Source organism: Pelophylax lessonae (assembly GCF_965119305.1).
Source record: "Pelophylax lessonae genome assembly, chromosome: 13".
NCBI lineage: Eukaryota > Metazoa > Chordata > Amphibia > Anura > Ranidae > Pelophylax > Pelophylax lessonae.
Window position 1 is genome coordinate 173640666 of NC_138780.1, and position 72089 is coordinate 173712754.

Sequence of the window (72089 nt, forward strand, 5' to 3'; positions counted from 1 at the left end):
ATCATAAACAGGAAAGGGTGTGGCCTTTCCGGGACGGGGTGCGTCATATTTAAATTAGGGGTGCCCAAGATTAGTCAGGCCTAGGGCAGCACAAAACCTAAATACTCCACTGGATAGTCCGGGATTTGAATCATGTGTCCAGGTTTCAGACTGCCAAATCCGGACACATTATTCAGACCGGACTGTGGCTCCCCAAGTAACCAAGTACCACAACTGCCGAGTGAACAGTGCAGGTGTGCCTGGGCACACCTTAATCACCAGGGTTGCCAACTGCCAGGAAGGCTGCCTGCAGTTGCTTAAGCCAACTATCTGTGACACTCTCTCTCACACTGCCCAGAGCCAGCACAGTTCTGCCCCTCCTTGCACGAATGGAAGAGGAGAGAGGGTTCGATCTGCTCCTCCTCCTCTGCCCTCTGTGTCTGCCCACCCGCACTCCAATACCCTGTGTGCTATGCCTCAGAAAAGGGATAAATGGGCAGGAAATGTGAAATCCATTGGCCAGCAGAAATATCGTGGATGAAAGGTGCCGATGCCTGAGCCTCCATCCTTGGGTGAGTGAGCTCACCATCAACTGTCTGTGACTGAAGTCTTCCCCCTTCCTTCCTTCTCTTTCCTGCCTCTGAGCAAGTGAGTACACTTAGGGCTGTGTTTCTCAACTCCGGTCCTCAGGGCACACTAACAGGCCAGATTTTAAGTATTACCTCTGAGAGATGTAGACTAGAATACTGCAACCACTGAGAAGCAAATGATATCACCTGTGATGTATTACTGTTTTCTTCCAAACCTGGCCTGTTAGTGTGCCCTGAGGACCGAAGTTGAGAACCACTGTACTAGGGTATGGGCGACTCAGGTGTAAGGGGTGCTCTGCAGACACTAATGTAAGGGGGGCTTTGGGAACCCTAATTTAAGGGGGGATGCTGGGAACTCTGATGTAAGTGGGGGCTTTGGTGAGCAGAAATCCTCTTACATCAGAGTTCCCCTTTAGACCACGGCATTCCCACTTAAAAAAAAAAATTGATGTGTGCCGCTAAAGTGTTAAGGTTTGGCTTAAAGAAAATGTGGCAACTCTAGTTGTCACCGAGGTTGGACTTCAAACATATCTGAATTTGTTAATATCTAATAAATTGGGAGGGGGGTTGATGGGATTAGTAGTTTATGCAAAAAAAGATTTAGGAGGACAGCCAGCCTTCCATCCAAGTGGCGTTTGGAGCGAATCAGTCCCCAGGAGCACGGTGGAAACAGCCAGACCCTTCATTTCTAGATGTGCCCATGATATGTACACTCTTGTAAGTATTTTTAACCACTTGGAATAAATGTATTCAATTTAATTCTTCAGTTAGTGGTGCCCCTCCCCCCCCTTTTCTCTTGTAAGAAAGATTTTGGGCCTGTTCACACCAGAACACAGTGCATGAAAAGGTGCATGTCTGTGCATTTCCCGCACCACATGGGAATGTGCCGCCCTTGCTAGACACAGCGGGTGCCATTATTTGTTGATGGCACCCCAAACGCATGTAGCAATCATGGCAAATTTGCCACCTCCAAACAGCATGGTGCTGCAGAGCGATTATTTTAAAGTAGCGCCTGCCTTAGTTTTTTGCACGTTCCCATGTGTTTGGCATTGAATGAATCGGCTGTCAAAAACAGGACGCAGGGGAATGTGCAAAAATGCGCACATTCTAGTGTGATCTGGTCCTAAGGCCTCAGTCACACCTGGCGTGTGTCAAATGGGTATTTTATTTGCGTGTTTTTCATGTGACTTGCGTAGGGCAGCCAATTAATTTCACTGGGCGGCCCTGCGTGTGACAAACGCAACAAAGTAGCTCCTAAAGCTCTCTGCTGCATTCTGGTTTGTGCGTTTTTTTTTTATTGCGCATTTTTCTTAGCTTGCTGAGTGTTTCTGTGAACGTTAACCACAGGCAGAGTGACATAGTACTACGTCGCTAGCCTGTGAGGGTCTAGGGAGCTAGCGCGCGCCCCCGGAGGCGCGCTCCCGCTCCTGAGTGGTCACGGACCCCCCGCGCGTGTGACCGGCGGACCCGATCGTCCGCCGGTCACTCGCGATCGTCGGTGGAGAGGGAGAAAGGCAGGCGGCTAATGTAAACAAGCCGCCTGTCATTCTCCCCTGTGTATGAATGATGATCATACGGTTCTACTATGTAGGACCGTTGATCACTGTTCATACATCTCAAGCCACAGCCAATCACAGTTAGAATCACGCCCCTAGGGACACACATAGCCCCTCCCTCTCAAAAAAAGTTAACCCCTTCACTGCCAGTGTAATTTTACAGTAACAGTGCATATGTATAGCACTGATTACTGTAGAAATGTCACTGGTAACCCCAAAAGTGTCAAAAATGTCAGTCAAGGGTCCGATCTGTCCGCCGCAATGTCGCAGTACCGCAAAAAAAAATCGCAGATCGCCGCCATTACGCGTTAAAAAAAAAAAAACAACAAAAATTACAAAAATCTTTCCCTTTGTTAGTAAACGCGATAACATTTGCGCAAACCAATCAAAATACGCTTTTTGCGATTTTTTTTTACCAAACATAGGTAGCATAAAACAAATTAGCCGAAAATGTTAAAAAATTTTGATTTTTACATTTTTTTGGGGGAATTTCATATAAAAAAATGTGAAAAATATTGTTATTTTTGCAAAATTGTCGCTCTTTTTTTGTTTATAGCGCATGATCAAAAAATCGCACAGGTGATCAAATACCACCAAAAGAAAGCTCTGTTTGTGGGAAAAAAAGGACGTGAAATTCGTTTAGGTACAGCGTCGCACGACCGCGCAATTGTCCTTTAAAGTCACGCAGTGCCGAATCACAAAATAGGCCCTGGTCAGGAAGGGGGTAGAATGTTCCGGGGCTTAAGTGGTTAAAATGCTTCCTATTGCTTCCATTAACAATAATGGCACTGCAGAAGCATTGTGCGTTGTTTGTGTGATCTGGGAATGCATGGTTCCTGAAATGCACACATGTGATTGAAGCCTGAAGCTTGTGCTCCAGGTAAATGTAGACAGACAAAAAGTAAAGAGAGCTAATCAATAATAAAACCGATCCAGGCACAGGAGAGGCACAATGTTCAATATTCAGCTTTATAGACATTTTATTAGCAGGATTCTGAATCTGGCAGAAGGTGCAGTTTGACCTCCGGCCACCAGATGTCGCCACATGAAATGTAGATTTGGTCCTGGCAGGAAAGGGGTGTGAGGGCGGGCTGTGTGTCTCCTCCTCCCGGTAGAAGCCGGTGTGTTCTCTTCCTCTCTGATCCCGGACTGTACACGGGGCGATCTCCGAACATGGCGAGTCCGCTCTTCTTCGGGCTCCTCCTCCTCGGCCTCCCGGCGGGTGTGCGAAGCAGGAAGGGTGACGTCATCGAGATCACCGACAACAACTGGCGGGAAATCCTCACCGGGGAATGGATGATCAAATTGTAAGTGCTGGGCCAGGTGTGACAGCGCCCCCTACCGGGAGCCCGGGCCTCTGCACAGCTGTCAGAGTTCCATGAGGTGACACCGGGGTTCTGTGCAGAGATCCCCGGAGTTCCATGCAAAGACCTCGGGGAGTTCCTAGGTGGTTCCATGCACAGATTCTGGAAGGGGTTCCATTTAGAGAACTGGTGCGTTTCATGCAAGGATCCTCGGGGGTTCTATTTAGAGATTCTGGGGGGCTCCATCCGGGGATCCAGATGGTGTTCCATGCGGAGTTTCTGGGGGAAGATCCCGGTGGTTCCATGCAGAGATTCGGGGGGTTTCCTATGCGGGGATTCCGGGGGGTCCATGCAGAGATCTCTGGGATTCCATGCAGAGATTCTGGGTGGGTCTAGAGATTCCAGGGGGGTTCTCATGCTGTGATCCCGGTGGAAACAGTTCCCATGCGGGGATTGGGGGGGCGGGAAGTTCCATGCGGAGACCTTGGGGGTTCCATTGAGAGATTCCAGGGGGTTCCATTTAGAGATCTTGGGGGGGTTCCATATGGAGATCTCAGGGGTTCATGCAGAGATTCCTGGGGGGGTCCATTTTGAGATCCGGGGGGGGGGGGTTCCCATGCAGGGATCCCGGGGGGTTCCATTGAGAGATTCAGTTGGGGGTTCCATTGAGAGATTCCGTTGGGGGTTCCATTTGTAGACTCCAGGGGGGGTTCCCAGGGTGTTCCTTGTGGGGTTCCCAGGGGGTTCCATAGGGTGATTCCGGGAGGGGTTCTCTGCGGGTATTCTGGTGGGGGTTGGGGGAGTTCCATGCAGAGAATCCGGGGGGGGGGGGGGTGGTCCATTTATAGATCCCGTGGGGTTCCCTACTGGGTATTCTGGGGGCGGGGGGTCCATTTAGAGATCCTGAGGGGTTCCCAAGTGGGAATCCGGGGGGTGGGTCCAATGCGAAGATTCTAGGGGGGGTTCCACGCAGAGATCCTGGGAGTTCCATGCGGAGACCTCAGGGGTTCCATTTCGAGATTCCGTGGGGGGGATTCCATGCAGGGTTCTCAGTGGGTTCCATGCGGAGACTCTGGGGGGGGGGGGGGGATTCCATTTAGAGATTCTGGGGGAGGGGAAGTTTCATGCAGATCCCCAGGGGGAAAAATATATATACAAAGTATATACCACGCGCCAAAGGTAGGGTTCCAGATGGATAAATAAATAAATTACCAGATGAATGTATTTAGGAGAAATTAAGAGAAAAGCAGCTGCTGTACAATAAAAGATGTATGTAAAAATTGGACTTTTAAAGGAAAGACCACATACAGCGCTTGCTAACTATAGGTTAAATAAATATGTGAAGATGTCCAATATTAGTGAAACCAAATACATAAATGACTCAATAAAAAGATACCGGGTAAATATAAAATCCACAGCAAAACCAATTAAAATTAGTAAAAATTAGAATATTGTATATCGTGACAAAGTGACGATGTGCTCAAATTATATCCCTTTGTGCATGAGTGGCTGTGACATAAATATAATATATCAGACAATAAATATTTGCATGTGCAGTATACGTAATATTGCAGTACAAAATTAATTAAAATAAAGCAGTCCAAGGTTAAATAGTGACTTAGTGCTCGGGAATAAATCTTGTCCTTAGAGTGGTTCTTCACGATTGGAAGGTGCAACTGCTGTGATTTGATTTGACTACGGTGTGGATTCCTTCTCCCAAATGAATGTAAGAATTGGATCACTTACTGAATGTAGTGGGTCTCATATGTCGTATGACATTAAGACCTTTCACGCTTTGGTGGCCTCCTGGGCCAAAAGGGTTCCCCTTTAGGCGGTCCTATGGAATGGTATAGCTCCTATGGACTCCGGGGTACAGCAACCCAGTGCAAATAAGGAGGAGAAGACAGAAAGCTCCCAATAGCGCAATAAAGTCTGTATCAAAGTTTATTACCCATATTTAGGGTTCCGACAATAAAGACAAAGTAAAAAAACACTCCCTGGTGGTCAGCGGTGCGGGCTGCGCGTCCTCCTCGCGGAATCAACGGGCTTACTTCCGGCTTGCGTTCCACTCAGGGTAGCGTGATGACGCTATGCGGCCCAAGCTGACGCGTTTCGTCACATCCAGTGACGTCTTCAGAGCTTGGACTGCATAGGATGCTGCGTCTTAATATAGTGGTAACCCCGCCCCTGTCTCCGCCCGTGTTACTACGCTGCCGGAAAGGAAGAGGGAACAGAGGTGTCCCCATGCTATGAAATTTGTGTATATGCCAAAAAAGAAAATGAGTGCTATTCAGCACCTCACTCCTGCGCTCAGAACCCGGTCCTCAGGCTGCCTCAATCCCGGAACTCGTACTTACACTTGGCATCCAATATGGCTAGGCTTTGCTGCCCCTTACGACCAGGGCGGTCGACCAGACACTGTAGATATAAAACAAAGAAAAGGGCGCACCAGCCTAGCGCATTATCCTCAGCGAGTTTATTTAAAATATCAAGATAAAAATCGGCTACTCACAAACATACGTAGAAAACAAGCATATCAGTTCCATAAAGCCGCCTCATTATAGGAGTCCAATATCTCATAGAAGCAGAGGGCTGACGCGTTTCGAGGCTGTGCCTCTTTCTCAGAGCCTGGAGGCCATGACCAAATCTATGGCTTAAATATAGTGTGGTAAACCAGGCCTCCACATGACCCTTAGGGATGTGGGAGGAGATATCGCCCAAATGGGCGTGGCTACATAGCTAGTTGCCAAAAGCATAACAGATGTTGATTGGCGAACCCTAAACATCCAATGACTCTACTGGTATGCTACCCAATCAACAGCATCTTCCCAACTCATCTGGAGTTTTGCATAATAGTACATTAAGAATAGCGCAATCTGAATATTGCAATAAGTCAGGACAATACACTGCTCTGTCAGTGCTGCACGGAACAACCCCTCCTTCTCTCACGGTACATGCGTGACACCAGGAGCTGGACAATCAGTCAGGCGCATAATGGTTCACTTATCTTAGTGGTATTACTCACGCTGCCGCCTGTGAGTATCAAGGATTCGTACCTGCAGGGGAGTAATGCATAGGGCCAATATACCAGGTTAAAAGATTAATATTCTTATCTGGGGTAATCTGATGAACCCCTCATTATTGTGTGTGAGAGATGTGATGCTATACACTTTACCTGGGGATGTCTCGATGCCCATCAAAGGTGAAGCATCACTACTGGATTGCTCCGATCGTGGCCCAGCCGATGGTGGAACGCACGCCGCTCATACCGGAACTGCCATGCGTTCCACCGTGTGACATCACTTCCGCCCGTAAGAATGGTGACGACTTCCGCCCTTCTGCATATCCGGGCGGTGAGACGCAACCACTGGATCCAGAAGGGAGGGAAACTGTGCGAACAGAGGGTGGAACAATCTGACGACAGTCCCAGTGCTCACCACGTCCCATCTCCACAGCGCACACACAGTAACAATGAGAGAAGGAAGGAAGGGTGGATGCTCCGCCCTGATTAAGCCAAAAAAATATATTAATTTAAAATCAAGCATTTTAAGCCGGGATGTGTAATCAAATGACAATATACTGTAGTCCCTACTCAATCCTTTCGGACTCAAATGAAAATCTGTCAAGATGGGAGTTGTATGGGAAGCACACCAGCATGAGATGGACCAGAGTCAAAGATAATATTGCTGTATAAGCAATCCAATATAATAGACTAAAATAGTGGAATTAATAAAAGACAATAAGCTGATAATATTGCTTAGTAAGCCAGCATAAAATCACATATGTAAAAATGCCATATGACAACACACATATTGTACAATTATAATAAATACAGTGATGGATGTATATATAATGTAATAAAACAATTGATAAAAATGTGTATACATATATATATATATATATATATATATATATATATATATATATATATATATATATATATATATATATATATATATATATATATATAATGTTTAAAATATATATAAAAATCACTTATTAAATGTGGTATGTAAAACCTTTGACGCAAATATAGGCGTACTGTACCTCCTCTAAAAACAAACCTTGAAAAATCGGAGAAATTGGAGAAATTAACTCAATAATCTATCGAGAGACCCTATATAAGAAAAGAGGGGGGGGGGGGGGAAACTACGTTATTACTCATACAGAGAGCCAATGGGAGGAACAAGGATAGTTGGGTCTAATGTAAAGAGTTTGTGTTATATGGCCGATTCAATCTCTTTTCCCGATTTTTTATATAAAGGAATCTCTAAAAGGAACCCCCTAGATCTCTGCATGGAACCCCCCCATAATCTCTGTATGGAACACCCAAGGATCCCCGCATAAATACCCCCAGATCTCTAAATGGAACCCCCCCCCCGGAATCTCTAAATGGAACCCCCCCCTGGAATCTCTAAACGGAACCCCCCAGATCTCTGCATGGAATCCCCCCTGGAATGTCCGATTAGAACCCCCCCCCCAGGATCCCCGCATGGAATACTCCCGGGATCCCTGCATGGAACACCCTGGGACCTCCGCATGGGTATCCACCCCTGATCTCTAAATGTAAACCCACCGGAATCTTTCTAAATGGAAGTCCCCAGATCTCTGCATGGACCCCCACCCCGGAATCACCGCATGGAACCCCCCGGGATCTCTAAATGGAACCCCCAGAATCTCTAAATGGAACCCCCCCCCCAGAATTTTTAAATTGACCCCCCCCAGAATCTCTAAATGGAACCCCCCTGGAATCTCTAAATGGAACCCCCCCCCCCTGGAATCTCCACATGAAACCCCCCTGGAATCTCCACATGGAACCCCCAAGGTCTTCGCATGGAACTCCCAGGATCTCTGCATGGAACCCCCCCCCGGAATCTCTAAATGGAACCCCCTGGGATCCCCGCATGGAAACCCCCAGATCTCTAAATGGAACCCCCTCTGCAATCTCTGCATGAAACCCCTGAGGTCTCCGCATGGAACTCCCAGGATTCCCGGGGGGGGGGGGTGTCCCATGCGAGGATTCCCCGGGGGGGGTTCTGGGGGGTTCCATTTAGAGATCAGGGGTGTTTCATGCAGAGATCCAGGGGGTTCCATGCGGGGATTCCCCTGGGGTTTCATTTGGAGATTCCGGGGGTATTTCATTTAGAGATTCAAGGGTGGGTTCCATGTGGAGATTGTGGTAATTCCCCGGGGGAGTTTAATTTAGGGATTCCTGGGAGGGTTCCATTTAGAGAATGGGGGGTTCCTTGTGGAGATTGCGGGGGTGGAGTAGTTCCCTTTCGGGGATTCCCCAGGGTGGTAGTTCCCTTTTTGGGGATTTCCCGGGGTGGGTTCCCTTTTGGGGATTCCCGGGGGGGGGGGGGGGGAGTTCCCTTTGGGGGGGGGAGTTACCTTTTGGGGATTCCTTGGGGGGGGAGTTCCCTTTTGGGGATTCCTTGGGGGGGGAGTTCCCTTTTGGGGATTCCCGGGGGGGTTCCCTTTTGGGGATTCCCGGGGGGGGGGTGTCCCCTTTTGGGGATTCCCGGGGGGGTCCCCTTTTGGGGATTCCCGGGGGGGGTCCCCTTTTGGGGATTCCCCATGGGGATTCCCCGAGGGGGGAGTTCCTTTTGGGGATTCCCCGGGGGGGGGAGAATTCCTTTTGGGGATTCCCCGGGGGGGGGGGGAGAATTCCTTTTGGGGATTCCCCGGGGGGGGGGGAGAATTCCTTTTGGGGATTCCCGGGGGGGGGGGGGAGAATTCCTTTTGGGGATTCCCCGGGGGGGGGGAGAATTCCTTTTGGGGATTCCCCGGGGGGGGAGAGTTCCCTTTTGGGGATTCCCCGGGGGGGGGGGAGAGTTCCCTTTTGGGGATTCCCGGGGGGGGGGGAGAGTTCCCTTTTGGGGATTCCCCGGGGGGGGGGGAAGAGTTCCCTTTTGGGGATTCCCCGGGGGGGGGGAGAGTTCCCTTTTGGGGATTCCCCGGGGGGGGGAGAGTTCCCTTTTGGGGATTCCCCGGGGGGGAGTTCCCTTTTGGGGATTCCCGGGGGGGGGGGGGGGAGTTCCCTTTTTTGGGGGGGGGGAGTTCCCTTTTGGGGATTCCTTGGGGGGGAGTTCCCTTTTGGGGATTCCCGGGGGGGTTCCCTTTTGGGGATTCCTTGGGGGGGGAGTTCCCTTTTGGGGATTCCCGGGGGGTCCCCTTTTGGGGATTCCCCGGGGGGGGAGTTCCCTTTTGGGGATTCCCCGGGGGGGGGGAGTTCCCTTTTGGGGGGGGAGTTCCCTTTTGGGGATTCCCCGGGGGGGGGAGTTCCCTTTTGGGGGGGGAGTTCCCTTTTGGGGATTCCCCGGGGGGGGGAGTTCCCTTTTGGGGGGGGAGTTCCCTTTTGGGGATTCCCCGGGGGGGGGAGTTCCCTTTTGGGGATTCCCCGGGGGGGGGAGTTCCCTTTTGGGGATTCCCCGGGGGGGGGGGGAGTTCCCTTTTGGGGGGGGAGTTCCCTTTTGGGGATTCCTTGGGGGGGGGTTCCCTTTTGGGGATTCCCGGGGGGGTTCCCTTTTGGGGATTCCCAGGGGGGGGGGGAGTCCCCTTTTGGGGATTCCCATGGGGATTCCCCGGGGGGAGTTCCCTTTTGGGGATTCCCCGGGGGGGGGGAGAGTTCCCATGCGGGGATTCCCCCGGGGGGGGGAGAGTTCCCATGCGGGGATTCCCCCGGGGGGGGGAGAGTTCCCATGCGGGGATTCCCCGGGGGGGAGAGTTCCCATGCGGGGGTTTGCCCGGGGGGGAGAGTTCCCATGCGGGGGTTTGCCCATGCGGGGATTCCCCATGCGGGGGTTTGCCCATGCGGGGATTTCCCGGGGGGAGGTTTCCATGCAGGGAGCTGGGGGGTTCCATTTTGAGATTCCGGGGGGGTTTCATGCAGAGATCTGGGGGGGGGGTTTCATGCGGGGTTCACCATGCTGGGTTCCTGGGGGGGGGTTCACCATGCTGGGTTCCTGGGGGGGTTTCCATGCGGGGATTTCAGGGGGGTTCCATGCTAAGATACTGGGTTGTTCCATGATGAGATTGCGGGGTTCCCGGGTGGAGCTATGCGGAGATTCGGGGGGGGGGGGGGTTCCATGTGGGGATTCTGGGGAGGTTCCATGCAGGGATCCCGGGGAACCCCCAAGGTCTTCGCATGGAACTCCCAGGATCTCTGCATGGAACCCCCCCCCCCGGAATCTCTAAATGGAACCCCCTGGGATCCCCGCATGGAAACCCCCAGATCTCTAAATGGAACCCCCTCTGCAATCTCTGCATGAAACCCCTGAGGTCTCCGCATGGAACTCCCAGGATTCCCGGGGGGGGGGGTTGTCCCATGCGAGGATTCCCCGGGGGGGGTTCTGGGGGGTTCCATTTAGAGATCAGGGGTGTTTCATGCAGAGATCCAGGGGGTTCCATGCGGGGATTCCCCTGGGGTTTCATTTGGAGATTCCGGGGGTATTTCATTTAGAGATTCAAGGGTGGGTTCCATGTGGAGATTGTGGTAATTCCCCGGGGGAGTTTAATTTAGGGATTCCTGGGAGGGTTCCATTTAGAGAATGGGGGGTTCCTTGTGGAGATTGCGGGGGTGGAGTAGTTCCCTTTCGGGGATTCCCCAGGGTGGTAGTTCCCTTTTTGGGGATTTCCCGGGGTGGGTTCCCTTTTGGGGATTCCCGGGGGGGGGGGGGAGTTCCCTTTTGGGGGGGGAGTTACCTTTTGGGGATTCCTTGGGGGGGAGTTCCCTTTTGGGGATTCCTTGGGGGGGGGAGTTCCCTTTTGGGGATTCCCGGGGGGGTTCCCTTTTGGGGATTCCCGGGGGGGGGTGTCCCCTTTTGGGGATTCCCGGGGGGGTCCCCTTTTGGGGATTCCCGGGGGGGGTCCCCTTTTGGGGATTCCCCATGGGGATTCCCCGGGGGGGGGAGTTCCTTTTGGGGATTCCCCGGGGGGGGGAGAATTCCTTTTGGGGATTCCCCGGGGGGGGGGAGAATTCCTTTTGGGGATTCCCCGGGGGGGGGGAGAATTCCTTTTGGGGATTCCCCGGGGGGGGGGAGAATTCCTTTTGGGGATTCCCCGGGGGGGGAGAGTTCCCTTTTGGGGATTCCCCGGGGGGGGGGAGAGTTCCCTTTTGGGGATTCCCCGGGGGGGGGGAGAGTTCCCTTTTGGGGATTCCCCGGGGGGGGGGAGTTCCCTTTTTGGGGGGGGGGAGTTCCCTTTTGGGGATTCCTTGGGGGGGAGTTCCCTTTTGGGGATTCCCGGGGGGGGGGTTCCCTTTTGGGGATTCCCGGGGGGGGGTTCCCTTTTGGGGATTCCTTGGGGGGGGAGTTCCCTTTTGGGCATTCCCGGGGGGTCCCCTTTTGGGGATTCCCCGGGGGGGGAGTTCCCTTTTGGGGATTCCCCGGGGGGGGAGTTCCCTTTTGGGGGGGGAGTTCCCTTTTGGGGATTCCCCGGGGGGGGGAGTTCCCTTTTGGGGGGGAGTTCCCTTTTGGGGATTCCCCGGGGGGGGGGAGTTCCCTTTTGGGGATTCCCCGGGGGGGGGAGTTCCCTTTTGGGGATTCCCCGGGGGGGGGGGGAGTTCCCTTTTGGGGGGGGGAGTTCCCTTTTGGGGATTCCTTGGGGGGGGTTCCCTTTTGGGGATTCCCGGGGGGGTTCCCTTTTGGGGATTCCCAGGGGGGGGGGAGTCCCCTTTTGGGGATTCCCATGGGGATTCCCCGGGGGGAGTTCCCTTTTGGGGATTCCCCGGGGGGGGGGAGAGTTCCCATGCGGGGATTCCCCCGGGGGGGGGGGAGAGTTCCCATGCGGGGATTCCCCCGGGGGGGGGAGAGTTCCCATGCGGGGATTCCCCGGGGGGGAGAGTTCCCATGCGGGGGTTTGCCCGGGGGGGAGAGTTCCCATGCGGGGGTTTGCCCATGCGGGGATTCCCCATGCGGGGGATTCCCCGGGGGGGGGGAGAGTTCCCATGCGGGGATTCCCCCGGGGGGGGGGAGAGTTCCCATGCGGGGATTCCCCCGGGGGGGGAGAGTTCCCATGCGGGGATTCCCCGGGGGGGAGAGTTCCCATGCGGGGGTTTGCCCGGGGGGGAGAGTTCCCATGCGGGGATTCCCCATGCGGGGGTTTGCCCATGCGGGGATTTCCCGGGGGGAGGTTTCCATGCAGGGAGCTGGGGGGTTCCATTTTGAGATTCCGGGGGGGTTTCATGCAGAGATCTGGGGGGGGGGTTTCATGCGGGGTTCACCATGCTGGGTTCCTGGGGGGGGGTTCACCATGCTGGGTTCCTGGGGGGGTTTCCATGCGGGGATTTCAGGGGGGTTCCATGCTAAGATACTGGGTTGTTCCATGATGAGATTGCGGGGTTCCCGGGTGGAGCTATGCGGAGATTCGGGGGGGGGGGGTTCCATGTGGGGATTCTGGGGAGGTTCCATGCAGGGATCCCGGATTTCCATGCTAGATACCGGGGGGGTTCCATGTAGAGATCTGATCTGATGATTCCATGCTCTATATATGACCTATATGTACTGTGTGTAGTGATGCAGTGTCACAACAAGATGGCCCTTGTGGACACCCTTAGTATATGTGCCACGTCCTAATTATTCAATATGGAGAAAAAGGTTAGCTTTTGCTAAAGAAGTGGACTTTTTCGGCACAGTAATTGACACTAATGTCATAAAAAATATTGTTTATTAATAATTAGTTTAAAAAGTTTATATATATATATATACGTCAAAAAAAGTGCAAATAGATATAATACAATCAAGCTAAAAACAGATCATAACATCACAATCATGAAATGTGGATATCCCTCAATCACCACTACGTTTTTTTAATCCCATGAAAACCTGATACTTCAATATAGGTCATAGTATATGCAGGTATATATCCGTTGTTGAGGGAGCCACTGTAGAATGAATTTCCTCTACATGTTTCACCTTCTATTGAGCATCTGTGGGGCATCCTCAAACGGAAGGTGGAGGAGCGCAAGGTCTCTAACATCCACCAGCTCTGTGATGTGGTCATGGAGGAGTGGAAGAGGACTCCAGTGGCAACCTGTGAAGCTCTGGTGAACTCCATGCCCAAGAGGGTTAAGGCAGTGCTGGAAAATAATGGTGGCCACACAATATATTGACACTTTGGGCCCAATTTGGACATTTTCACTTAGGGGTGTACTCACTTTTGTTGCCAGCGGTTTAGACATTAATGGCTGTGTGTTGAATTATTTTGAGGGGACAGAAAATTTACACTGTTATACAAGCTGTATACTCACTACTTTGTAGCAAAGTGTCATTTCTTCAGTGTTGTCACATGAAAAGATATAATAAAATATTTACAGAAATGTGAGGGGTGTACTCACTTCTGTGAGATCCAGTATGTACTCTGTATATGACACATCTGTACTCTCTATAGGACGTATCTGTACTCAGTATACATTGTAGTGTACGGTTCTCGGATGGTAATTGTTCTCTTGTTCCCCAGTTACGCTCCCTGGTGTCCTGCCTGCCAGAAGCTGCAGCCAGAATGGAAGGAATTTTCTGAATGGGGAGAAGATCTCAATGTCAATGTTGCAAAAGTGGATGTTACGGCTCAGCCAGGTAAAGGGTTCTGTGAATCAGCGAGGGGGAAGCAGGAAGATGAAGGGCTGGGTGCAGGGAAGAGGAAACCAAAGCAGCCAATCACATCCTGTGTTTGCCTGATCCGAAATCCTGGCATGGGTTACTGCTCACTATTGGTCATCATTGTCAGGACGAGTTTTAAAGTGGAACTAAACTCTCTAAATCAGTATGAACTATATTTTTAATCCTTATGCTGCTATCATTAGTAAATGGATAGGAGGATCTGTTATGTTTACTGGTTTTCAACTTTTATTTATTAACTTTTTTTTTTTTAAACCACTTTACCACCGGAGGATTTTGCTGTCTTAAGTCTGGGCCACTTTTTGCGATTCAGCACTGTGCGACTTTAACTGACAATTGCGCAGTCGTGCAACGCCGTACCCAAACAAAATTTACATCCTTTTTTTTTTTTTTTCCCCCACAAACAGAGCTTTCTTTTGGTGGTATTTGATCACCTGTGCGATTTTTACTTTTTGCGCTATAAACAAAAAAAGAGCGTAAATTTTGAAAAAAATAACAATATTTTTCACAATTTTTTATTTGAAATTCCCCCCCAAAAAAATGTAAAAAACAATTTTTTTAAATTTTTGGCCAATTTGTTTTCTGCTACCTATGTTTTGGTAAAAAAAAAAAAAATCACAATAAGCGTATTTTGATTGGTTTGCGCAAAAGTTATTGCGTTTACTAACTAAGGGAAAGATTTCTGTCATTTTTGGTGTTTATTTTTTTAACGAGTAATGGCGGCGATCTGCGATTTTTTTTTTTTTTTTTTTTTTTTTTTTTGTGGGACTGCGACATTGCGGCAGACAGATTGGACCCTTGACTGACATTTTTGACACTTTTGGGGGTTCCAGTGACATTACTGCAGTAATCAGTGCTATAAATATGCACTGTTACTGTAAAAATGACACTGGCAGGGAAGGGGTTAATTTTATTGGAGAGGGAGGGGTTAATGTATGCCTGGTGCTTACTAACGTGTGTGGGGGGAGGTGACTGTGTGACACAAGGACAGATCGCAGGTTCAGCTATGCTGAATCCTGCAATCTGACCCTGTCTGTCACTTAGGAGATCCGCCCGCTTTGTTTACACAAGCGGGCGGATTTCCAGACTCGCTCCCCGACGAACAGGGATGAGCGGCGGTTATCACCGCCGCTCCTCCCCTGGGCTTACTCCCGCTGTGACTGAATACAGCGGGAGCGAGCCTCCGGCGGCGCGCGAGCGCCGCCCACAAGGGGAGGAGTCCAGCGACGTAGGTCTACGTCGCTGGACGATAACGAGCCACTTTTCCGCAGTACAGTCCCAGTGACTGGTCGGCAAGTGGTTAATTTGCTTCCTGGTTTCTGATCTAGGCCAAAATGATGTCATAGATCACCAGCGACATTATGGGCATTTTATTTCTTTTATCGGTAAAGAAGGGGCTTTTTCAGCTAAGCACACCCTCCTTCCTGGGCTAAGGGCAGATTGATTCCAGGAAGTAAATGCTGCACGAATCCTTTACTCAAGATAGCTGCAGCTAGAAATACTAAGGGGTGTTTTTCAAAGTAATTTCTCAACAAAATAAAGCATGGAGACATGGATGGATGAGAGAGAGTTTGCTTTGAACATTAAAAATGAATTAGATTTTTAGTTTGTGGTGTTCAGATAAGAGTTAGGTTTCACTGTTAATGCTTTTTTGTCAGCGGGTCCTGTATGTATGTGGGGAGGGGAAGTGAACATTACATAACATCATAGTACAGACAACCACACTAAGTCTACGTTTCCACTAGTGTGACTTGTCATGCAACTTTGGACACACAAGTTGCATAACAAGTCACAGCCCATTGATTTCAATGGCACCCGTTCCCATCTATGCGACTTTGAAAATCAGCGACTTTAAAAAGGTACCTGCACTACTTTGATGCGACTTTGATCCAGAGAGTGTAAAGTTGGATCAAAGCTGCACTCAGTCGCACTCTAGCCTAGTAGCTACGTTTCTTCTAGTTCACTCTCTGGATCAAAGTCGCATCGAATTAGAGCAGGCACCTTTTCAAAGGCGCTAATTTTGAAAGTGGCATAGATGGTAACCGGTGCCATTGAAATCAAAGGGCTGTGACTTGTGACAAGTCGCACTAGTGGAAACGGTGCCTAAAACTCATTACTCACATGTAATGAGCAATAGAAATCGATCGGTATCCTTCTAAACTTTCAAAAATGTTCCTTTCTCTGAGTCCTCTGACAGACGCAGCTCTCCATAGTTTCCTCACCAATGGGTAATGCGTCACCTACAGGAGTAGACTATGCAGTGAAACTTTTTAGAAACTTTTCACCTGACACGCCTATAGGGGCTGTCCCTCATGACATTACCCCAGACACTGTGTGCTCACTAATCAGTTTCTTGCTGCCTAGGAGTGGGACCTAGGTTCCCTGTTGGGGCTCCCGTCTCAGTTTTTATTTTCTTTTGAAAATGTTCAGGCCTATTCATTGAAGGGTCGGGTTCCTCCTTTTCCTGTGAGGTCACATTCTACTAGAGCCCTGAGTGCTTCTTGGGCTTTTCGCCGTCAGGCTTCTGTGGCTCAGGTGTGTAAGGCGGCGACCTGGTCGTCTGTACACACTTTTACAAAATTCTACAAGATTGATTTATTGGCATCCTCGGATGCTTCCTTTGGCCGCAAAGGTTTGCAGGCCGCTGTTGGCTGAAGAGATTTACTGTTCTCTTTCAGGGGTGAATTTTTGTTTTGGGGTAAGCTCCTGTTGGGGTTGAGCTTTCTGTTGCCCTGTTGGCTACGTTTTTTTTCTAGCCTTGATGACATGTTAACGGTTGTTGGTTGCGTTCTTCTCACCCCTCATGCCTACACTGCTATGGGACGTCCCATTGGTAAGGAAACTATGGAGAGCTGCTTCTGTCAGAGGACATAAGATAAAATAGAGAAAATAATTTTACAGTAAGGTCTTACAAAAATTCTATTTTCTCTTACGTCCTCTGACAGACGCAGCTCTCCATAGTTTCCTCACCAATGGGTAATGCTCCATCTACAGGAGTAGACTAGGCAGTGAAACTTTTTAGAAACTTTTCACCTGACACGCCTATAGGGGCTGTCCCTCATGACATTACCCCAGACACACCGTGTTTACTAATCAGTTTTGTAGCAAGCACTGAAGGAAAACCCATCCAACCCCAAAATAGGGGGGTGGGGGCTGCTTCTGTCAGAGGACTCAGAGAAAATAATTTTCCGGTAAGTTCTTAAAAAAATTTGGAATCCTCTGACAGACGCAGCCCCCGCCCCTCTATTTTGGGGTTGGTTGTTTTTTCCTTCACTGCTTGCTACGAAACGAATTAGTGAGCACGGTGTCTGGGGTAATGTCATGAGGGACCGCCCCTATAGGCGTGTCAGGTGAAAAGTTTCACTGCCTAGTCTACGCCTATAGGTGGGGCATTACCCATTGGTGAGGAAACTATGGAGAGCTGCGTCTGTCAGAGGACTCAGAGAAAATAATTTTACGGTAAGTTCTTACAAAAATTCTATTTTATGGTACTGCCCTTAGAGGCGCCGCCCCCTTGTTCTTCTTTCTTTTCTGCTTCCCTCCTGGAGTGCCGCCCAGTGTTGTACCCACACCAGTCCTGACTTATCTCAGCTTACAGATCTGAACTTTTTATACTGCGGACATATCTCTGGCTAGTCTTGTTGATCAGAGTACCCTACATCCAGAAACCTATATCCACATTCAGCCTGGGTTCACACTATTGTGAATACAGACATCACTTGTGATTCGCACAGCATTGCTGTGCAGATCACAAGCGATGTCTGCACAATGCAAATTCAGCTGTACAGTTTGTATGGCTAAACTTGCATTTCATTCCCATGAATATGCTGCAGGAACTTTTTTTTTTTTTTTTCCCGCCCTGGAATTGGATCGCATGGTGTTCACACCCATGCGATCTGATTCCTGTCTTAATTCACAGTTCACACTGCGATCTGCGAACCGATCTGGGGATGTGATTAACTTTGTATTGGCACTCACAGTGGTTCTCGGAGGGCAGTGTGAACTGCCTGCGAGGGAGATGCGCACTAGAATCGGGCTGGTTCCTGTATCGAAAAAGCTTGAACCCGGTCTAAAGGACTGGAATGAAAACCTAACCTTTTCAATGTCCGCTTTTTGGCATTTCTGCAGCTCAACATAAAGCAGACATTCCGCTGCACCTTGTATCGTGTTCGGTTACTGCTGAAGTTCTCTTGGAGGGACAGCCCTTCCTGACTCTTCAGTTTTTGTCCCTTCTGTAATTCCAGGCTCTGTTCCGGGGGGTCTACCTACTCTTGCTGCATATGCTAAAAAGATGGTGGGTGGTTGATTAAATTGTCCAATTTCGACCAACAACTGGGTGGACTAGTGGTTTGATGAATAGATGTACTGTGTAATGCATGGGGCCCTCTGTACTGTATTCTCACCTTCTTAGTAATTTGTTCTCTCTTGTGTTACAGGTCTGAGTGGCCGTTTTATCATAACAGCCCTGCCTACTATATATCAGTGAGTATCTCTGTATACACCTTCCCAGACGTCACTTATAACACTGGAATATGTTATGTCCCTAATCCTTCCCACCTGGCCTTGGAATCCCTTTAACCACTTCTGGACCGGAAGGTTTTACCCCCTTTATGACCAGGCCAATTTTTCGGCACTGCGTTACTTTAATGGGCAATTGCGCTGTCGTGTGACGCTGTACCCTGATAAAAACAATGTCCTTTTTTTCCCCCACAAATATAGCGTTATTTTGGTGGTTTACAACAGCAGACCATTGTTCTGTCTCCACGGGGATTGATCGCGGGTGCCTGGTGGATCGGCTTCCCTGCTGCCTAATGGGCGCACGCACGCGTGCCCCCAGGAACGATTCCGTAAACCGACGTACCTATACGTCGGTTCGCGCAGCTGAGCCAGCCTGCCACATTTTATCTGCCACGGGCAGTCGGCAAGTGGTTAACAGGGTCTTTGAGCACAGGTGGTGGGAAAGACTGCCTGATGTTCCAGTGGTCACATGATCGGGAGCCTGTCCTGATCATTACTAGAGATCAGGAGCTGTGTTTGATAGTAGGGTCATTGTAGAAAAAAGAGGTGTAGCGCTTAGGCTAATCTAAACAGTCCATAAATAGCGCTTGTTTGCAGATGTGGGGAAGTGAGTTGTTCAATTAGGTAGAAGTGTAGATGAGACCCACCACCAGACACCGATCACACTGCCTCTTACCCTCCAGTTAATTCTGATGGAGCATAAAGCATCCAACAGTAGACTCAGCCACTATCCTTTGCTGGGAACGACAAAACGAGAGAGACTCTCATAGGGTAGTACGATCCAAAAAACAAGATTTAATAGTAAAGGCGGTAGCATACACTCACAAGTTCACAAGCGCTGTACAGATTAGGTTACTAACCACAAAGATGGCTGCTGTGTCCCGAAGCGTGATTATGTCACGTGTCCAAGTCCCATCCAACACGTTTCGTCAGCGATGACGTCGTCAGGGGCATGGCTATTGCGCAACCTCACGCTCCTTAAAGTGGAGTTCCACCCATTTTAATAAGTTTAGATGTACGTAATACCCTTTAACCACTTTATCACCGGAGGATTTTGCTGTCTTACGTCCAGGCCACTTTTTGCGATTCGGCGCTGTGCGACTTTAACTGACAATTGCGCAGTCGTGCGACGCCATACCCAAACGAAATTTACGTCCTTTTTTTCCCACAAACAGAGCTTTCCTTTGGTGGTATTTGATCACCTGTGCGCTTTTTACTTTTTGTGCTATAAACAAAAAAAGAGTTTATAGCACGTTTATTTTGAAAAAATAACAATATTTTTAACATTTTTTTATATGAAATTCCCCCCAAAAAAATGTAAAAATCTAATTTTTTAAAAATTTTTGGCCAATTTGTTTTCTGCTACCTATGTTTGGTAAAAAAAATCACGATAAGCGTATTTTGATTGGTTTGCGCAAAAGTTATTGCATTTACTAACTACGGGAAAGATTTCTGTCATTTTTGTTGTTTTTTTTTTTTTTTTAACGCGTAATGGCGGTGATCTGCAAATTTTTTTTTTTTGCGGGACTGCGACATTGCGGCGGACAGATCGGACCCTTGACTGACATTTTTGACACTTTTGGGGGTACCAGTGACATTACTGCAGTAATCAGTGCTATAAATATGCACGGTTACTGTAAAAATGACACTGGCAGTGAAGGGGTTAATTTTATTGGAGAGGGAGGGGTTAATGTATGCCTGGTGCTTACTGACGTGTGTGGGGGGAGGTGACTGAGTGACAGAAGGACAGATCGGATGTCCAGCTATGCTGAACAGTCCGATCTGTCAGTCCCTGTCACTTAGGAGATCCGCCCGCTCTGTTTACACAGGCGGGTGGATCTCCTCACTCGATTCCCTGACGATCGGGGCAGAGCAGCGGCGATCGCCACCACTCCTCCCCTGGCCCGACTCCCGCTGTGAATGAAAACAGTGGGAGCGCGCCTCCGGCGGCGCGTGAGCGCCGCCTACAGGGGAGGAGTCCAGCGACGGGAACGAGCCACTTTGCCGCAGTACGCTCCATGTGAGCGCTCGGCAAGTGATTAAAAATGCTTTTACCAATGTAAACAATTTTTTATTTTTTTTTGCAAGGAAATACCTTTTTCTTCTTTATTCACCTGCACTTCTGAGTCCGGCCGCCTATAGGCGATTCGCAAGGGCTCCTGGGATAGCGGTGTCATGTATCCCAGCAGCCCTTGCGAATTGTCTAGTGACGAAATCAAATCTTGCGTTAATTGCAGACCTACACCAGCTGTACTCAGGGATGTTTTGCTTTGAGTCCGCTCTCCGCCCTGCCTCCGCCCCGCCTCCTCTCAGTGATCGCAAACTGAAAGCATTATATCCTGTAGAGCTCACTGAGAGGGGGCGGAGACAGGGCGGAGCGTGGACTCAAAGCAATACATCCCTGAGAACAGCTGGTGCCGGTCTGCAAATAACGTGAGATTTTGTCACTAGGCGATTCGCAAGTGCTGCTGGGATACATGGCGCCGCTATCCCAGGAGCCCTTCCGAATCGACCTAGTGGCGCAATCGCCTATAGGCGGCCGGACCCGGAAGTGCGGATGAATAAAGAAAAAAAAAGGTATTTCCTTGCAAAAAAAAAAAAAAAAAAATAGTTTTACATTGGTAAAAGCATTTTTAAAGGGGATTAAGTACACCTAAACGTATTAAAATGGGTGGAACTCCGCTTTAAATAGGAACGGAACGAGCGGCTCGATCAGTTGGAGTATTCCGCTTCCGGTGAACACACCGATCGCCCACACGGGAAGGGAAACCCGGACTATGTACTCCCAACACACCACGGGAAAAGGGCAAATCAAAGCAATACTCCCCGTCAGTAAAACTTAATTTGGGTTATACTGAAAACTAAATCAGATCTCTTAACCAATATTGATGATCAAATAAATGAATGTTTTTGTTTTATCTTTATATCTTTTCTAGTTTTTGTAATCCAAGCGCAGCTTTTTCTCTGTAACATAGTAGGGTCATTGTGTTGGGAGCGTGCAGTGAATGCATTCTCAGTACAGAAATCTCATCCACCCATGGCTTCATATGTGGCTTGTGGGTGTTAAAACTCACCCCCATCTCTACTGCACGTGGGCGGCAAGCAGTTATTACCTTGTTCTGAATGTCAGAGAGTTGTTTATTTTGGTCTTTTCAGGATTAGAAGGTGAAATGTGTTATTTTATATTGTTCTAAAGGCTGCACAAAGCAGAGAGATGTGTTAAAGTGTATCTATAACCAAGAACAAAAATCTAAGATATTGCACTTTACCAGTCCTTGGTGGCCATACATGGTGTAATAAAACCGAACAATCGATTTTGAATTGGACATTGATCAAGTCACACAAAAACATAGTCATAGCTGAGTGATGGGTGACAGATAGTGATAGTGGAGTAATAAGGAGAAGCACCTTATTTTTGGTTCAGGCAAGCTCCCTTTATCCATCGCTGTCTCCTCTCCAAGGCACTCCAACTGTAGTTGGACTCCGGCCTCCTTTATGTACAGTGCAGAGGTGGGAACTGAAAGCAATATTAAACCCAAACCAAACATTACTTTGCAGATAACTAGAGATGCACGAATAATCGTTAAAACCGCAATCTGGATTCACCTCTGGGATGAATTAGAGCATGGGTGTCCAACCTTATGGCTTCTCTGGGCCACATTGAGTGTAGAGAAATTTTCTCGGGCCGCATATAAAATATATACTATAGTTAAGGCATATAAGTAATAAAACGCTGCCGCGCCGCCCCCTCGCACTAGTTTAACACAACTAGAGGGTATTCAAATTAAATGAAATCAGTATACAGAGGTTTACTTCTTCTGAGAAATATTAAAGGAACACTCACATGTAGCCTCACCAGTGCCCATCAATGTAGCCTCACCAGTGCCCATCAATGTAGCCTCACCAGTGCCCATCAATGCAGCCGCACCAGTGCCCATCAATGCAGCCGCACCAGTGCCCATCAATGCAGCCACACCAGTGCCCATCAATGCAGCCGCACCAGTGCCCATCAATGCAGCCGCACCAGTGCCCATCAATGCAGCCGCACCAGTGCCCATCAATGCAGCCGCACCAGTGCCCATCAATGCAGCCACACCAGTGCCCATCACTGTGGGTCCTGCTGGCCTGTAGGTTCTGCTGGGTGCTGGCCATGGCCTTTGGGTCCTGCTGGCTGCTGGCTTGTAGGTTCTGCTGGGAGTTGGCCATAACCTGTGGGCCACAGGCCATGACCAGCTCCTAGCAGGACCCACAGGCCATGGCCAGCAGGACCCCACAGGCCGTGGCCAGCAGGACCCCACAGGCCGTGGCCAGCAGGACCCACAGTGTTGAGAGCTATTTTGAGGTTGCTGGGTGCTGGCCTGTAGGTTCTGCTGGGAGGTGGCCATGGCTTGTGGGTTCTGCTGGCCATGGCCTTTGGGTCCTGCTGGCTGCTGGCCTGTGGGTTCTGCTGGGAGTTGGCCATAACCTGTGGGCCACAGGCCATAACCAGCTCCTAGCAGGACCCACAGGCTGTGGCCAGCAGGACCCCACAGGCCGTGGGAAGAAGGACCCCACAGGCCGTGGGAAGAAGGACCCCACAGGCCGTGTCCAGCAGGACCCCACAGGCCGTGTCCAGCAGGACCCCACAGGCCGTGTCCAGCAGGACCCACAGTGTTGAGAGCTATTTTGAGGTTGCTGGGTGCTGGCCTGTAGGTTCTGCTGGGTGCTGGCCATGGCCTTTGGGTCCTGCTGGCTGCTGGCCTGTAGGTTCTGCTGGGAGTTGGCCATAACCTGTGGGCCACAGGCCATGACCAGCTCCTAGCAGGACCCACAGGCTGTGGCCAGCAGGACCCCACAGGCCATGACCAGCTCCTAGCAGGACCCCACAGGCCGTGGCCAGCAGGACCCCACCGGCCGTGGCCAGCAGGACCCCACCGGCCGTGGCCAGCAGGACCCCACAGGCCGTGGGAAGAAGGACCCCACAGGCCGTGGCCAGCAGAACCCCACAGGCCGTGGCCAGCAGGACCCCACAGGCCGTGGCCAGCAGGACCCCACAGTCCGTGGCCAGAAGGACCCCACAGTCCGTGGCCAGAAGGACCCCACAGTCCGTGGCCAGCAGGACCCCACAGTCCGTGGCCAGCAGGACCCCACAGGCCGTGGCCAGCAGGACCCACAGTGTTGAGGGCTATTTTGAGGTTGCTGGGTGGGCTTTGGGCTATTTTGTGGTTGCTGGGTGGGCACTGGGGCAGGATAAACAGGGGTTATATAGATGGGATGTGGGGGTCATATGCGGGTGTCAGGGTCTCACCTCAGAAATGGCAGCTGCCAACTCAGCAAGTCCCTGCATGGCCTCCTCCAGTCCTGGGGGTGGTGGATGCTCCTGTCCTGGGGTTAAGTAAAATTGCCAGTGCTCAGCCCCACAGTCTCAATCAATTCAAATGTGTCCTCCGTAGCGCGCCCTGCCTCTGCCTGCCTCAAAGATCTGGGAGTTGTAGTTTCCTGTCTGGCTGCGCTGCTCTCAAGTCTCCACCCACCGGGAGATTGAGCACGGCCGTGGACTACAACTCCCAGAATGCATCCGCCCTGTCAGCTAGTTAGCGGCCGGCCGCTGCAGAAGCCACAAGAAGAAAAAAGAAATCGTGAAGGCAGGAGACTGTCCAAAGCCAGTGGGCCGCATTGCCTGCGACTCCGGGCCGCAGGTTGGACATGCCTGAATTAGAGCAAGGACTGAAAGCCAGGCCTCCTCATCCAACATCAGTGCCTGACCTCACAAATGCGCTTCTGGAAGAATGGTCAAACATTCCCATAGACCAGTGATGGCAAACCTTGGCACCCCAGATGTTTTGGAACTACTGTACATTTCCCATAATGCTCCACTACAATGCACAGTGCATGAGCATCATGGGAAATGTAGTTCCAAAGCATCTGTGGTGCTAAGGTTTGCCATCACTGCCATAGACACACTCCTAAACCTTGTGGACAGCCTTCCCAGAAGAGATGAAGCTGTTATAGCTGCAAAGGGTGGGCCAACTCAATATTGAACCCTACGGACTAAGACTGGGATGCCATTAGAGTTCAAGTGCGTGTAAAGGTAGGTGTCCCAATATTTTGGACAATGTAGTGAATCTAAATTACTAGTCCATCCAGCATTTCCCTCCCCCCTCCCAGACTGACAATGCTGCTGTCCAAAAGTGCCCCCCTGTGCTCCATTATCCAGAGTGGAGACGCTCTAATACAGGAGGTGTGTTACTGGCCAGATCACCAGGTGAAAATATGGGGGGGGGGGGGACCCTAATAAAAGAAAACAAATGCCGCCACTACATCTAAGGATTGATCATCTTCAGTATATTACATTTCGGTTTTGGGTTTAATACTGTGAACTCCTAGAAAAAAGGCAAATTGTCTTGTCTATGGGTTGGAACTGCATTGGATACCTGGTCATCCGCCAGTTCCCTTCCTTCCTTTAGCATTTTGACCATGCCAAGCATGGAAGCAGATCTGTGCTGGCGTTGTTAGCTTGTATCCCTAAGCTTATCGGAGCCTTAGAGCGGCACGCCGACACATGCGATGAGTCTGTGGTCCCATAGTCAGCTTTACTGCCCTCCAGCCTTCACATCTTCATATCCCAACTTCATATCTACAAATCAAATGAATTTACGTGATCTGTGTGACATTTGCTAATGGAAAGAAATCCATAACGAGCCAAACAAGGCTGACCTTTAGTACCGGTTCACATATATGCGATGACCGACATTGCATGTGATTCGAAGCGCACTGCTCTGCAAATCACATGCGATGTCTGTGCGATGTGAATTCAGCCATACAGATTGTATAGGTGAATTCGCATCGCATTCGGACACAACTCGCACAGGACCCTTTTTTGGGTCTGCACCAGAATCAGATCGAATGGTTGTTCACACCTATGCGATCCGATTCATGTCTGAACTGACTGGTTTGCACTGCCATATGCCAACTGATCTGGGGGTGTTGTTAACTTTGTATTGACACCCCCAGTGATTCGCATATGGCAGTGTGAACTGCCTGCGAGTTAAATGCGATGTGGGAACCCGCAGTGGATTTGCAGTGTTCCCGCATCGCATATATAGGAACTGGGACCTAGCAGTACTGCAGACTGCTGCTATTTTTTGAGTTCAATGGCAGAAGCTCAGTGATATGTGCTGCTCCAAAAAGCAAATTTCACTTCTCATTAGAGAAGTATGGAGGAGGCCATTGCTGAACTCTTTCTAAAAATGCAATTTGCCTGGCTGTTGACCTTCACCCTGCCCCCCACATGACAGGGCTTGGCTCTGGTGATTGGTCGCTCAGTCGCTGAGGATTGCATCGTGAGTTGGAATGGAGTAGGTCACATGCTCCCTGTGATGGTACTCACCGTCACTGGGAGTGAAAGACAGATACTTAATGGTTTGGATTGCTTCAAGTGGGACAGTAATATTTGTCAGCAATATATCTCAAGAAATACGAAGATTTAATCCCACTTTGCACCGTGAAACCTATAGCCTGTTGCCATGAAGGCTGACTCCTAAATAATCATAGCAATACGTAGATGTGTATTCCATGTACTTCAATGTAGGAGACAGACTGTCATTGGCAGTCTTGTCCAGTGTTGGGGTAGTTACTCAAAAAATGTAACTAGTTACTAGTTACTTCTGTAAATTGTAACGAGATTACTTTACTAGTTACTGCATTTGAAAAGTAACTTCACTACTTATTACTTTACAGTCCTCTTTCTCAATTGACCGTGTAGAAGAAGATACATGGCACTCTTTCTGCATAGAGTTTATTGTATAAACACAGGCTTTGGGAAACATGAGAACAAAACCTGAAAAAACAGAATAAAACATAAAGTGCAACAAAAAGTCATAAACTTCATCCCTCTCTATTCTTCAAAATAACGATTGTATCGCACGGCTTGGGTAATGCAGGAAAGCGCATTTCTATAGCCTAGTAAAGTAGTGTAGTTACCTCCTATAGCCTAGTAAAGTAGTGTAGTTACCAATATTAGTATTGTAACTAGTTACATTACTTAGTTACCAAAAAAAGTAATGTAGTTACTGTAATCAGTTACTTTGTAACTAGCTACCCCCAACACTGGTCTTGTCCTATTGTCTGTTTTGGGCTGGAATGTGGATTGTGTTAAGTCTGCCTATCCCATTGTTAAATGTTAATGAGCCCACATTGTTCTGTCCAGATGGCTAGATAATTAGTTCAGGTTAATTCTGTTTCTGTATACAATTGAATCTGCATATGATAATATAATCAGGCAACCCTGACCTGTGTGTAATCTGATCAGGAGGGGGAGGTCCATGCTGTATATAAATTGTGTGACTGTTCAATAAAGAATGATTTCCAGTGCAAGTTAAGTTATTGGCTAGCTTTGTATGGGGGCTGCTAGGATTTGATATCTATGTTCATGACTACAAGGAAGCCGTATACTGACAGAAGACCACAAGTACAGTGTGGGTCGGCGGTTCCATTACACTCCCCCCCCCATACTCAGACGTACTAGAATGATTGTTGCCACTGGCGATTGAAGTAGGGCGAGAGCATGGTCATGCTGTCGGCTGAGAAAGGGGGAGATCAAGAGGTCCTGTGTCGTTGCCCTGAATGGGGAAAAGAACAGTTTCACTTTAATAAAGCAACCTAAAAAAACACCCAGAACATTTTAATGTATTAGAAGTATTTCCAGGAAAAATGTTTTTTCTTCAGCTAACACACTTCCTCTTTCATGTCTTCAATCAGCTGTAAAGATGGGATTTTCCGGAAGTACCAAGGAGCCAGAACACACAAAGACTTCATTAACTTTGTGAATGAGAAGGAGTGGGAGGGGCTAGAACCCATGTCATCGTGGTTGAGCCCGGACTCTCTGCTGTAAGTGAAGCTGAATTGATGGAAATCTGTGCTGAGAACAAAAAGCAGCTGGAATAGGAAGGTCTGTTCTTGCAGGAAATCAACAGGGGCTGGAATGTAGAAGTTGTATCTGTACATTCAGTGTGAAGTCTTTTGCCTTGTCTACTCATTATAGAACCTCATTGTAATTAATAGATGTTTTTTTTTTTTGTTATAGAATGAGCGGCATGTCAGCGCTATTCCATCTATCAATGTATATTCGGGTAAGTAAGGTCACTCTTTGTATACTGTATCCTCACTGCTCTCTGTCCTACCAGGAGATCAGGTTGGGGATCAGTGTACCTGTTAAAGTGTATGTAAACCCTAACAATGAACTTCTCTTCTGTTATAGTGTTCAACTTTTCAGAAAAGATGACTAACACTGGACACCCTACCCACTACCTTCCCCGCTGGTCCCTGCTGTACATACCTCTGTGGGTGCCCACGCAACCTGTGTGGCAGTCCAGGGGTTTTGAAATCCTAATTCTTCTCCCTTTTCTTTCTGCAACGCTTCCAGGATGGATCAGACTGATTCCCTGTGCTGGCGCTGATCAGTCAGAATCACTCTGATCTGTCCAGGAAGCTCTGCAGAAAGAAGAGGGAGAAGAGCTGGGAGTTCAAGTTCCTGGACTGGGAGCCAAGAGCCAGCTGTGCCTGCATCCTCTCCAGCCTGGAGCTTCATAAAGCGCTAGAGGAGCAGAGTACAGAGCGGCAATTGTCACTGCTCTCCGCTGAGCGATCATGTGATCGCTCAGTTCTCAGGCTTAGAGCCAACGTGGGACAACTGCAGCATCACTTTTACCTTTTTTTTTTTTTTTTTACTTTTTTTTTTTTTTTTACTTTTTTTTTTTTTCCCCATGTGTCTCATTACATTATGTACTAAAAATAATTCTGTTAACAGAGATCAATATCTTAAGCTGAAATTTACATACACAAGTTTAGTAAGTCAGAACAATGGCTCCTCCTCTATTGAACGACTATTAAAAGCTTTGGTCAGACAGAGCCAGCCAGAAAATGAGCTACTACTGCTGTGCTATCACTTTAGCTACACCATAGTGCTCCTGGAATCCTTTGCTTTTTATTAAATGTTTATCTATAAAACAAAGATTTTATCTGTATGTATGTGTATGTGTGTATATATGTGTGTGTGTGTGTATGTATGTGTATATATATATATATATATACATACATACATACATACATACATACATACATACATACATACATACATACATACATACATACATACACATTTTTGTAGATATTTCAATATATCTTTTCATGTGACAACACTGATGAAGAAATTACACTTTGCTACAATGTAAAGTTGTGAGTGTACAGCTTGTATAACAGTGTAAATTTGCTGTCCCCTCAAAACTACTCGACACACAGCCATTAATGTCTAAACTGCTGGCAACAAAAGTGAGTACACCCCTAAGTGAAAATGTCCAAATTGGGCCCAAAGTGTCACTATTTTGTGTGGCACCATTATTTTCCAGCACTGCCTTGGGCATGGAGTTCACTAGAGCTTCACAGGTTGCCACTGGAGTCCTCTTCCACTCCTGCAGGACGACATCATGGAGCTGGTCGAAGTTAGAGACCTTGTGCTCCTCCACCTTCCGTTTGAGGATGCCCCACAGATGCTCAATAGGGTTTAGGACTGGAGACATGCTTGGCCAGTCCATCATCTTTACCCTTGGCTTCTTTAGTAAGGCAGTGGTCGTCTTGGAGGTGTGTTTGGGGCCGTTATAATGTTGGAATACTGCCCGGTGGCCCAGTCTCTGAAGGGAGGAGATCATGCTCTGCTTCAGTATGTCACAGTACATGTTGGCATTTATGGTTCCCTCAATGAACTGTAGCTCCCCAGTGCCGGCAGCACTCATGCAGCCCCAGACCATGACACTCCCACCACCATGCTTGACTGTAGGCAAGACACACTTGTCTTTGTACTCCTCACCTGGTTGCCGCCACGCACGCTTGACACCATCTGAACCAAATAAGTTAATCTTGGTCTCATCAGACCACAGGACATGGTTTTAGTAATCCATGTCCTTAGTCTGCTTGTCTTCAGCAAACTGTTTTCAGGCTTTCTTGTACATCGTCTGGCCAAGCATGTCTCCAGACCTAAACCCTATTGAGCATTTGTGGGGCATCCTCGAAAGTAAGGTGGAGGAGTGCAAGGTCTCTAACATCCATCAGCTCCGTGTTGTCGTCGTGGAGGTCTGGAAGAGGACTCCAGAGGCAACCTGTGAAGCTCTGGTGAACTCCATGCCCAAGAGGGTTAAGGCAGTGCTGGAAAATATTGGTGGCCACACAAAATATTGACACTTTGGGCCCAATTTGGACGCTTTAACTTAAGGGGGGGAAATCACTTTTGTTGCCAGCCGTTTAGACATTAATGGCTGTGTGTTGAGTTGAGGAGACAGCAAGCTTACACTGTTATACAAGCTGTACACTCACTACTTTACAATGTAGCAAAGTGTCATGAAATGTTCAGTACATGTCAGTATTATTATTACTATAATACAGGATTTATATAGCGCCGACAGTTTGTGCAGCGCTTTACAATATGAGGGAAGACAATACAGTTACAATACAATTCAATACAGGAGGAATTAGAGGGCCCTGCTCGTTAGAGCTTACAATCTAGAAGTAACAACCCATGCTATCCATACATTTTAGAAATAAAATTGTGTAATAAAATGGAATGACACATGAAGAAAGGGAGGTGCCAAAAGGCATGGAAAGCCTAGACACCAGCTGAAATCTCAGTAATTAGAAAGAAATCCTACCCACTGTCAGTGCAAATTAATATCAGCTGGTTCAGTCTCAATTAATGGCCTATAAATTGGTGTCTCATTACCAAGGTGTCACACAAGAAACATCTCATGATGGTCGAAAGCAAAGAGCTCTCTCAAAACCTTTGCAACCTTATTGTTGCAATAGATACTGATGTCATTGGTTACAGAAGGATTTCTAAACTTCTGAATGTTCCAGTGAGCACTGTTGGGGCCATAATCCTGAAGTGGAAAGAACATAATTTCCCCATAAACTGGTCACGACCAGTTGCTCCTCGCAAGATTTGTGACATAGGAGTGAAAATAATTAACAGAAGAGTTGTTCAAGAGCCAAGGACCACTTGTGGAGAGCTACAGAAAGACCTGGAACCCCAGGGGGTTACCCATAGCAACATTCGCATTTAGCAGCTCCCACAGGGAGTAGTGCTACACTTATTTTACCCGCTGTATATATATATAATATGTATGTGTTTGAAATCATAGCAAACCAATATCACTGTATAGCTTTCTGTTATAGCAGTAATAGCAGCAGTGTTAAATGCCTTCATCTGCTGACCATTCATATATATGGAGGCATCCAGGCTGTCAGTAACGGTGGATGTTCTCTGTATTTTCAGTACTGTCACGAATACTTTGTGGAGGATCTGGGGATTCCAGTCTGGGGATCGTATGTCATATTTGGATTGCTCACTCTACTTCTAGGTCTCATTCTTGGCTTGGTGAGTAGACCAGATATTCTGTGTTGGAACCTTAGGGGTATATTTATAAAGCTGTGGATGTGACCTTCATAAAACATTCTCTGCTGGGGGGGGCGAGCACGCACCGCCGGCGGCGTGCTCCTGCCCCCACTAGGCAGCGGGGATGCTGATGCACGGGGCTTGCTATACCGATTGCCGCCGGCCACCCGCAATTGTTCCCCACTACGAGAGAACGGTCAACTGTTGTAAACACAGCTGACCGTTCTTCTCTCTGAAATGATCACAGAGCGCCTGTGATCCTTCTATATAGGATCACAGGTCTCTATGGTCATTTTACAAGCCCCTCCCCCCACAGTTAGTAAACAGTCACATTATTTTTATTTTTATACAGGGTTTATATAGCGCCAACAGTTTGCACAGCGCTTTACAATGTGAGGGAAGACAATACAGTTACAATACAGTTCAAAACAGGAGGAACCAAAGGGCCCTGCTCGTTAGAGCTTACAATCTAGAAGGGAGGGTCAAGTGATCACTCAGGCTTACATTTAACCCTTTGATCACCCACTTGGTTAACCTCTTCCAGTGACTGTCAGTGTCATTATTACAGTAACAGCGCATATTTCTAGCACTGATTACTGTAGTAATGTCACCGGTCCCCCCAAAAAGTGTCAAAAATGTCAGTTAGGGGTCCGATCTGTCCGCCACAATGTTGCAGTCCCACTAAAAATCGCAGATCGCCGCCATTACTAGCAAAAAAAGGAAAAAAAAATATGACCTAAAACTTTCCCCTAGTTTGTAGACGCGATAACTTTTGCGCAAACCAATCAAAATGTGCTTATTGGGATTTTTTTTTTTTACCAAAAATATGTAGCAGAATACATATTGGCCTTAAAGGATGAAAAAATTTTGATTTTTTTTTAAAAAAAAATGTATTTTGGGAATGTTATATAGCAGAATGAATGTGAAAAATATTGCGTTTTTTTTTTTTTTTTTTCCAGAATTGTCGCTCTTTTTTGATGCAAAAAATAAAAATCAGAGGTGATCAAATACCACCAAATGAAAGCTCTATTTGTGGGGAAAAAAAGGACATCAATTTTATTTCGGTACAGCGTCGCACGACCGTGGAATTTTCCGTTTAAAGTAAAGCAGTGCCGAATCGCAAAAAATGGCCTGGTCATTAAGGGGGCAAATCCTTCCAGTTCAGAACTGGTTAATTTTCTCGCATGTCTTTTATGTATATTTATTATGAATCTTCCAGCTTGAACGAAGATTTGGATTTTTTGCTGGTTGCTTTGCATAAAGATACACAGAGGCCCAATAATGACATCACTGAGTCTAAAATAACATCTGTATTGAAAACCAGTTTTATTAATTTCATTAGTTTGTTGTTGGGGGGGAGGGGGGGGGGGGTTAAACCACCCTTATTAGGCATGCACTGATATATCGGCCGCCAATAATTATTGGCAAAAATAGGGTTATTGGCTTTTTGCCAATAGGAAAAAAAAAAAACGCTGATAATGGCATGCTGTGTCCCATTGACTTCAATGCAAAATTGCGTCCCATTGACTTCAATGCAAAATTGCGTCCCATTGACTTCAATGCAAGAACGCCAGCCACATTAAAGTGGAGCTCCACTCAAAAGGGGTGTCTTGAGTCTTGTCTTGAGTGCCTTGTCTGCCTCTCCCCCCTCTGGTGCCACATTTGGCACTTTTCGGGGGGGGGAGCGGGTACCTGGTGCCTTCTCCTGCAGCCGACCCAATTCGAGAGTGCAGCACGCTTCACGCATGTTCTCTAGAGAACCGACTTCAAAGCTCACTGCCAGCTTTCCTTAGCCGAGATGGCGGCGGCAGCGCCGAAAAGCCAATTGAAAAATCAGCTAGGGTGAAAAGACTGTGGGATCCCTGGACAGGTAAGTGCCCTCCTTCCCCTGCAGCCAGCCCAATTAGAGACTGGATTAATCGTGTCCCATTGACTTCAGAGCAAAATTAAAGCGGAGTTCCACTTGTCTGTCTGTCTCCCCTCCTCTGCTGCCACATTTGGCACCTTTGGGGGGAGCCAGTTTTCGGCCAAGTGCATCCTGAATTTTCAATTTCAGCCAGAATTTTCATTTCAGTGCACCACTACACTTATTATCTTAGAGGGTTGTTTTTTTTTTTTTTTTTGTTTCCTTGGATCATCGTACAGTTGGTGGAGGATTGCATTTGTGGATTACACAAGACTGCATTGTATGTCCGCTCTGATGGCGTTCATTCTTTCTTGCAGCTTTTGGTGTTTGTGGCAGATTACCTGTGTCCGTCAAAGAGGCACCGACCTCAGGGATACCCACAGCACAGTAAGTTCTATTATCTGTATTTTTAGTTTTGGATAGGCTGGTAGGCTAGAGAAGGGTCTTTTGGGCTTTGCTTTTTTTTTTTTTTTTTTTTTTTTGCAGTTTGTCCCCGCTGGGGAGATTTATAAATTTTAAAGGATAACTCCCTCCTAAAACTAAAATCCCTGGATCCTATAGATCTCCACGATCTAACACTAACCTATCTGGCCCTTTTTAAGCCGATCCGACCCGATCTCCAGCGGCAGAAGCTCTGCAGAAGACACGGCCGACAACGGCTCTGAAATGAATGTTAAGTGATGTCACCCATAGACTTACTATGGGGCTTCCATTGTCGGCTGTGTCCTCTGCACTCACCCCCACAGCGAAGCTGCGCCTGACAGTGAAGCATGGAGTCGGATCGGCTTCAAAAAGGTATGTGTATACTGATTTCTTCTTTACAGGGATAGATAGGTTAGTGTTAGAAGGTGGAGATCTATAGATGCAGGGATTTGTTTTAGGGTGGACTTATCCTTTAATGCTCGTAATGGCAAGTGATCATTGGACAGCGCAGCCACGTGGCCCTGCTGACCAATAGGAAGCACATTTGAGGCTGCTTTCTCCAGTACGGTTTTCCAGAACAAGGAAGCACTTCTCATTGGTTAGCGTAGTAGCATTGACCTTTGAACGCTTGCCATTGCGAGCATTTTGATGGAGGTGGCCGGGATATTTAGGGTTCAACTTTTTCATGAAAACCCTGGGAATGCAAATAAAAATAAGAAAATAAAAAAATCTGATCAGACAATGTGCGCAGCCAGGGTGTGATCCTGAACGCAGGGTGTCAGCTGCCAGCATGTCTTTTTTCCACCACCTCAGGAATGAAGTGGCTCTGCATCTGAGCACCACAAACCAAAAATGCTATTTATTTAATTTTTAATATTCAACGCAAACTCCCCAACCCATCCATGTCTCCATGCTTTATTTTGCTGAGAAATCATTTTGAAAAACACCCCCTAGCATTTCTGGCAGTGGCCAATTTGAGTAGGGGCAGATGTTTCATGTATTGTTTACTTCCTGGAATTTGCCCTTAGCTCAGGTATATTCCTGGGATGTGTGACATAATTTGCCTAGGCAATGAAACCAGGAAGTAACTAAAGAAATGTAAAAAAAAGTTTAAAACCAGTAAATATGATATACTTTCCTACCTATTTACTAATGCTAGCAGCATAAGGATTAAAAATATTTTATGTTAATTGAGAGAGCGAAGTTCCGCTTTAACCACTTTACCGCTGCTCACTGCGGCAAAGTGGCTCGATAACGTCTGGCGACGTAGACCTGCATCGCCAGACGTTCCCCTCTCTCGGCGGCGCGCGCGCGCCGCCAGAGGCTCGCTCCCGCTGTATTCAGTCACAGCGGGAGTCGGGCCAGGGGAGGAGCGGCGGTGATCACCGCCACTCTTCCCCGATCGTCGGGGATCGAGTGTGGAGATCCGCCTGCTTGTGTAAACAAAGCGGGCGGATCTCCTAAGTGACAGGCAGGGTCAGATTGCAGGGTTCAGCATGCGATCTGTCCCTGTGTCACTCAGTCACCTCCCCCTACACATGTCAGTAAGCACCAGGCATACATTAACCCCTCCCTCTCCAATAAAATTAACCCCTTCCCTGCCAGTGTCATTTTTACAGTAACAGTGCATATTTATAGCACTGATTACTATAGAAATGTCACTGGTACCCCCAAGTGTCAAAAATGTGTCAGTCAAGGGTCTGATCTCTCCACCGCAATGTCGCAGTCCCGCAAAAAAAAATCGCAGATCGCCGTCATTACTTGTTAAAAAAAAAAAAAACACCAAAAACAACAGAAATCTTTCCCTTAGTTAGTAAACGCAATAACTTTTGCGCAAACCAATCAAAATACGCTTATTGTGATTTTTTTTTTTTTTTTTACCAAAAATATGAAGTAGAAAACAAATTGGCCTAAAATGATAAAAAATTTAGATTTTTACATTTTTTTGGGGGGGAATTTCATATAAAAAAATGTGAAGCATATTGTTATTTTTTTCAAAATTGTCGCTCTTTTTTTGTTTATAGCGCAAAAAGTAAAAATCGCACAGGTGATCAAATTCCAGCAAAAGAAAGCTCTATTTGTGGGAATAAAAGGACGTAAATTTAGTTTGGGTACGGCGTCGCACGACCGCGCAATTGTCAGTTAAAGTCGCACAGTGCCAAATCGCAAAAAGTGGCCCAGACGTAAGACAGCAAAATCCTCCGGTGGTTAAGCTGGCCATACATGGTTTAGTTTTTCCTTCAGCCAGTGAACTGAATGGAAATAACGAAAACATATTCCCCCATCCACACAATTGAGGTGAAGACTCCCCCCACTGTCAGAACACACAGATCAGCGCTGCAGCTGCTGATCCAGTGGCTTTTATCCGACAGGGTCATTGAACAGAAGTCGATCGCTATATTAACTTGGATTGAAATTGGGCTGGCCAGATTTTGATCCGTCTATGGCCACTTTTACAAGGATCAAACATCTGATTCCAGCAGAGAATATGCTATATGAATCCATACTTTTATATTGCCTCCATCAGACTACTGTAACTGTAATCTGGTCTTTGGCCTATGTATCAGCCAGGATACTCACCCACTAACCCTCTCACTGTCACATCACCCCACTCCTAGCTCTATAGGTTGGGGTTGATTTACTAAAATTGTAGAGTGAAAAATCTGGTGCAGCTGTGCATGGCAGCCAATCAGCTTCCAGGTTTTTTTTTGGTGGCCCCCAGGGATTCTGACGCAAATCAACATTGTGGCAGATGTATACTGTCCTGTGTTTCCACTGTTCTCAGTGCATGCTGAGAGTCAATACTGCCAGTACGCATTGATACTCCATACCTCCTCTGTTGTGCTGGCTCCTTTGAACTCAGTGGGAGGCACCGAGAGTAGTGCAGAGAGTGGGTGGTGAAAAAAGGGGGGACTTCCAATGACAGCGCTGATCAGACTGTGGGAGGGAGCTTGGAGTTTGAGCACATGGCTGGATAAGGTGGTGAGATCGAATGAGTCGTCTGTGTAAGGCAGCAGTGTGATGGTGGGGGGTGGACAAGGGGGGCAGAGAGCAGGAGCATTCTGTGTAAAAGGCAGCAGTGTGATTTAGGGGGCAGGAAGCTAGACCATTGCGTGTATAAGACATGTTGGTGGTCCACGGGCTTTAAAACTGTGAGTTTAGTGGTCCATGACGTCCAAAATGGTTGGTGACTGCTGTTCTAGGGGATTACATCATTAGGCGATTCCCTGGGACTCCTGGGATATCGGTGTCATCTATCCCCGGAGTGTTTGGGTGGCCTGATAGTGTAATCTCGTGGTACTCCTGCCCTCACCTAAGATAGCCACCAGCATTTCATCAGGGGCAAGCAAAGTGGAGATTTGGCAGGTAAGCACTTCATGTAAAATATTGACAATATCCAAATTTTAAAAAAGCGTTTTTTTAAGGAGCTTGAGGATGTTTTTATTGCATGTTTCGTTAGGAGACTGTAGCTCCTCTTTAATTTAACAAGCTGAAGTTAGAAGCTAATTGGCTAACATGCACAGCTGCACCAGATTTTATACTTTCCAGTTTTAGTAAATCAACCCCACTGTCTTCCAATGAAATTGAAGATATCTTTTAAAATTGGCCTACTTACCTATAAAGCCCTTAAATAACTTGGGCAGCGCCTATCTGACAGAACTTTGGTTCCCCCTTGTCCCTCAGAGAAAGGGTAAATACATTACCAGAGGTGTCCTAAAAAATGTAGGATCTTTGTGCATTCTATGGTGCTCCACCTACAACATAGGTCTCCTTACCTTCCATGGTCCAGGAAGCTCCTTCTCTGGATGTTTTTAATAAAGCAGACTCAAGACACATTGTTCACCCAGGTCATAGCAACATCTGACAAACCCTTCTATTCAAAGATCCCATTATTATGAGTATATGTGGTTGAGAATCAATGAAAACCAAAACCAAAGGTGTCCTGTGCCGTCTCTAATCTTAGAAATATTTGGAACTTAGTAGTACCCTTGGACATAACAGATCAGAAATTGGGTATAGGACACTGGTATGGTCGGGCCTAAACACATAAGAGCCACTGTAGTAGGAGTAGGATCTGGAGTTGGAGTAGGAGTTGTTACTAATGGGCAGCAAGTAGAAGAGTCTGCCTGCCACATACCCCAAATTTTCTCCAATTTGTTTGGGTAACCTCTGTGGTCATAGATCAGTTTCTTCTATGGGAGCATCTCCACGTTCCATGTTTGCAAGGTAGATACCCAATCTTGGATCTATCCTTTAGCTAGCAGCTTCTTGGCCCAATACCAACTTAAAAAGTATTTTAAGTCCCTGGGAGAAAAGCGCTGTAGAAATATGAATTTTATTTTATAGCAATCTGATAATTTTTTTTGATCATTTATTCCCCCTAGATGTCTTGCTTTGGGGGGTTTTCATGCATATCTTCCAAATCCAATGTGAAAAGGAACGCATAGGGGATAATGTACTAAAATTGGAGAGTGCAGAATCTGGGGCAGCTGTGCATGGTAGCCAATCAGTTCTAAATTCAGCTTGTTCCAATAAGCTTTACCAAAAAAAAAAAAGCTGGAAGCAGATTTTGCACTCTCTAGTTTTGGAAATCAACCCCATAGTGTCTTGTATATCGAGAGAGAGAGAGAGATCAAATTCAGGAATTTTATGAGTTTAAAGTGATTGTAAACGATCACCTTGTAAAACAACCCATTCAGTTTAAAATGGAAATGACAAAACATTTGTGTATAGATATAAAAAAAACATTTTAAATACCTTTTTTTTCCCCCTTTTTTATAAGTGATCACATTCCCTCTGTTCTCATCTGCATAAGAGCTGAGGGGGAAGCAGCAGCACACTGAGCTTCCCAGTGAATGGCTGTTCAGCAAGGGGGGGAGGGTGTCAGGACAAGTCTGATCATTGGAGGAGAGTACGCTGAGTTCCCAGCATAGCTAGTGAACTGACCATGTTGTGTTCTCCTGCTTAGTTTGGTCAGATTTAATAGGAAAGCTGAGGGACTGGAAGGAACACCAGGGATTTCACACACGGAAAGCAATACAGATACTTTTCTCGTACATTGTACAGCAGCCACATATCAGGAATATGAAGTTTTGGGGTAACAAAAACACTAAGTCAAATACATAAAACTTTAAGGCCTCAGCTTCAGGTGTTACTGCTTTGCTGTGAATAGCTTGTGTTGTGAACAGACCTGAATAGAAAGAAATCGAATTTTTGTACACATAGTTACATTTAGTGAGGTTGAAAAAGACACCAGTCCATCAGTTCAACCTATGATAAGTGTATGTATAAGTGTTTGTCAATTGTACATTGTATACCCCTTTATGATGTGGTCGTTAAGGTGCCCATCTAATAGTTTTTTTAAACTATCGACGCTCCCTGCTGATATCACTGCTTGTGGAAGAGAATTCCACATCCTTGCCACTCTGACGGTATAGAACCCTTTACACAGTTTAAGATTAAACCGATTCTCTTCTAATTTTAGTGAATGACCGTGAGTGCTTTTATATTCCCTTTCGCTGAAAAGTTTGTTCCCTATGCTAGGGTCGCCAGTACAGTATTTGTACATTAATATCATATCCCCTCTCAAGCGTCTCTTCTCCAGAGAGATTAAGTTCAATGCTTGTAGTCTTTCCTCATAGCTGAGATCCTCCATTCCCTTTATTAGCTTTGTTGCCCTTCTCTGGACTCTCTCCAGTTCCAGCACATCCTTCCTGAGGACCGGTGCCCAGAACTGGATGGCATACTCGAGATGCAACCGGACCAGAGTCTTGTAGAGTGGGAGAAATATTGGTTTATCTCTGGAGTGAATCCCCTCTTTATACATGCCAGTATTCTGTTGGCTTTGCTTGCAGTAGCTTGGCATTGCATGCCATTGCTGAGCTTGTCGTCTACTAGTACCCCCAGCTCCTTTTCCATCTTAGATTCCCCCACAGACTCTCCCCTTACTGAATAACTTGTGCTGGTATTTCTGGCACCCAAATGTATTACCTTACGTTTTCCAACATTAAATCTAATTTGCCATGTAGATGACCTCCCCATTATTTTGTTTAGGCCTTCTTGTAAGGTTTCCACATCCTGCGTAGAAGTTATTGCCCTGCTTAGCTTAGTATCGTCCGCAAATATGGAGATTGAGCAGTTTATCACCACCCTGTGGACTCGCCCCTGAAACCAGCTTTTAATCCAGGTTCTCACCCTATGGTCCATACCTACGTACCTTAGTTTGTACAGTAAACATTTGTGGGGAACTGTATCAAATGCCTTTGCAAAATCCAGATACACCACATCCACAGGCCTTCCTTTATCTAGGTGGCAGCTTACTTCTTCATAGAAGGTTAATAGATTGGTCTGGCAAGAGCGATTTTTCATGAATCTGTGCTGATTACTACTAACGATACCATTTTTATTACTAAAGCCTTGTATATAGTCCCTTATTCCCTCCAATATGTTACAGACTATTGATGTTAGGCTAGCCGGCCTGTAGATCCCAGGGATATATCTCGGCCTTTTTTTAAATATTGGTACCACTTGGCTTTTTTTCCAGTCAGCTGGTACCGTTCCCATCATTGGACTATCCATAAAAATTAGAAAACAGTGGTCTTGCTATCACCTGACTGAGTTCTTTAAGGACTCTCGGGTGTAAGCCATTTGGTCCCGGTGACTTATTTATGTTAAGTTTTTCAGATCTAGTTCTCAGTCTGTCTTCTTTTAACCATGAGGGTGCTTCCTGTGACGTGTTATTAACTTTAACATTACAGTCTAGGTTACTGTATCCCCCCAATTCTTTTGTAAAGACTGAGGAGAAGAAATTTATTTAGAACCTTTCGCCTTCTCTCTGTCCTTTATAGCCTCACTTTCTTACTATTTATATACTTAAATAATTTCTTGGGTTTTTTTTACTCTCTTCCACTATGTGCCTTTCTTGTTCTATCTTAGTCACCTTGATTGCGCGCTTATATTTCTTATTGCATTCTTTGTAATGTTGGAATGATGCCAATGACCCCCCCCCCCCAGCCTTGTATTTTTTTGAAGACATTTTCTTTACTTTTTATATACATTTTTACGTTGGAGTTTAGTCACCCAGGATTTATTTTAGCTCTTTTAAACTTATTCCCCCTTGGAATGCACTAGCCAATACAATTATTTAGTTTTTTCTTAAAGCACTCCCATTTTTTCTTGATGTTCTTTGTTCCTAGGTCTTTATCCCATTTTATATCATCTAACAAAGATCGCAGTTGAGACATGTTGGCTCTTTATTGTCCTTGTTTTACCCTTGTGTTTCCTATTGCTATGATTTATATTGAAACTAAATGTTCTGTGGTCACTGTTTCCTAAGTTGCCCCGTATTTCTACATCCACGATCAGGTGTCTATTGTTAGTAATCAGTAGGTCTAGTACCGCATTGTTTCTTGTCTGTGCATTCACCATCTGACTCATAAAATTGTCCTGCAAAAACATTTAGGAAATGGCGAGCCTAAGATGAGTGCACGGATCCTTCTGCCCAGTCTATATCTTCACAATAAAAATCCTCCATTATAATGACATTTCCCATCCTTGCCGCCATTCCAAAATGTGTTTGGAGGTCCGCCTCCCCCCTTTTCCCTCTAGTTGGGGGCCCTATAGCATACGTCCAATATTACTTTCACCATAGTACCTTCCTTTTTGAAGCTCTTCTCCCATAGGGATTCCACCTCCTCCCTAGCTCCATTCGTGATATCGTCCCTCATATTCACTTGCACATTGTTCTTCATATACAGGCATGCACCTTCCCCTTTTTTACCTTCTCTATCTCTGCGATAAAGGGAATACCCCTAATGGTTGCCAGCCTACCACGAGAGCTGTCAAACCAAGTCTCCGAAAATTCCCACAAAATCGAAGCTCCAGTTCCCCCCTCTTGTTATCCAGACTTCTAGCATTGGCATACAAACCTCGTAATTTTGTCTGGTTGCATACTATATCCTCGCTAGATGTTATGAGGCTGCGCTTTCGATTTGTCAGCCTACCTACCTTGGGTTTTGAATCTCTCTGGTTTTTGAATCTACCGCTAATGCCCCCAGTAATTCCCGCTGAACCTTGCTTCCCGTGGCTTGCTTTACATGTAGACCCCCCATCACCCAGTTAAAAAGCCCATCTAACTTTTCAGCCATCTTCTCTCCCAATACGGCTGCACCCTCATTTATGTGCAGTTCGTCCCTACTAAAGAGTCGGTAGCAGCAGCGCTGCCCCAGCCACTCCCCCTGACATGTTTCTCCCCGCCTGCCTCTGTGACCAAGCTCCAGCAGGTGGGGCGAAACATGCCCGGCATAGCCAGAGCAGCGCTGGCTGAGGCCATAATCAGCCATTTCCACATCAGCAGCACTGGGGTCTGTATGAGCAGTGACCTTGCTTGAGTGTTGCTTGTACCGGTGTCCACTTGTTTTTACTGATCTCATTGCTGTACTTTTTTTTTATAGAAAAACTGAGCCCTGAGGCTGCCAGAATACTAAGACAGATGGAGGAAGAACGGGAGAAGGAGGAAAAGTCTGATTGGGTGGACAGTGAGGAATCGCCAGAGAACGAGCTCTCCAGGGAAAGTATCCGGAAACGCACTGCAAAATCCTAAACCCCACCGCCCTGTGTAACGGGTATGTTCTGATCTGTATCTTTCCAGAAGATACATTATCTCGTGTTCTGTACTGTCTTTTTTTTTTTTTTTTTTTTCAAAGATCAAAAGTCACTCATGAATGAAATGGTAAATACAATGAAACAATACATGGTGGATCGTATTTACCTAATGACACTTACAGACTATCTGCAAGAGTCATTTTACACAGGAGTGGCTGCATTTTGACAGCAGCTCCTGCTGTGTAATACATTGTAATTGCCTGAAAACTTTGAGTTTTTTAGGACGTTTGTCTTGCATTCAGAATTCTATAGTGGTTAAAGGCGTTTTTCATAATATATATTAACATATATATATTCATAATATAATATAGGCTTTGCTTCAGTGACCCAGTTTTAGCGCCAGTTCATAATGAAACATGCGTTCCAGTTTTGATGGCCAATTCATTTCAATGGGCTGCTAAACGTACTGGAACGCAGAAAAAGGAGTGCAAGCTATACTTTTGCAAACTGCATTGTACTGTGGTACCATGTAGCTTGGTGGCAGAAAATGGGTAACGTTCCGGTGTGAACGGGCCTTTAAAGCCTAAATCCATCCATTTTTTTCTACTTTTGGATAGAGTGAAGGATACCTGCACAAGAAATGGAGAAGCTGTTATCTTCTGGACAGACGGCAATAAAAACCTTTTAAGAGGTTCTAAGGCTGGTCATAGATTATACATTTTTTTTTCTCCTTTAACCACAGGTTAAATGAGAGAAAACAATGATCACTGCTAGCAATGATGGAAGGGAAAAAACCCGAAAGGCTGGTTGTACTGAAGTCATCGATGGATTGACTTCAGTACAAACAGCCTGCCCATAGATGATCGAAATTTGGCTGGTTCCTGCTAAACTAGCTGAATTTCGATCCATCTGATGCTGGCTTAAGCCTTCTTGCCTCTACAGAAAATCTGTTCTTGTCCATGTCAGTTGAGGAGATTGCCTTTTGCTTTCAGTCTATACAAGTAGCAAGAGATAACCCCCCATAGGAGCGCAGATGGTAACAAAGGCTATGATCTTCCCCCACTCTGTTGAAAACGACATGAAGTTTTTTGGCTAGAGTTGGGCCACCTAACGAGATCTCTTTATACATTCCTCATCGTCATTCCAGTGACAGGACTATATCAGTGACCTTTTTGTTTTCACTTTTTAGCCAGAAAAGGACATTACTGAAGAACGGTTATGACCACCTGCTCCAGATACAGTTCCTCCATGTGACCCGGGCCCAGAATCCAGTCCTCTTTCTTCCTGGTCAGACTTGCAGACTTTGCCTCTACAAAACGGAGGCCCGGGATGACACAACGCTTGCTAAAGAAATAATTATTTGGGAGTTTTGCATACATTTTCTTTTCAATAGACTGTAATATCTTCGGTGAAAACGCTATGTTTTATGCAACACTCGACACCTGTGGTAAAGTATTACTGTACATAATGGACCATGTACTTCCCTCTACCTAAGCCGGTTCTGGCTGCTTTGCGGTTTGTCTGTATAGCTTGTAGACATCAATTCTCCACTTCTAATATTCCAGAGGTAATATGCTTGGTAACCAATAACTTGATATAATGATATAATGTGAACAGTGAGGGCTCCGAACCCTCATTAGAGAGCTGTGAGCTTATTATTGACGACTTATAACAATGTTCACTACACAGCTCTTAACCATTGGCCTCTTGATTCAGTCATTTCCTATAGGCTCCAACAGTTCCTTCTGTTTTCCAGGAAGGTGGTTTTGATCCCGTACAAGCCCCCAACCTGGAGGAACAGGTTATCCCTTTTATGTTTGGGTCAATGTTGAAGACCTTCCTGGCATGAATGGCCTTACTGATAGTTGTGTTACCACAAGCATAGCTTTCAGGGTCCTTCGACTGTGCAAGAATAAGTATTGCATTAGTACCTGGTGGGGGTGGCCATTTTGTTAATTCAGGGAGCAACAGGGAACAATTTATTAACTTAAAAGTAGTTGAGTAGAGAATGTGGGACTTTAGAAGTGTTGAAACCTTCTACCAGAGTAATACAACCACGTATTTTTGTTTTTGTAAAAAAAAATATTTACTACAGAATTCATTAAAGCGGTAGTATCCCGCTTTTTGACACTTTTACCTACAGGTAAGCCTATAATAAGGCTTACCTGTAGGTACAATTAATATCTCCTAAACCGGCATGGTTTAGGAGATATTTGCAGTACATGCAGCCACTCACGCGAGCGGCACATGCACTCTGAAGGTCTGGGGGGACCTTCAGCTTTCCTTGCCGGGAGCTTACCGGAAAATCGTCATTGCGGCTCCGGCCAATCACAGCGCCGGAGCCGCCGAACCCGGAAAAGACGCAGAGGGATCATGGCAGCGCCCACAGCGATGTCCGGGGGTCCGTGTCGGGGCTTCGTTCTAAGGTAAGTAATACATAATGAGCTAGTATGCGATGCATACTAGCTCATTATGCCTTTGTCTTGCAGGTTTTTTTTTTTTTGTTTTCGGGTTTACAACCGCTTTAAAGCGGAGTTCCCCCGGTGCCTCATTTGGCACCTTTCAGGGGGGACGGGTATCTGTTTTTGACAGGTACCCTTCCCCACTTCCGGGAGACAGCGCCACGGCGCCGTCCCTCAGAAGTTTGGCCCCAACTTCCCCCGCCGCCGAGCCAATCCTAATGTGCAGCACGCTTCGCGAATGAGCAGTAGGGACCCGCCCGTGAAGCTGCAAGGCATCACTGCTGGGTTCCCTTACCGGCAATGGCAGGGGCAGCACCCGACAGCCGATGGAATGTGGTGCCGACATCGCTGGACTCCAGGACAGGTAAGTGTCCGAATATTAAAAGTCAGCAGCTACAGTATGTGTAGTTGCTGACTTTAAATTTTTGGAGGGGGGTGGGGTGGCGGAACTCCGCTTTAACAAAAGATTTGGGATAACCATTCCCCTAAAAACATAAGCTCAGCAAACCATATTGGTAGTGATAATAAAGCACCTCTCCTCTTCTGAATTTAATATAATGCTTTATGGCAGAAACATATAGTATCCAAAATATTGAGCTGTATTCCACCCAACAGAGGGTTTGCACGGGGTGCTTCCTCAGGGGTAAATGGGGTGCTTTAGGGTATGGTCGAGAACGTGCAATGTCCAACAATATCAACCCCCAAAGGGGTGCAGGTAAGTCAGAGATGATCTCACTAGGCGCAGCTAAGAACATAAATGGTGTTTGATGGTATAATGGTATAGGAGTGGCAGCCTCCCAAGCAGGAAAGAAGTCCAAGGGTCCCAATCCACACCCGGAGGAGGCAAGGGGAAAAGATAAAGACAGGACTTATATCTACCCCTCACCAATGGCACATATGGGCTGTGTCTTTAAAATCATTTAAACCGCCCAATGTGGAATGGTTACCCACCCCCCAACTTTTTTTAATGAAAAAGTCCCACATTCTGTACTTGACTATTTTTTTCTCTACAATTTGGGATTTGGTGTTGATCATTACAATTGGACTCCCTTATTTGTAATAATTTATTAGCTTACCGCAGCCAATTGGCTGTCATATATTTTGTGTATCTGCGCTTTGTGGTAGTGGAATCTTCCTAGGGTACTCCACTCAAATCTGAATTTAATTTTGATTGGAATAATGTGCACTGTTAATGCACCTTAACTTTCATATAGCCAGGCAAGCTTGCAACTTGAACTTTGTACCTTGCTAAGATCACTCAAGATTACTCCAAGAGGCTCAATGTATCCAGTCTGTTTTTTTTTATTTTTTTTTAATGAGAGATCTAGGGGCTGCTGTTGCTGACCTTCTAGTTGCCCAGCTTTCATGCCAACCTTTCTGCTCCAGTACAGTATCCTCATGGTAGTATTAATAATCTTGTATTAATATTTGATTACAACATAGTATACGGTGATTTAGGTTTTTATTAGCAATCCTCAGAAATGTTATTTGTTAAAATGTAAAATATATATTTATCGGTTTTGGTTAAAAGCACAAAGACACTGCTGGCAATCCAGATTAAAGTAGAATTTGAGCTAGCATTAAAGTTGAAATCCCCCCAAAAAAATCACAAAAAAAATACTTTGGGCTCAAATCACAAAGCTTTACACAAGCTTACCCACTTGTTGACCGACTTACGCACATGTACTGCGGCAGGTCGCATCTATTGCGCAAAATCACCTACCAGTTCGTAATTTCCAGCAATAGCCATTAGGAGGCACGCCGGCGGAGGCACAATCACACGCTGATTGGAGGCAATCAGCGGGTCCATTGGACGCGATGTCTGGCGGACGTGATGTCCGCCAGCCACCTGCAATCGTTCTCGAGACAGGCAGTAAGGCGGTCTACCTATGTAAACAAGGCACATCACGTTTCTGACAGGGGAGAAGACACTGATCTATGTCTCCCCCCAGTCAGAGCAATCCCCACACAGTTGGCAAACACCCCCTTGGGACACGTTTAACCCTTTGATCACCCCTGATATTAACCCCTTCCCTGCCAGTGTCACTAGTACGGTGACAGTGTATATTTTTAGCACTGATCACTGTGTCAAGTGTCTGATTTGTCTGCCGTAATCCCGCTAAAAATCGGTGATTGCCGCCATTACTATTAAAAAAATTAAATAAAAATTCCATAAAATATCCCATAGTTTGTAGATGTGAGAACTTTTGCCCAAACCAATCAATATACGCTTATTAGGATTTTTGTTTTGCCAAAAATGTAACAGAATATATATTGGCCTAAATTGATGAAGAAATTTTAATTTTAACATTTTATTTTTTTGTAGTCTTTCCCTGCTGGAGAGATTTCAGGTAATTTCTTGCCCTGACAGGAAGTAAAGGAAAGTCTCCAAAAATAAAAACCCCAGAGAGGTTTAAAAGTAAAAAAATAAAAAACTCTTGGTCAACTTGGGCTGTGAACCAGTGAGGGATGATTTTTCTTTTTGTATTTCTTCTACCTGCCGGTAGGGATCACGCCCCTCCGGAATTTTGATCAGCAAGTTTGTATGTAGCTTTAGGAGACACCAGTGTAAAATGTTACAGGTAAAACCCACTCAAAAATTCAGCAAGTATTAAAAAATGATCAAAAAAACAAAACAGTATTTCCTTTCCATGTATTACTTTGACTTGCAATGTGTCTCTGAACTGGCCAGCAGATTGGATTACTAGAGTCTATTCCCTCTAGACAGCGCCCTCCCTCCTGGCATGTGATGGCCCTCCCCTCTTCTAGGCGTGTCTAATTACTGTCTGTGCTGATCCAGCTACTACTCCTCTTTTATGCCGCAGTCTGGGGGAGGAGTGAATGGAAACACTGAGAGCAATGGTGTCCAACTCAAATTTCTTTGCAGGCCGCATCAGGGGTAATCTGTAAGACTAGATGTTCAGAGCCCCCCTCTCTCCTGCTTTACAGCAGAAGTCAAGAGTCCAACATGACAGCACACCAGTGCACAAAGCGAGGTCCATAAAGACATGGATGAGCGAGGTCGAGGTGGAGGAGCTTGACTGGCCTGCACAGTCCTGACCACAACCCGATAGAACACCTTTGGGATGAATTAGAGCGGAGACTGCAAGCCAGTCCTCTCCAACATCAATGCCTGACCTCACAAATGTGCTTCTGGAAGAATGGTCAAACATTCCCATAGACACACTCCTAAACCTTGTGGACAGCCTTCCCAGAAGAGTTGAAGCTGTTAAAGCTGCAAAGGGTGGGCCAACTCAATATTGAACCCTACAGACGAAGACTGGAATGCCATTAAAGTTCATGTGTATGTAAAGGCAGGCGTCCCAATACTTTTGACATATTAGTGTATGTGCATGCTGCTGCAGGCAAACTGATTGGCTGAACTTCGTCTTATTGTACAAAAGTGATCCGTAGCTTTCTAAACAAAAAAAAAGGGATATCGATCACATGATTGTTTTCTGTACGCCAAATTGCGGAATGATGCGGCTATATGCTACTAATCACAAACGTGATCAAATTGGGATCCTGTATTCAGTTAGATGTTTTGGTTGCATGACTGCATTCTCAAAAATTGCCCATAAAGCTCTGGCCTAACAGATGCGAGTTAAAGTGGTTGTAAACCTCAGACATTATATATGAACAAAGCATATCCCTCTATAGCAGTGGTCTCCAAACTGCGCCCCGGGGGACGGATGTGGCCCTTTGCGCTCCTTTATCTGGCCCTTGGGGCACTATTCCATCCACTGACACCAACAATGGGGCATAATTTCTGTTGCTGATACCAATAGTGGGGCACAATTCCTCTCACCGGCGCCAGCAATGGGCCAATATTCCTCCCACTTAACACCAACAATGGGCCAATATTCCTCCCACTTACACCAAGAATGAGACAGAATTCCTTTGGTTGATGCCAACGGTGGGGCAGAATTCCTTTGGTTGATGCCAACGGTGGGGCAGAATTCCTTTGGTTGATGCCAACGGTGGGGCAGAATTCCTTACATTGACACCAACAATGGGGCAAAATTCCTCTCATCAGCGCCAACGGTGGGGCAGAATTCTTCTCACTGTTGCCAATGGTGGGGCAGAATTCCTTCCTTCCATTGATACCAACAATAGGGCATTTTCTACTCTCACTGGCTCTAGTCAAGCCCCCCCCCCCTAAAGTCTGAAGAGCAGTAAACTGTCCCTTTGTTTAGAAAGTTTGAAGACCCCTGCCCTATAGTGTGTATTTGTCTCACTCCAGAGCACTAATGCCTCGTTTCCACTGAGCGGTTCGGTTCGGTACAATTTAGTATGGTTCGGAACGGTACACCTCGATCAGGCTTGCGTTTCCACCACCAACAGTACCTCAACAGTGTAGCTCCACCCTGTTGGTACCCCAACGAAAGGGTCCCAAAAAAGTGGTACGGTTCGGAATTAGGGTACCATTCACAACTTTTGACAATGGAAACGGTAAAAATTGCGTACCGAACCGAAACCTACCGCTAAGTGGAAACGAGGCATTTCTGTCTGATGCCTCCTTACTCAGCTTGAATCGCTTTTGAAAAGTTTTGTTCATATTTCATATGTGAGGTCAACAACTACTTTAAGGTTTGTTGCAGTTACCACAACGTGAACAAGCCTGTAAGTGGCTGCTGTCATATTGGATCATTTGGTCTCTTGGGGACCACAGAAATCCCCCCCACATTTTCCACTCCCATTCCATGTGAATTTTACAAATTATCTGTAATCCTCCTCCAATGGATTTTTCCTAACCCTAACAACCTAAAATAAAAAACTGGGGGAACCAACCACACAACGGCTTTGTCGGAAACCTCCTTAAAGAAGACATTGGTAATGATGTCATTGCCCTCTCTGAGTTGATCTGTTTGTATTGGATGTGTAGTAATAATGATATGTTGTGGGTGGGTGCTCTGGGGCGCCCCCTGGAGTAGGATTGTATGGCAGCTTGTCTGTGTTCATGGGAATATTTTATGTGTTTGTTTTATCAGGAAACCTGTACACACTGTGTAAGATAGTTCAACCGAAAATCTTTTGTATTTTTGTAACAGGCTGAAATGCAATTAATAAACCTTTTTGTTTTGCTTTCATGTTTCCTTGTATTTGCTCATCTCGCTTTGCAGGAGGTCAAAATTAAAGTGGTAGTAAACCACACCAAGAAAAAACCTGCGTACACGCACATTATAATAGATATACCCCAAAAAAAAACCCCTCCAGCACCTGCTGTCACCAGTATAGGTGCTTCCATCTTCCACCCGGTCTTCTTCTGTGTTCACAACTTCAGTCGTGAGAATGGCTGAGCCACGATGATGTCACACCCAGGTATGCGCGCAGGAGTTGAAGCCCTGGCACAGAGTTCTTAATTGATGACAAAAAGAAAAAGATAGGAAAAAAGTGGGGCTTTACAGGCCAATGGGAGGAGAAGGATCACAAAAAAACCAACATGTTCAAAAAATATACATTTTATTGATTATTTCAGTTAAAAACATGAGCTGTCATGCACATGTGAATACAATATGTGTCACAATTAATTAAAACCAATTAATCAGAGTCATTAAGTAGAAATACAACCCATAAGGACAAACCAATGCCTATATGGGGAAAGATGGTAGGTCTCAGGTGGAAGGCGGTCAATGTAGGTCCCCAGCAAGCCGACGTGTTTCGCTCATGGCTTCCTCAGGGCCAGAGAGACCATGACAGACCGGTATTTCCTTTGTATACTGATGAGGATAATAAGATTACGGCAGGGCATATGGTTCGAGGCACGTCTACGGTTCAGTGATCAAATAACGACACTCAGGTTTCTCGTTTATGCATTTATATGTGTACATGCGGATATAGCTGTAACTGTTGACTCTAGTATGTTATCAGGAGGTCACTTTTTATATTTCTACTGGGTTGCAGCCCAATGAGACCAGATAATGAGGCGGAGCACCGCCTATATCCCAGCTATCCAGGAGAACTATCCTGCTGGCAATGGCTAGATCCCAAATTTCTTCCTCCCCTAGAGTACTTCTAAGGGCACAATCAATTATGGAGGTGTATTTCAGACAAGGGTTGCAAACGTAGTGACCTTATTAATGGTGAAGCTGCAGCTTCAGGCAGGTGATAGCATACCGACAGGATGTCCTATCTTAGGAGGACAAAGGTACTCCAATGTACCTGGCCTTTAAATAGACCTCTGTAATGCCTTCCATGGCTTAGCATGGGCTGTGCCATCAATTAGTTCTTAATTGATGGCACAGCCCATGCGTATGCGCCAGGGACATCACCGGCTGCTGCTAAACGGTGCACGTTTAGGAGATATTTACTGTACTTATAGGTAAGCCTTATTGTAGACTTGCCTACAGGTAAAAATCACCCATGTGAGTTTACTACAACTTTTACCACTTCTGGACCACCCAACGCATATATAGGGTGGCCCGGCTGTGCAAAATCATGTATAGGTACCTGATTTGATGCAGCGGGAGCCAATTGATCGTGCGAGAGTATGGCAGAATGGCCGTAAACAAGGCAGGCGGCTGTTCTGTCACAGAGGAAGAGTGAGCTAAGCTGAAACACAGATCTCTCTTTTCCTCTAGCACATCCATCCCCCACACAGTTAAGCCCCATACACACACGCAGATCGTTGTCATACAAATGTTCGTCTTTTCTCCCCGGGATGTTGGTGTCTGTTGAAAAGTGCAAAGACAGCACAAGGACAGCACAAGAATTTTGTCCGCAGACTTCAGCTGACTGCAGAAGTGATGTCATGTAATGGTTAACTTTCCCTGTGTTTTTTATTTTCTGAGCATGCCCAGTCTTGCAAATCTGCGGTCTGTCGGGTGATTTCTGTACTGACAGGCAAACAATTGTCCGTTCTGGTGTCCGCAGACAAAAATTTTCATGTTTGCAAGAAAGACTCTTGTCCGCAGATTGTGTGCAGACAGCTGTCGGAGGCACCATACTAACACGCATACAATCGGCAGATCTTTCGTCCGCCGACGTTTGTATGACGACGATCTGCGTGCGTGTATGGGGCTTTAGAAAGCATTCCCTAGGAGCACACTTAACTCGTTGAGCACCCCTTGTATTAACCCCTTCCCTGTCAGTGTCAGTGACCTAAGTCACCAGATTCTCCCCTCTCTCGCCGCCGGAGGCTCGCTCCCGCTGTATTCAGACACAGCGGGAGCCAGGCCAGGGGAGGAGAGGCGGTGATCACCGCCGCTCTTTCCCGATTCTTCGGGGATCGAGTGAGCAAATCTGCCCGCTTGTGTAAACAAAGCGGGCGGATCTCCTGTGACAGGCAGGGACAGATCACAGGATTCAGCATAGCTGAACCTGCGATCTGTGTCTCTGTCACACAGTCCCCTCCCCCCCACACACGTCAGTAAGCATGAGGCACACATTTAAACCCTTGATCACCAACAGTGTTAACCCCTTCCCTGCCAGTGTCATTATTACAGTAAGAGTGCATATTTATAGCACTGATTACTGTAGTAATGTCACTGGTACCCCCAAAAATGTCAGTTAGGGGTCCGATCTGTCCGCCGCAATGTCACAGTCCCGCAAAAACAAACGCAGATCGCCGCCATTACTAGTAAAAAAAAAAAATACATTAAAAATGACATAAATCTTTCCCGTAGTTAGTAAACGCAATAACTTGCGCAAACCAATCCAAATACACTTTTTGTGATTTTTTTTTTCTTACCAAAAATATGTAGCAGAAAACAAATTGGCCTAAAATGTTAAAAAATTTTGATTTATAAATTTTTTTTTGGGAATGTTATATATCAGAATGTAAAATATATATATATATATATATATATATATATATATATATATATATATATTATATATATTTTTTAAATTGTTGCTCTTTTTTTCAAAAATTAAAAATCGCACAGGTGATCAAATACCACCAAAAGAAAGCTCCATTTGTGGGGAAAAAAAGGACATCAATTTAATTTGGGTACAGCGTTGCACGACCGCGCAATTGTCCGTTAAAGTAACACAGTGCCGAATCGCAAAATATAGCCTGGTCAGGAATGGGGTAAAATCTTCCGGTCTTAAAGCGGTTAAATATACGCTCCTTGAGAATTTTTTTTGTCAAAAGACATGTAGCTAAATACATTTTGGCCTAAATATATGACAAAAATTTAATATATTGGATATTTTTTAACTGTCAAATTAGAAAATGTCCATTTTTTCGCAACATTTTTTTATTAATATCGCAAAAAATGAAAAGCACAGAGGTGATCAAATACCACCAAAAGAAAGCTCTGTTTGTGGGGAAAAAAAGGACGTAAATTTTGTTTGGGTACGGCGTTGCATGTCGGCGCTGCAACTGTCAGTTAAAGTCATGCAGTGCCAAGTTGCAAAAAGTGGCCTGGACGTTAAGCAGGAAAATCCTTCGGTCCTAAAGTGGTTAATGTCAGATTTGTGTGTAATAATGTTGCAGTCTCACTAAAAATCGCTGATCACCATTACTAGTAAAAACATAAAAAATTATGCCATGAATCTATCGCATAGTTTATAGACGCTATAACTTTTGTGCAAACCAATCAAAATACACTTATTTGGATTTTTTTTTTTACCAAAAATCTGTAGCAGAATACATAATTGATGAAAAATTAGATTTTTTTAAAAAAAACAATTATTGTGTTTGTGTATGTTTTATAGCAGAAAGTAAAAAAAAAAAAAAATATTGTTTTTTTAAAATCGTCGGTCTTTTTTTTTGTTATAACGTAAATAAATAAAAAAAACCGCAGAGGTGATCAAATAGCACCAAAAGAAAGCTCTAATTGTGTGAAAAAAAAAATATATATATTTTATTTGGGAACAGCGTTGCATGACCGCGCAATTGTCAGTTAACGTAACGCAGTGCCCTATCGCAAAAAATGGCCTGGTCATTAAGGAGGTAAAACCTTCTGGAACTGAAGTGGTTAAAGTCACAGGTGCACTTACCTAACCCCAAGTTACTTGCACTAAATGCATCAGCTTCATTGATGATTGTGATCTGCAACGCTGACTGAGCTGATGGTATCTGACAGTCGTATGCTTGCTCTTAAAATGTACAGTGGGTACGGAAAGTATTCAGACCCCCTTAAATTTTTCACTCTTTGTTATATTGCAGCCATTTGCTAAAATCATTTAAGTTCATTCTTCTTCCTCATGAATGTACACATAGCACCCCATACTGACAGAAAAACACAGAATTGTTGACATTGTTGCAGATTTATTAAAAAAGAAAAACTGAAATATCACATGGTCCTAAGTATTCAGACCCTTTGCTGTGACACTCATATATTTAACTCAGGTGCTTTCCATTTTTTCTGATCATCCTTGAGATGGTTCTACATCTTCATTTGAGTCCAGCTGTGTTTGATTATACTGATTGGACTTGATTAGGAAAGCCACACACCTGTCTATATAAGACCTTCCAGATCACAATGCATGTCAGAGCAAATGAGAATCATGAGGTCAAAGGAACTGCCTGAAGAGCTCAGAGACAGAATTGTGGCAAGGCACAGATCTGGCCAAGGTTACAAAAATATTTCTGCTGCACTTAAGGTTCCTAAGAGCACAGTGGCCTCCATAATCCTCAAATGGAAGACGTTTGGGACGACCAGAACCCTTCCTAGAGCTGGCCGTCCGGCCAAACTGAGCTATCGGGGGAGAAGAGCCTTGGTGAGAGAGGTAAAGAAGAACCCAAAGATCACTGTGGCTGAGCTCCAGAGATGCAGTCAGGAGATGGGAGAAAGTTGTAGAAAGTCATCCATCACTGCAGCCCTCCACCAGTCGGGGCTTTATGGCAGAGTGGCCCGACGGAAGCCTCTCCTCAGTGTAAGACACATGAAAGCCCGCATGGAGTTTGCTAAAAAACACCTGAAGGACTCCAAGATGGTGAGAAATAAGATTCTCTGGTCTGATGAGACCAAAATAGAACTTTTTGGCCTTAATTCTAAGCGGTATGTGTGGAGAAAACCAGGCACTGCTCATCACCTGTCCAATACAGTCCCAACAGTGAAGCATGGTGGTGGCAGCATCATGCTGTGGGGGTGTTTTTCAGCTGCAGGGACAGGACGACTGGTTGCAATCGAGGGAAAGATGAATGCGGCCAAGTACAGGGATATCCTTGACAAAAACCTTCTCCAGAGTGCTCTGGACCTCAGACTGGGCCGAAGGTTTACCTTCCAACAAGACAATGACCCTAAGCACACAGCTAAAATAACGAAGGAGTGGCTTCACAACAACTCCGTGACTGTTCTTGAATGGCCCAGCCAGAACCCTGACTTAAACCCAATTGAGCATCTCTGGAGAGACCTAAAAATGGCTGTCCACCAACGTTTACCATCCAACCTGACAGAACTGGAGAGGATCTGCAAGGAGGAATGGCAGAGGAGCCCCAAATCCAGGTGTGAAAGACTTGTTGCATCTTTCCCAAAAAGACTCCTGGCTGTATTAGATCAAAAGAGGGCTTCTACTAAATACTGAGCAAAGGGTCTGAATACTTAGGACCATGTGATATTTCAGTTTTTCTTTTTTAATAAATCTGCAACAATGTCAACAATTCTGTGTTTTTCTGTCAGTATGGCTGCAATATAACAAAGAGTGAAAAATTTAAGGGGGTCTGAATACTTTCCGTACCCACTGTATGTACTCAAAACCAAAAATGTAATATATTGCAGCTTTCAAATTTTTTCCTTTCTTTCGTTTTTTTTTTTCTTTTTTCATTTTTTTTGCTCATTCATTTTTAGCCTGCGCTCTTGCCAAGCAGATACATTATTTTACTGCTTCTACAAATTCTGGATGGAACCTCTGTACACTGCTACTTCCTTTCCAGCAAACTATGCAATGAAAACCAATGATATTTAGTTCACATATATTGCAATACATGCTTAAAGCGGAGTTCCACCCTGGATTTTTTTTTTTTTTTTTTTTTAATAACCCCGGGACAGTCAGGGTTAGTACATTCCACAATGGCTAGCCTCTGATCTGTCCTGGGTTGCACTTACCTGTTAGGACAAATACTTACCTTGCAAACGTCTTGTCCAGCGCTGCCATCTCAGATGTGGGCAGCTTGAAGCCAGCGCGTCCTCTTCGGCGTCTTCTTCCGCCTTCTTTGGTCCCACGATGCTCTGTGCCGGCCCCGACGTCACTTCCGGGTCGCTCGTGTCATCCCTCCACAGCTTCTGGGCATGCCCAGAAGCTGTTTAGAAGGGGATGACGCGCGCGACCCGGAACTGACGTCGGGGCCGGTGCAGGCGCAATGATTCCTGGGAGCTATGACGTCCAGCTCCCAGGAATCATTGCAGAGCCAGGAAGTGACGACGGGCCGCGGCCGAGGAAGGAGGAAGAAGGAAGTAAGGTAAGTATTTTTTCTTCGCTACGAGGTAAGTAAAAAAAAAAAAAATATGCGATTATCCATTTCTTTTTCAGGTGACCCGGAGCGAGAAGATGGAGGTAAGTATAAAAATAGGGTGGAACTCCACTTTAAGCTGACCAAATGCGTTAAAGTAATCCCACTTCTGGCCAGTCCTACACTGCTCTGCCACTGCAAATGCTACGGTGGGCACCATGCCAACATGAGGCTTAAAGACCCCAGGTGGGTGAGAGTGACCAGATTCAGGTCAAATCCCAATAGCTTGTACATGTATTTAAACTAGCAGGTGTTAAAGGGGTGTGACCATATTGCAATGTATGTGAACTAAATATCCCTGTTTTTTTATTGCATAGTTTCCTGGAATGGGTGTAGCAGTGTGCAGAGGGTCCATCCAGAATTTGTAGTGTTAATATGTGGTCACACCCTTTTAGCACCTGATAGTTTAAATACATGTACAAGCTATTGTATAACTTATATTTTCTCTATCTTACTGCTTCTGACAATCATTCTGGTTTTATCCTTTACCATCACTCCCATTGCCCCACAGAGTGTGCTCCTCTCTCTACCCCCGGGACACCTGTTTCTGGAAAGTAACAACGGGTGCGGGAAGAAGAACCCTTCCCCCCCTGTCATGGTGGTGACTGCTGGAGCATGTTACGCCAAAAAGATGGGTGTGACATGCTCCAATAAGGTGAACTTATCCTTTAAACTTGGCAGTGTAACAGCTAAACATAACTACATCAGACCACTAGATGGCAGTCATGTCTTACTAAAACCATGTGCACTGAATAGGACCTCCTGCCACTTACAGAGAGGGATCTGTCACAGTATAATGTCACCTATTACTGGTAAAGAGAATAATAAACATTTATTTTATTCTATGAATTTAAATTTGCTTTGTGTGAATCTGTCACAATTAGTTTCAATTGACACCACTGCCCTTTATCCTGTACTTTCCTTTTTAACCATTGAAAAAAGTTGTTCTGGAATACCCAGGACTGCCCTAAAACTGAACTCCAGGATGATAGAAAAGACAAATGCTGCTATGAAATCATTCCATTTGTGGTCAGTGGGAAGAATGTTCCTTACATTGGTGGGAAGAACGCCCATTACATTGGGGTTTAGTGGGAAGAATGCTCATTGCATTGGTGGTCAGTGGGAAGAATGCTCCTTACATTGGTGGTCAGTGGGAAGAATGTCCCTTACATTGGTGGTAAGTGGGAAGAATGCTCCTTACATTGGTGGTCAGTGGGAAGAATGCTCCTTACATTGGTGGTCAGTGGGAAGAATGTTCCTTACATTGGTGGTCAGTGGGAAGAATGCTCCTTACATTGGTGGTCATGGGGAAGAATGCTCCTTACATTGGTGGTCAGTGGGAAGAATGTTCCTTACATTGGTGGTCAGTGGGAAGAATGCTCCTTACGTTGGAGGTCAGTGGGAAGAATGCTCCTTACATTGGTGGTCAGTGGGAAGAATGCTCCTTACATTGGTGGTCAGTGGGAAGAATGCCCCTTACATTGGTGGTCAGTGGGAAGAATGCTCCTTACATTGGTGGTCAGTGGGAAGAATGTTCCTTACATTGGTGGTCAGTGGGAAGAAGGAGGAGGACACACCCAAGGAGCTCTCTGTGAGAACCAGCCCTTTTCAAGCCTGGGCCTTGCTTGCTAGCTTGGCCCAGGAACAATGCCTGATCCTGGGGGAGGCCCTGGGAGGGACCCCCCTGATGACACGGGGCCTAGTGAGGAGGAGGTGGAGGACCTGTCTGTGGGTCCAGGCCCCGATGAGAATGCGGATGTCTTCAGCCAGAAGGTTATCAATCGTTTTAGGGCGATTGGAAGAGCTGAAGAAAAGCTTAAAGTTTTGAAGGCTGAACATAAATCCTTCAGAGCCAAATACTGCCAGGCCTGGAGTAAAAATCGTACAGCCATGAAGCCTGAGCTACAGGAATTGGAAGATAAGGTAAAGAAACAATCTTTATTATTGGAAAGGCTGAAAGATAGAAGCGGAGTGTTTAAAGAAAAATTTGATAATGAGAGGAGATTTGCCAGCCAAGCATCAGCAAGTTCTGTGGATCAGCAGCCTCAGGTAAGGGATGACCAGGCTCCATCTGCCTCTGCACCTCTCCCCCCATGCCAGAACTGGGAATCGCCAGCGGCAACCAGCCAGGGGGTTGAGAGTGGGCATGGATCCCTGACATTCATCCAGGAGATGGAGTCCCCCCTGAGAGCAGATAAGTTTGCATTCACTGATGATCCATCAGAAATCCCTGTGGATGGGCAGAGGAGATACAAACCAGCAAAGCCAGTACTGGTGGAGAAATCCCGGTATACCATGCTGCCATCCAACATGTCTGCCCCACCTGCTGTAGTGGATGGTGTCCCAGGTGAGAAGGAGCTTTGCCTACAGCTACCTATTGGAGATTCTGCTGTGAACACAACCAGTACAGACATGCAGGGAAAATCCCTGACCGTGAAATCCCCGGACCATCAGGTGAATGTGGATGGACCTGCATCTAACACCCCAGACATGGATTTTGCTGGTCTTGCTGAGACCAGTAGTCCCTCTGAAAGCAAAATGGCTGCCAGCTCCAAGGAGTCTGTTTCACTTTCACCAGAGCTTCCCAGTGTTTCAGGGCAGATTGACCAGCTGATTGCTGGTGGGGGAGGGGATCAGCATGCTGCTGTGTTTGGAATGGAAGCAGCCATGAAAGTTACCTGCAGTGTTTTACCTGCTGCTGTGCTAGAACAGAATTCCATTTCCACAGCTGAAAACCCGGTCCCAGTGGAAGAGAAGATGACAGCTGAAACTCTTACCAGTGCAGCACCAACTATGGATTCTGCTGTGAAGACAACAAATATCCCAGCAAGTATTAAAAATGACAATAATCATAAAGCAATGAATGTGGTGGGTGGTGGTGAAGGGGATAATATTGCTGGGAAAAATAGAAATGACATTTCTCCCCCTGCTCAGCAGAGGAAAGATTTATCGATTGTACAGATCAATCCCGGATCTGTACAATCGTTATCTGTTATGTCTGTGTCGGATGTTTCAAAACAAACTGATGGATTTTCTGCTGGGAGGAATGTTGGAAGCTATGCTTCAGCTTTGGGGAGTCACACCAGGGTGGGTGGTGGGTTTTCGGTTAATAATCGCAATTCAAGGAGGTTTGTTGGGGGGTTGGTTAGTGGGTATAGGAGGAGGAATGTGGTTCAGTTGCGGTGGGAGGGCGATGGAACGCCGCCAGTAAGGGGGAGAGTGGCCGAGTTGGTCTTGGAAATGGGGTTTAAAGCCTGTGACATTTTTGCTTTGATTTGCCCGGTGGGAAGTTATGAATTTGATTTATCGTTTGTGAAACCTGAGAGTTTGGATCTCTTTTGGGAGAGATTTAGGAGGTGCAAGGGCCTTCAGCAGTGGAGTGGTTTGGTGCCAAAGGTGATCTCAAGACAGCCTCTGATAAAGTCGGTGACCATCTTGGTGCGTAACGAATCCATACCAGAGGCTGATTTATTAGTATGGCTACGCCGATATGGCGAGGTCCTCACTCCACTGCGGAAGGTCCTTGATGAGCATGGGATATGGACAGGGGCCTGGACAGTGTCACTAAAATTGGGGGTGCTGGGCGATGTAGTTCAGCACCTTCCCTGCTCAGCCTTTCTGGGTAGGGATAGGCTGACCATTTTCTACCAAGGTCAGCCTAAGGTATGTAATAAATGTGGTGATAAAGGCCACTTTGCATCGTCCTGCACCCACAAGAAGTGCTCACTGTGCCAGGATTTAGGCCATTTGGCCAGAGAATGCACCCAGATTCGGTGCAATTTGTGCCAGCAGCTGGGTCATCCATATAGCCAGTGCCCAGAGGCACTGCATAACTTGCCAGGATTGGAGACTGAGCTGCAGAGGCTTGATAAAGAAGATGTAGCAGCTGAAGTTAGAGAGGAAATTGTTGTTGTCCCTCCTGTGTCTGTTGTGTCAGATTCTGTTTCCCCTAGTGATGTGGTCCCTGAGTCTGTCCCTCCTGTGTCTGTTGTGTCAGATTCTGTTTCCCCTAGTGATGTGGTCCCTGAGTCTGTCCCTCCTGTTGTTCCTACATCTACTGTGCGTAGATCCTCCAGACTAGCGGAAGCTGCTGGGGGGGCGGGTATAGTGGATCTTCCCCCTCGGCCTACTCCACCTCCAGTCCCTGTCTCTCGACACCGCAAACGCGGCCAAGAGGGTGCAGGGGTGCTGGATGGTGGTGGGGTCGATGGGGTTGAGGGAGGGGTGTCCATGTCCCATGTCTCACCCTCTGTTGTGGAGGATTCGGATGATGAGGGGTGGGAGAGGACAAAGAGGAAGAAAAAGAAGAAGAGGAAGACCAGTAAGGCGGTCATTTCTTCCTTACAGTTAGAGCCAGGAGGGGTTCCTCTTGGCAACACATTTTCGGTTTTATCAGGGGAGGAGTTAGTATCCGATTTATCTACTTCTTTATCATCTATGGATGAGGGGGAGTCACATAGTGTAAAGAGAGCTGCTTCGGTTGATGAGAGTGTGGTGGAGGTTAAGAAACGACTACCCCAATCATCCTGATGGCAGAGCCCGCTCTGATAAAGGTGGCGACCATTAATGTCGCCAGCGTGAAATCTGCAAGAGCTCGTGATATTGCCTTATTTTTGCTCAGTGAGTTTGATGCTGAGATTTTATTTTTGCAAGAGACCTGGCTCAATACTTTGGCCGATGTCCATCTAGCAAAAAGGGAGTGGAGATGCGGTCCCTCCTTTTGGTCTCTTGCGGCTGAGCCTTGCAGCGGAGTTGCGGTTCTTTTTAAAACCGATATGGTAACGTGCCGGCGGATAATTGAGGTAGAAATGGGGAGATGCATGGTCTTAGACGTCTCTGTTAGGGGGCAGGACCTGCGCCTCATCAATATCTATGGACCGCAGTCAAAATGGGACAGGAAATGCCTCTTCACAAAGATCAAGCCCTTCCTTTTTACATCCCAGCAGGTTGTCTTTGGAGGTGACTTTAACACCATAATTAGGCCTGAAGACAGGAGGGTCTCCATAGACAGGCTGGGTTATGATAGCGTTTTTCTTAGAGATATGGTTAGACAAGCAGGCCTGGTAGATGTGCACATTAAGCACTGCCCTGGCAGCACGGGATTCACGTTTCAGAGAGGGAATAGTCAGAGTAGGATAGATAGGGTTTTTTTTAAAGGAGAACTCTGCTTTCTCGGCTCCTGAGTTGAGGGCGGTGGAGTTCTCTGACCACTGTATGCTGTCTGTGACTCTGAATGCCTCGGACACTCCACCCAGGGGAAGGGGTACCTGGAAACTGAATTTGGCTCTCCTGGAAGATGTAGAGGTAAGACAATCCTTTGAGGATTTTTTTCAGGCACAGGTTTCTATTCTGGACTTTTGCAGCAGTAAGTCAGAGTGGTGGGAGCTTGTGAAACAAAGGGCGATTGGACTTTTCAAGGCCATAAGTAAGAAGAAGCAGCTTGGTATGTATATTGTCTACCAGCATTTGCGGAGGAAGCTTGATCGTCTTGTCTCGTATGGAGGAGATCCAGGGGAGATCTCGGAGGTAAAGCTTCTTCTTAGGAAGTGTCAATACGACCGGCATGCCTCCTTGGTTCTGGAGAGAGATTATGGGAAATATCACTCGCCTGATCCTTACCAGAACTGTAAGCAAGGCATAGCAGTTAAGACGGTCATAGGTCTGAGGGATAGTACGGGTTCCCTGGTGAAGTCCAGATCAGGGATCCTGGAGATCTTCAGGTCATATTACGCAGACCTTCTGGGAAGAAAGGACCTTAGTCGGGACAGGATGGAAAGCTTTCTGGATTCTACTCCAGGATTGGGAAATGATACATTGCCTTTGATGGATTTGACAGAACCAATTTCAGCGGATGAGGTAGTTCGTGCTATAGAGAAGCTGGCTACCAAAAAGTCGCCTGGGCCAGATGGGTTGACAGCTGAATTTTACAAGTGTTTTAAGTCCATTCTGGCTCCCTTTTTAGCGGAGGTTTATAACAGCTGTTTAGATGAGGGTTCTCTCCCTCCCTCCATGAGGCAATCCGCTGTGATTCTTCTGTCAAAAGGTAAAGACCCCTCAATAATTGAGAACTGGCGCCCCATCAGTCTTCTCAATGTTGATAGAAAGATCTTGGCGAAGATTCTTTTTTGGCGCTTGTCGTCAGTAGCAGGCGATTTGTTGTCCAATCATCAGCACTGCTCGGTCCAGGGCAGAAGTACCTTTTCAGCAATTTTAGCTGTCCGGGAGGCTTTGGAGCGATGCAGGGCTGCTGGATGGAGAAAGTACTTGCTGGCATTGGATCAGGCGAAGGCTTTTGATCGAGTCAATCATGAGTACCTGTATTTGCTACTTGGTAGATACGGCCTGCAGGGGAGGTTTATTGATTGGCTGAAAACATTATATAAAGGGGCTGAGAGCTTCCCACTTGTTAATGGTTGGGTTGGACGACCTTTTAAAGTTGGCTCTGGGGTGCGCCAGGGGTGTCCTTTGAGCCCCCTGCTATATGTATTCGCAATCGACCCCTTCATAAGAAGGTTAGAGAGTGGATCGTTGTGTGGGGTGCCTTTGGGCATTGCTGGTGTGCCGCCTTTGAAGGTCGTGGCCTATGCCGATGATGTGTCTGTTATTATCTCTGGGATGGAGGAGGCGCAGGAGGTGGTCTCTGTGATAGAGCAGTACACTGAGGCTTCTGGCTCTAAAATCAATCATGAAAAGAGTGAAGTTTTCTGGATGGGTGAGGAGGGTGAAAGCTTCGAACTTCCGGATGCCTTCCCAGAGCCCCAGCAGGAAATTAAAGTGTTGGGCATCAAATTTGGTCCTGGTGACTATGGTCATCGAAATTGGGAAAGCAGGTTGTTGAATGCCAATGCCAAGGTGGCAAGCTGGAAGAAATGGAAACTTTCCTTGAGGGAAAGGGTTGACTTGATTAAAACTTACCTGATCCCAATCTTTTTATATGTCAGCTTTGTCTGTATCTTGCCGGAATCTCTCTATGCAAGGGTGTACAGCTGCTTTTTCCAACTGTTATGGGGAAATAGGCTGAACCTGATCAAACGCAATGTAACTTACCTGTCCAGGCGGGAAGGTGGTCTAGGAATGGTCAACCCTATAGTTTTCTTTTCTCTGCTTTTTTTAAAGTATAATCTTGGTAATATGTTAGCAGAGACCCCGCCGGGATGGGTGGGTATTTTTCAATCTTGGTTTAGGCCTTTTCTGCGATGCTGGGAAGATGGCGGGCCAGTGAGAAGTCTGAGAGTCCGACATGGCAAGCTTCCGGCTTATGTTGCCCCGTGTCTGAAAATACTTAGGCAGTGGCAGGTGACAGTGGGGGATATCAAGTCCCTCCCCAGAAAGCTTCTGGAGAAGAGGATTTTGGGCTCTGCTTTCAGTGTGTCGCTGACCTTAAGGGATTGCCCAGGCCCCGTAATGAGGGAGGGGTTGCGTTTAATTAACTTAGGAAGAATCCCTTTGAAGTTTAGGGATCAAGCCTGGCTTGCTTTCCATGGAAGGCTCTATGTGAGAGGGAACCTGAAGCATCGCCCTGTGGATGATCGGGATTGTCCTAGAGCAGAGTGTGTTGGTAAAGTGGAGTCTATGGACCACTTTTTGCTCCAGTGTCCCTTTAACATAGAGGTGTATAAAAGGGTGGGGAGGGCTCTAGGCATCCCCTTTCTCTATCGCATGAGTTATGCGGAGTGGGTGTACGGGGCATTCCCGACTCTCTGGGATTTTGATTTGGATACACTTTTTATAGTTAGTATAGTTGTCCGTTACTTCACGTGGAATGCACGGTGCCAGATTACCCTGCGGAAGAAAGTCCTCCCTGTCGAGGTGGTGGTGTACGATATTCTGGGTGAGGTTGGGAAGATTCGGGGTCTTGAGAAGGGCAGGGAGCCTCGAGCGGTCTGGATAAGGGCGTGGAGGAATATCAGACCTGCTTTTGGTGAACTGTCCATCTCTGGGTGAAAAGCTTTTTTCCTATGCTATTTCTTTCACACCCTTAGCTTTTGTTAGTTAATATCTTCATTTTTGAAGAAGGGCTGCATGCATAATGGGAGTGGTTTTTGTTTCTTGACCTCGCAGGTTTGATGTCTGGTGTGGTGGTGTGAGTCTAATTAAGATAATTTTTCCCGGTAATGATGTGTTTCATGATGTGAGTTTTGTTTTTGCTGTAAAGGCAGTCTTTATTTGAGAGCAGAATTTGCTATGTATTTTTTTTTCCCCCCTTTTCATGTAAATATGTATATATTTATTTATGTATATTGATTTTATGCTTATTGATTGCAAGACTTTTAATAAACAAAATTGGGAAGAATGCTCCTTACATTGGTGGTCAGTGGGAAGAATGCCCCTTACATTGGTGGTCAGTGGGAAGAATGCTCCTTACATTGGTGGTCAGTGGGAAGAATGCTCCTTATATTGGTGGTCAGTGGGAATAATGCTCCTTACATTGGTGGTCAGTGGGAAGAATGCCCCTTACATTGGTGGTCAGTGGGAAGAATGCCTTTTACATTGGCGGTCAGTGGGAAGAATGCCCCTTACTAAAAGGATCATTGGTGTTAGTGGGAACTTGTACAAGTAATTATTCTTTGATTATGGAGTTCCTAGCAACCTCTAGAGTGGGGATCATTAAATGGCAGACTGCGGTCTCGTCCGGGACTGAATGACATTCCGGATGCCACCTATCAGCTGTGTCCGCTCTCCTGAGTCTCCCGCCTGGCGGCCGCTGCCCTGCTCACAGCGGGCGGGGGGCCAGAGGTGCTGCACATCAGGATGAAGAATGGGAGTCTTTTCAAATTACCAATCCGGTAATCACCCTCTTGTTACCATAGTAAGTTGGGAAGCTCCCGCTCCGAAGGGCTCACATAGCTGAAAAGTGCCTCTGCCCTGCCAAAGGTAGCACAATGCAGGGCAGGCTTACATTAAAGGGGCACTCTGATGTGGAGAGGCGGTGTTCTGTAAGGGTACTGTTACATAAAGAGGTGGAGGGGTTGACTGTGATGTGTTATGCTGCAAACATGAGATTTGGACCTCTGCCGGGAGCAAATTTTACTGCCTGGACCACTATATTTTTTAAGGCTGGGTTCACACTTATGCGAATTGGATGTGGGTTTTTTCGCATCCAATTTGCATGACAGGAGACTGGTCGGCTCTCAATGGAGCCGGATCACACAGCTCCGGGGTGGCCGCACTGGAAAAGGGTTCTGTGCCTCTTTGGATTCTAAACAAGTGTGAATTCAGGCAAAAATGCAGACCTGATGTACACTTAAAATGGAGAACAGGGGGGCATCGGACCCCCTGCTGCAAGCCGCGGCCTTAGCTAGTGTGAACCCGGCCTTAATCAAGACCCCCTCATGTTCCATGGATCCCTGCTTGAGACAAGGGGGGGGGGGGGATTTGCTAAAAGGAGCACTGAAAATCTGGTGCAGCTGTGCATAGAAACTAATTAGCTTCTAACTTCAGCTTGTTCAATTAAACTTTGGCAATGAGCCCCCATTCACATCGTGCTGATTTGACATGTCAAATTGAATGCCAAATCGGAGCCTATTGCCTGTAACAGCACCATCAGATTTGACGTGATTCTAACTTTGCCGCGCCGCACTGATTCCCAAAATCAGTTTCTGTACTACTTTTGGCGACTCCGGGGGTGATTTCAATAGACATCTGTGCAGGAACCCACGCAAATTTCTGTCAAATCGCCCCCCGAATTCCCACTGACATCTGGGTTCGAAATCGGGCGAGTTTAGCTGATCTCGCACAATTTCAAACTCATCCTTCGTGTAGACTTCCCCGGATTGAGGACACTGTCCCCGGTCCAAGTCTGTCCCCGGTTTTGTCCCCGGATTCAGGACCAGATTAATGTAGACAGGGCATCCAATGCTGGCTGAGAAACAGCCTGGTGTCTCAGATGCAGACGCCCCCTGCTGGACGATCTCACTGCCGCTCCTGCTGCTGTTCAGTGGAGTAGAGGCAGAGCCAAAAATTTACTGTGTGTAGGGCTGAGACCGGGAGGTGAGCAGATGTTTGTACACAGGTGAGGGTGGGGGAGCGGGGGTCAGAGCTGATGCAGCTGCATGGAGAGATGGAGAGTTTAGCTGTTGTGGGGGAAGGGCTAAGAGGTGGCTGCAGAGATAATCTGTGAGAGAAAGGTGCAGAGATGAGCTATAGATTTGGGGGCAGAAGTGTCCTGGGTGCATAGCCAACCTCTGAACCCTGCACTCTATACCTAACACCCTCCTGTGTATTATGTAGTCCTGTGCCCAGCACTTTGTGTATTATGCAATCCTGTGCCCAGCGCTTTGTGTATTATGTAGTCCTGTGCCCAGCGCTCTGTGTATTATGCAGTCCTGTGCCCAGCGCTCTGTGTATTATGCAGTCCTGTACCCTGCGCTCTGTGTATTATGTAGTCCTGTGCCCAGCGCTCTGTGTATTATGCAGTCCTGTACCCTGCGCTCTGTGTATTATGCAGTCCTGTGCCCAGCGCTCTGTGTATTATGTGGTCCTGTGCCCAGCGCTCTGTGTATTATGTAGTCCTGTACCCAGCGCTCTGTGTATTATGTAGTCCTGTACCCAGCGCTTTGTGTATTATGTGGTCCTGTGCCCAGCGCTCTGTGTATTATGCAGTCTGTCCAGCGCTCTGTGTATTATATAGTCCTGTACTCAGCGCTCTGTGTATTATGCAGTGCTGTACCCAGAGCTCTGTGTATTTTGTAGTCCTGTGCCCAGCGCTCCATGTATTATGCAGTCCTGTACCCAAAGCTCTCTGTATTATGTAGTTCTGTACCCAGAGCTCTGTGTATTATGTAGTCCTGTGCCCAGCGCTCTGTGTATTATGTAGTCCTGTACCCAGCGCTCTGTGTATTATGTAGTCCTGTGCCCAGCTCTCTGTGTATTATGTAGTCCTGTGCCCAGTGCTCTGTGTATTATACAGTCCTGTACCCAACGCTCTGTGTATTATGTAGTCCTGTGCCCAGCGCTCTGTGTATTATGCAGTCCTGTACCCAACGCTCTGTGTATTATGTAGTCGTGTGCCCAGCGCTCTGTGTATTATGTAGTCCTGTACCCAGCGCTCTGTGTATTATGTAGTCCTGTGCCCAGCTCTCTGTGTATTATGTAGTCCTGTACCCAGCGCTCGGTGTATTATGCAGTCCTGTTCCCAACGCTCTGTGTATTATGTAGTCCTGTGCCCAGCGCTCTGTGTATTATGCAGTCCTGTGCCCAGCGCTCTGAATATTATACAGTCCTGTACCCAACACTCTGTGTATTATGCAGTCCTGTACCCAACGCTCTGTGTATTATGCAGTCCTGTACCCAACGCTCTGAGTATTATGCAGTCCTGTGCCCAGCGCTCTGTGTATTATACAGTCCTGTACCCAAGGCTCTGTGTATTATACAGTCCTGTACCCAACGCTCTGAGTATTATGCAGTCCTGTACCCAAGGCTCTGTGTATTATGCAGTCCTGTGCCATTTGCCAATAAAAAAAAAAAATGATGTCCCCCGGATTTCATTTTAAACATCTGGTCACCTTACCTTAGTGTGAACGAGGGCTAAAACCTGAAAGCTGATTGGTTTCTGTGCAGAGCTGCACCTGATTTTGCACCATCAAGTTTTAGTAAATAACCCCCAATCTGTCTTCTGGTAATAGAAGTGAAAGGAGAAGAGCCTGATAAAAGACAATTGGTTTTCAGCTGTTGTTAGCGCAATAACCCAGAGTACCCCGGATTATACAATAAGGAGAATTATCATTTGCTTGTATAGGGACTTTTATAGGGACTTGTATAGGGACTTGTATAGAGACTTGTATAGGAACTTGTATAGGGACTTGTATAGGGACTTGTATAGAGACTTGTATAGGAACTTGTATAGGGACTTGTATAGGGACTTTTATAGGAACCTGTATAGGGACTTGTATAGGGACTTGTATAGGAACCTGTATAGGGACTTGTATAGGGACTTGTATAGGAACCTGTATAGGGACTTGGAACCTGTATAGGGACTTGTATAGGAACCTGTATAGGGACCTGTATAGGAACTTGTGTAGGGACTTGTATAGGGACTTGCTCTGTATTGACATACTGGGAAATGTAGTCAGTTAACACTTTTCCCCTCCAGGTATTAGTAAGCTCCTCCTCCTCTGTAGTAACCCTGTAATTTAGTCATTAGACTGTCATCTTTCAAGTATGACTACAGATCTTTGATCTCCCCAATCTGTTTCATCTCTCCACCTGTCATAATATCCTAATAGCGGCTCTGCCAGGTACTGATCCTTTGTTTCTCCCGGTATGAAATCCTCAGCTCTGTTGTAATGTAATTCTATAATAAGACGGCAAGTCTCCTCTGCCTGTGTCTTGGATCTGATGATCGGCTCCGGTCATGACATGTGCTATGATAATCACCTAACCAAGCATGCCATTAACAATTCATGTCCCCGAATCCAAGGCAGGGCGCACACACTATGACTATGAGGAGCGGCCACTTTATTAGGTACACCTTGCTAGTACCGGGTTGGAACCCCTTTTGCCTTCAGAACTGCCTTCATTCTTCGTGGCATAGATTTTGCTCCATAGTGACATGATAGCATCACACAATTGCTGCAGATTTGTCGGCTGCACATCCATGATGCAAATCTGCTGCTCCACCACATCCCAAAGGTGCTCTATTGGGTGAGATGTGGTGAGTGTGGAGGCCATTGGAGTACAGTGTCCTGATCTGGTGAGTGTGGAGGCCATTGGAGTACAGTGACCTGATCTGGTGAGTGTGGAGGCCATTGGAGTACAGTGACCTGGTCTGGTGAGTGTGGAGGCCATTGGAGTACAGTGACCTGGTCTGGTGAGTGTGGAGGCCATTGGAGTACAGTGACCTGATCTGGTGAGTGTGGAGGCTCACTTTTGTGAGATACTGTATATCACACTGACAACTTACGCAGTGCTTTACATATATATTCACCGGACACTTTATTTCATACACCTTGCTAGTACCCCCTTTTGCCTTCAGAACTACCTTCGTTTTTCGTGGCATAGATCCAACAAGATGTTGGAAACGTTCCTCAGAGATTTTGGTCCATAGTGACATGATAGCATCACACAGTTGCTGCAGATTTGTCGGCTGCACATCCTTGATGTGAATCTTCCATTCCACCACATCCCAAAGGTGCTCTATTGGATGAGTTGTGGTGAGTGTGGAGGCCATTGGAGTACAGTGACCTGATCTGGTGAGTGTGGAGGCCATTGGAGTTCAGTGACCTCATTGTCATGGTGAAGAAACCAGTGGTGAGATGATTTAAGCTTTGTGACATGGTGCATTATCCTGCTGGAAGGAGCCATCAGAAGATGGGGACACTGTAGTCATAAAGGGTTGGACATGGTCAGCAACAATACTCAGGTAGGCCGTGGTGTTTAAACAATGTTCAATTGGTACTAAGGAGCCCAAAGTGTGCCAAGAAAATATCCCTCACACCATTATACCACCAGCCTGAACCTTTGATACAAAGCAGGATGGATCCATGCTTTCATGTTGTTTACGCCAAAATCTGACCCTACCATGTGAATGTTGCAGCTGAAGTGGAGACTCCTCAGACCAGGCAAAGTTTTTCCAATCTTCTATTATCCAATTTTGGTGAGCCTGCGCAAATTGTAGCCTCAATTTCCTGCTCTTAGCTGACAGGAGTGGCACCCGGTGTGGTCTTCTACTGCTGTATCCCATCTGCTTCAAAGTTCGATGTGTTGTGCGTTCAGAGATGGTATTCTGCATACCTTGGTTGTAACGAATGGTTATTTGAGTTACTGTTGCATTGCTATCATCTCCAACCAGTCTGCCAATTGGGGGACACAGCAGTAGACTTGGTGGCCCTGTAAGGAATGAGGTTTCTGGGGGCAACTGTGGACAGTGCGTGGACAAGGTCATCCAGCACCCAGGGCAAGGATGCCAAACTGAGCCCCCCCCCTTCCCTTAGGGTTAGAGTCAAGGCCCCCCCCCCCCGATCCCTGCAGTAAACCATCGTGCCCAGGACAACCTTCCCTCCTGGCCACCCCTTGACCCGGCCCTGATTGTAAATGATGTGTCTCTAGGAGGCTGTGGAGGCCAGAGGGCACGGCGGGACACTGTTGGAGTTTTGGGACACTATGCGGGGTTGAAGCTCTGCAACAAACTAGGGGCTTGAGGAGATTGTGGGAGGTTGAGGAGCACTGTGGGGGCCGAGGGCTCACAGGGGGCCTGGAGGCACTGTGGGAGGTCAAAGGGCACTGTAGCCCACTATGGGAGGCTGGGTGGCACTATGGAAGCTGGAAGGTACTTTGGCAGTTTAGGAAGAGGCCTGGAAGAAAGAAGGCTGCGGCTTGGTGATTGAGAACCACTGTCTTAAAAGATGTAGGCGAGGTGGGCTCCCAATTTTCTTGGGCTGAAAGGGTTACTGGGAAAGGTGAAGATCATGATGTCATCCACCCGTCCTCTGTGCCTCATCTATTTAGAAAATGCCTTGTATTCAATGGAAAAAGACATTCATTGAATGGAAGAAGTGATGAGCAGGCAACCCCCTGTGTTCAGTTTACAGATGGCAAGTTACTCGAACAATACCTGGAAGAAACCAGCGCTGACTGTTAGTAGCATAGGCAACCACAGTGAATTTGTTCTTCCCCAGTGGCCCTCCAGTTATGAGATATGAAGAATTAGGTATAACCACCTGTTCACCTCCAGGACTTCTCTAGAGACTCTCTCCCATGCTCTGGAGCTCCCTACCCCAATCTGTCCAACTATCTCCCACTCTGTCCTCTTTTAGACGATCCCTGAAAACTCATCTCTTCAGAGAAGCCTATCTGGCCCCCACCTAACAACTGTACACTTATTTTCTCCATCAGCCCAATTATTACCTTTGATATCTCTTGACCCTCCCTCTTAGATTGTAAGCTCTAATGAGCTGGGCCCTCTGATTCCCCCTGCATTGTACTGTCTGCCCTTACGCTCTAAAGCGCTGCGTAAACTGTTGGCGCTATATAAATCCTGTATAATATTAATAATAATAACCAAGCTGGACCACTGTAACTCTTTCTGGAGTTTAGCTTTTAATAAATTCCCCCACCCCCCCAGAGTGTCAAATATGTACTTGAGACTTGATACAGCAATCTTCACTTTTTGACCTCATTTAGAGCAGCATCACCTGCAGCATCATGCTTTCTTCTTACTGTGCATAGGTGTTGTGTCTCCGTTTATTCCTAAGGAAAAGTCATACTCCAAGCAACCACTAGGGGGCATAGTTAAATAGCTAATCTTACTGAATTATATTCTACATTTGACATTCCTGGAAGTTTGGGATGTTGGTGCCCCCTGCTGGTTTCTGTGGTTAAATTTGTTGAGCCCCCTATGTCACTACAGAATGCATTTGTTTTTGGAGTGGAGTTCTATTCAGTTGGTGTTGTGGTCTAGACACCCCTACCAGACAGTACAGTCTTGACCTCATGGCAGATGTCTCTGCGGCTGAGCAATAAAGCCTGGTCTAGGACCTGCCCCAACCTGTGATGTGAATATGAAGCTGCAACAGCACACCAAGGAGATAATCACTCTGCCTTCTCCTCCTATCAGGAAGCTTCCAGTGTTAGACTGACAGCACTGTGTAATGCAGTAGAGTCAAAATGGCTCAGAGTGTTGCTGTGTAAGGGATTGCAGGAATCCAGTATAGGGTCAGGTTCATCTAACACCCAGGATAAGGATGGGGCACTGCATCCCCCTCCCCTGCTGCTATTGTTTGGGTAGAATGGGCATGCTTACCCCCTAAGCATAAATTCCCCCTCTTCCCAGTACAAATCCACCCCCCCCCCCTGCTGAAATCCCCCCTCTCAGCACAAATATTTGCCCCCCCAACTCCCCAAATCGGCCCAGCTTATTTGCCCCCCCCAAAAAAATCATTATTCTTAGCACAAATCCGGTACCCCTAAAATGTCCCCTCCTTGTACACATCCCCCCCCCACTTCAAATCCCACCTCCCAGTGCATATTCCCCCCAAATCCCTCCTTCTAGCACAAATCCTCTTACCCCTATCCCCCCTCCCAACACAAATCCCTATAAACCTCATCCACCACTCTTAATCCCCCCTCCAAATTTCCCCTTCTATAACAATACTTACCCCCTGCCTCCCCCAAAATTCCCCCTTCCAACACAAATTCCTTCCACCCTAATCTCCTTGTGGTGCCCTCCCACCTCACATAATACCACAGTGCCCCTCCTGCCCACCCCTTGTCCCGGCCCTGGGTGAGGGGGCACTCCCTCTTCCACTGCACCTAGTGCGACTTCCTTTCCTGCCCACCCCTTCTCCTGGCCCTTCCCTTTTCCACTGCACCT

At 46.6% G+C, this 72089-nt stretch overlaps 1 protein-coding gene across 1 annotated transcript; it reads left to right on the plus strand.

Moving 5' to 3' along the window:
- The first annotated feature begins 3254 nt into the window (after window positions 1–3254).
- Window positions 3255–43988, plus strand: TMX1 (thioredoxin related transmembrane protein 1). The gene is made up of 9 exons (XM_082275631.1): window positions 3255–3432; window positions 13888–14003; window positions 18482–18527; window positions 27303–27431; window positions 27628–27673; window positions 30865–30966; window positions 33208–33277; window positions 41767–41937; window positions 43107–43988. Exons 1-8 carry the CDS (start codon window positions 3299–3301, stop codon window positions 41913–41915), a joined length of 792 nt encoding a protein of 263 aa, XP_082131757.1. The 5' UTR covers window positions 3255–3298; the 3' UTR covers window positions 41916–41937; window positions 43107–43988.
- Window positions 43989–72089: the final 28101 nt, after the last annotated feature.

What these genes read in the sequence shown, in the direction of transcription:
- TMX1 (XM_082275631.1), top strand. Translation starts at nt 3,299, where the DNA reads ATGGCGAGTCCGCTCTTCTTCGGGCTCCTCCTCCTCGGCCTCCCGGCG. An exon ending in GGGGAATGGATGATCAAATT is followed by an intron (nt 3,433 to 13,887) that starts GTAAGTGCTGGG and finishes CTTGTTCCCCAG; the next exon opens with TTACGCTCCCTGGTGTCCTG. An exon ending in ATCTATCAATGTATATTCGG is followed by an intron (nt 27,674 to 30,864) that starts GTAAGTAAGGTC and finishes CTGTATTTTCAG; the next exon opens with TACTGTCACGAATACTTTGT.